The 71,728-nt window shown below is 34.9% G+C and overlaps 6 protein-coding genes across 9 annotated transcripts in view; 3 read left to right on the plus strand and 3 right to left on the minus strand.

Moving 5' to 3' along the window:
- The window catches only part of LOC121234946 (galactinol--sucrose galactosyltransferase-like), a 4,741-nt gene extending 1,393 nt beyond the window's left edge, over positions 1-3,348 (minus strand). Inside the window, exons 1-2 of the mRNA XM_041131103.1 lie at positions 1,847-3,348; positions 24-201 (exon numbers count right to left, since the gene is read on the minus strand). Coding sequence (XP_040987037.1) covers positions 24-201; positions 1,847-3,106 — 1,438 coding nt within the window. The 5' untranslated portion in view covers positions 3,107-3,348. The remainder of the gene's footprint in view (positions 1-23; positions 202-1,846) is intronic.
- Positions 3,349-22,974: 19,626 nt separating this feature from the next.
- LOC121235204 lies at positions 22,975-27,212 on the plus strand. 3 transcript variants are annotated; one of them, XM_041131501.1, is made up of 10 exons: positions 22,975-23,117; positions 23,364-23,469; positions 23,557-23,731; positions 24,541-24,595; positions 24,690-24,814; positions 24,899-24,988; positions 25,259-25,531; positions 25,697-25,923; positions 26,517-26,738; positions 26,980-27,212. In XM_041131501.1, exons 1-10 carry the CDS (start codon positions 23,038-23,040, stop codon positions 27,088-27,090), a joined length of 1,464 nt encoding a protein of 487 aa, XP_040987435.1. In that variant the 5' UTR covers positions 22,975-23,037; the 3' UTR covers positions 27,091-27,212. The 3 variants fall into 3 exon arrangements, with proteins under 3 accessions (XP_040987435.1, XP_040987433.1, XP_040987434.1); XM_041131499.1 differs by having other exon boundaries at positions 23,361-23,469; positions 26,975-27,075; XM_041131500.1 differs by having other exon boundaries at positions 26,975-27,075.
- An 890-nt stretch (positions 27,213-28,102) lies between these two features.
- On the minus strand, positions 28,103-35,955 carry LOC121235205 (FKBP12-interacting protein of 37 kDa). Its single transcript, XM_041131503.1, has 14 exons — positions 35,792-35,955; positions 35,648-35,699; positions 35,490-35,551; positions 35,148-35,215; positions 35,018-35,054; positions 33,170-33,257; positions 32,883-32,947; positions 32,685-32,762; positions 31,948-31,995; positions 30,412-30,465; positions 29,946-30,107; positions 29,249-29,318; positions 28,919-28,974; positions 28,103-28,391 (listed from the first exon to the last, which is right to left on the minus strand). The coding sequence occupies exons 1-14, from the start codon at positions 35,816-35,818 to the stop codon at positions 28,221-28,223; spliced, it is 1,038 nt and encodes a 345-aa protein (XP_040987437.1). The 5' UTR covers positions 35,819-35,955; the 3' UTR covers positions 28,103-28,220.
- A 5,441-nt stretch (positions 35,956-41,396) lies between these two features.
- LOC121235206 (short-chain dehydrogenase TIC 32 B, chloroplastic) lies at positions 41,397-45,085 on the plus strand. 2 transcript variants are annotated; one of them, XM_041131504.1, is made up of 9 exons: positions 41,397-41,485; positions 41,545-41,715; positions 42,394-42,625; positions 42,747-42,826; positions 43,137-43,290; positions 43,905-43,983; positions 44,115-44,202; positions 44,281-44,327; positions 44,424-45,085. In XM_041131504.1, the coding sequence occupies exons 2-9, from the start codon at positions 41,586-41,588 to the stop codon at positions 44,604-44,606; spliced, it is 993 nt and encodes a 330-aa protein (XP_040987438.1). In that variant the 5' UTR covers positions 41,397-41,485; positions 41,545-41,585; the 3' UTR covers positions 44,607-45,085. The 2 variants fall into 2 exon arrangements, with proteins under 2 accessions (XP_040987438.1, XP_040987439.1); XM_041131505.1 differs by having other exon boundaries at positions 41,451-41,467.
- Positions 45,086-45,634: 549 nt separating this feature from the next.
- Positions 45,635-51,760, minus strand: LOC121235207 (kinetochore protein SPC25 homolog). Its single transcript, XM_041131506.1, has 8 exons — positions 51,482-51,760; positions 51,190-51,255; positions 50,832-50,978; positions 47,509-47,622; positions 47,347-47,436; positions 47,130-47,252; positions 46,632-46,852; positions 45,635-45,934 (listed from the first exon to the last, which is right to left on the minus strand). Exons 1-8 carry the CDS (start codon positions 51,648-51,650, stop codon positions 45,923-45,925), a joined length of 942 nt encoding a protein of 313 aa, XP_040987440.1. The 5' UTR covers positions 51,651-51,760; the 3' UTR covers positions 45,635-45,922.
- Positions 51,761-65,120: 13,360 nt separating this feature from the next.
- LOC121235208 (leucine-rich repeat receptor-like serine/threonine-protein kinase RGI4) lies at positions 65,121-69,857 on the plus strand. Its single transcript, XM_041131507.1, has 2 exons — positions 65,121-68,412; positions 69,239-69,857. The coding sequence occupies exons 1-2, from the start codon at positions 65,538-65,540 to the stop codon at positions 69,739-69,741; spliced, it is 3,378 nt and encodes a 1,125-aa protein (XP_040987441.1). The 5' UTR covers positions 65,121-65,537; the 3' UTR covers positions 69,742-69,857.
- Positions 69,858-71,728: the final 1,871 nt, after the last annotated feature.

Consider the following 71,728-nt stretch of genomic DNA (forward strand, 5'->3'; position numbering starts at 1 on the left):
TATGGAGAGAGATAGAGACATACCAACACGTCCCAGCGCTATGGCCTCAGTTCCAAGGAACATGAAGTCATTGCAGTGCTCCATGCTAGCAATGACACCATTCCCTTTGAAGTGTTTCCTAACAGAAGCAGTCAAGGCCTTGTAATAAGCTTTGGCCAGCTCAACCCGACCACCAAATTCCTCTGATAGCATCTCAAGCAACTGCAAACACCAAATACAAACATTAAACTCTCTCTAGCTATTATGCTAGGGGAACCTCACCATCAAGGCATCAACCCAGAGCAAAACTTCATATTTGCTTCTCTGTCCAACAGAGCAAGAGTACATAAAACTCCAAAATAGGCCCAGCTAATTCCGAGAGAGCTCACCACAGGAACCACGTCGGGGCCTTATCGAGTCGGTTTGTCAATTGTCAATTTAGCCTTTCTAGATCTAAATGTAAGTAATTAGAAGGAGAAGAAAAGATTTTTAATAGCAACATATACTATTCATGGAAGAGGGATGAGATCTTATGTTTCTTCCAGGGTTCCCGAGGGTGACAATGAGCAACTTTGTCAGGTATTTAATGTGAGAGATCTAGAGCTAATTTTGTTTACGGGTACTTCACAGCTAGCTGCAATTGTTTTTCGCATCAAAGTGAAAATTATACAGAGCTTTGTGCGCAAACATTTAAGATCGTTTCCTTTTGAAGATGAGATGAAATTAATTGAAATTAGAGTTAAAGAGTTGAATAAAATATTGTTAAAATATATTTTTTAATATTATTTTTATTTTGATATTTGAAAAAATTAAATTATTTATTTTATTTTGTATTGAAAGTTGAAAAAGTTGTAATGATTAGATGAGATAAGATGTTTTCTGAAAATAAAAGAGGCCTTAATTCCTTAATGCCCATTTGGATACAGAACTGCTTCATTTCATTTCATCATTGCAACTTTTTAAATTTTTACACAAAATATAATAAACAATTCAACTTTTTCAAATCTCAAAATAATAATAATATTAAAAAATAATATTCTAACAATTTTTTATTTAATTTTTTATTTTCATCTAAAAATCTCATCTCATTTTACCATCCAAACGAGCCTAAGTGTGATCACATGCACCTGTATATATAAGAATAATTAGAGCATTGTCATTGAATTAGCCAAATGCCTTTTCATCTTCAAATTTAGCAAATATCATCCATATTTGCTCCACATTAAATTTGCTAAATTATTTTCATCCAATATATAAGTTACAGTAAATCCATTCTTCTTTTCAAATATAAAAAGAACTATAGCAAGTTTAAAAATATTTTTTGAGATTATTATATTATAGATATGAGATTTTTATTCATATGAGATTTTATCATCTATATACATATGAGAATATTATATCATAGATTATTGGATTGTGAAAATAAAAATGAATATGATTGTTAGAGGTTATTAAAGATTATGAAAATAAAATAAAATTAATTTAAAGTAATAAAAATAATAAAATTTTATTATTATAGAGAATGTGATTACTAATACAGATTTTAAATTTTGAATGATTAGTTAAAAATATAAAAAAAGTTAAATATTAATCAAAATTTGTAGAATGCCAACCCAATGCTGGTTGTCATCCAAGAGTACTGTTGCAAATACTTCAATTTTCAGTACATATCCTTTATAAACTAAATGCTTGGATTATCGAGTCAGGTAAAAATAGAACAAAATATTAAAAAATATTGTTTTTATTTAATGGCGGCTAGATTAACTCTTTCGAGCATCATCAAAAAATCACTATGTAGTCGCAACAAATCCATTGCACTGAAGTGATTTTTGTTTTAGAACAGAAGCTAGAGGTTTACAGAACTTACGTGTATGACGTCGACCTTGACACCGTCAATTCCCACCGACGCAAGACGCGAGTGAAGCCCCTCGTACATCTTGTGGACGAGCTCCGCTGGGACCAACCCCACCCCATTGTTCACGATCTTGTCCACCGCCAGATCTTCCATTGTCATCTTCAATCCCTCCGACAGCTTAGGAGCAATGACCCTACACTCCGGCATGCCTGGGACATTGGGTCTAACCCCACCCCAATACCCACAAAGTGCATGCCATACATACACATGCTCCACGCTCTTAAACTCTTCCTTAAGGTCCCTAACAAAGGCACCCATCCCTTTATCAGAAGCCCCTCTAGATCTAGGGCTTTGGTAGTCCCTGAACTTATAATTTTCCTCAAACTTTATGAGCCTACATGGCATTTGTTCACCAGCAGCCGTCCTATTCATGCCCTCCTGATCATCACTGATGGGGTCATCATCATGAGAAATGGACTGCCACCCATCATCAATCAGGACCATTCCTGGAGGGCACCCGCCGTCCACAAGGCCCTTGACCCCTTCCCAAACCCCCATGGGATGCACTTTAAGGTAAAATGCATCCCAAGTGCACCAACCGAACTTGTCAACTATACCTGGTGGGGTTTTCTCTTCGAGAAGCCTAAAGGTTCCCAAGTGGTCCCTGATCACTTTCATGGCCTCCTTGACTAGATTATAAGGATCATCTCCCACGTGCATGTACAAGCAGCTCCTGAAGCTGGACGCACAGACACGTGTGGAGCCGCTCTCCATGCAGACGTCCACGTAGTCATCAATCCCAGGTTGCAGAGATGCTCTGAATGGCCCCTCAATGAGTGGAAGCATGAGAACGTAGGGGCGCCCGAGGTCAATATTGTTCTCCAAAATCATCATCTGGGTCTCGTGTTCCGTATCCCCACCGCAGATTCCGGTCCAGTGCGTTGTCCACCAGACTTTGAACCTGAATATGCTCATGAATCTTATCCCCCTGAGCTTGCCGACGGGAACCAAGTGACGGCTCTTCGGCTCCTCAGCATCGAACCCCACGAAGCAGCCGACCATGTTCATGTTCTTGGTCTTTTCTAGAGAGACGTCAAAGGATGATGATGATGAGGGTGTGGCGACAATGTTGAGAGGGACTTCAGTGAGAATTGGATGGCCACTAGCAAGAAAGTTTGATCCTTCCAAGGTTATGGACAAGGGTGCTATGTTGCCATCAAGGAGCCGGTCCATTACGCCTAGAGTTTCTTTGCTTAAGCTCGGAGGCGCCATTGGAAGGACACCGGAGGTAGGTCTATGCAAACAAGATATATAGCTTGGAGGGAGGAGATCAGGGACAGCTAGGAAGGTACTGGGGGCTGGAGGTAGTCATATAATTTGGTTTGGTGCCTAAACGGAGCGCTAAGGAGGGGTTTATATACAACTTCAGATGTACGTTTATTTTGGAATCTCGAAGTGAAATATTATTGGTACGGAGGAGAAGCTTGGTCGTGGTTTGCTCGAGCATGTATAGAAACAAGCTGCAAGTTGAAGTTTAGCTTTCGAGTAGGACATTCTAGATCACACTGTCGGCTATTTGTAGGGGAGGGTATAATAGTCATTTCAGCTGTTTAATTATGACTTCTTGATGCTCCGAAATGAAGAAATTTATTTTTACAAATATATTTGTTTATATACTATTCATGTAACCAACCGGCCACAACTTATAATATATTATAAAGACCCTGATCAGGTTGATCCCCTCCTACGCTATTGGAATCCGATCGAGGGACCTAATTAATTTTCGAAAAATATATTTTACATAATAATATTTTATAAAAAAAATTATTTTTATAAAATATATTATAAAACTAACAATATTATTTTATAAAAATATTATTATTTTATAAGATACATATATTATAAAATGAAAATTTATATATACTATACTACTATTTTACTTTCATCTTATTAAGTATGATGTGATATATTTATTATTATTAAATAATTATTTATTACATATTTTTTTTATTTAATAATAATAAATATAATACATATTATTTAATACAATTAAAATAAGGTGATGGTATAATGCATATCATTATTTTTATAAAATATATTATAAAAGGTGTTATGATTCATTCTATGCCTAGTGTCCCATCATGATTTGGGGCTGAAATTATTACAACCAATATTTCTTTCTATATAATATGCAGTGAGAGCATGCAATTTTCGCAGCATGCATGCATGTAGTCTTATAGATAGGTTTGTACTTCTTCCACGGTAGGTATATATATTTTTTTCTAAGCCCGCAGTAGATATATCGTACATATGCTGATAGATCAGACATGGTAGATCGATCTATGCAGCCGCGTGCATGCATGGAAACTGCACGACCATTTTTCTTTGAGCTAGCTGCATGGTGGGGTCAGTGGTCAGGTCATCATGAATTCCAAGCTACGTACAGGCCAGGATCATGGGTCTACCATGATCTACTTTAAGAGGACATTTGCAATTAATTCATCATCTTTTTCCTTTATTCCAGCAGAGGTTAATGTTGGATGCCTCTTCGGTCTTTATTCCGATGTTTCTTGAGCTTTTTTTACCACAAAAATCAACTGTGAGCGGCTAACCTTGGGCAAGAGTACTAGGGCAAGCATCCTTTCCACTTTCTTTATGCTCTTTCTTAGTTTGCGTTTAAATATTAAACTGAATTAAATTAAATTAAATTAAATTGAAATGATAAAATATTATTAAAATATTATTTTTTAATATTATTATTATTTTAAAATTAAAAAAAATTAAATTATTTATTATATTTTATGTTAAAATTTAAAAAAATTATAATGATAAGTTGAGATAAATTAAGATAAATTTTAAAACTTTAAATAGATTTTTTTCAAATTTCATGACTGTAGTGTTGTGTCATCTGATGGTCATGAGCCCATCAAACTTATATATAGTTTATGTAATTATGATTGTATAAGTACTATATAATTATTTAAAAAAATAATTAATATAGATTTAAAAAAAATTAATTTTTTAATAATAAATTTTAATATTTTTAAAATAATCAGAGGATATTTATATATTTTACGATTATACGTTACTTTACTCAACATAAAAGTCGCGACCAGGACTAGAAGCTTCCCGGCCTCACGAGAAAAAGATAAAGAAAAATATCACCAGAAACATTTTAACTTTCAAGGGCTCCACAAAAATCAATAAGATCGCAATCCTACGTCGTACATTCCACCGACAAAAAGGAAAATATATATATATATATATATTTAAAAAATAAATAAACAGAACAAAACATGAAGATTGAAGATGCTAGCTAGGATGATGCTGAAGAAAGAACGAAAAAGAAACACAAGGAATATTATAATAATATATTTTTGCGGTCCTTTAAAATTCAAGCAAAGCAAGCAAGCAAGCATCTCATGATTAAAAGAAGCCGAAGCCGAAGCCCAATTAACGTAACTTTAATGGGTGGTCTTTATTAGTAACGTCGACCCTCATTTCTGGCTTTATATATGTTCTTGTTTTTGCTCAGAATACCACGTACGTACGCATGCAATTAACGTGGCATGCAGTACTGTCATTCTGGACAAATTAATACAAAGAATCGATCTAGAATCAAACGTTTTCCATTCAAATATCAGACGTACAAATATTCTTGGCCCTCTTACAAGATTGGCCTAGCTTCATTTTCCTTGCAGCGCTTGCATATTGCATGCTCTAATTTTCTAACAATACTGGCCCGATGATCCATCGAATATACATTTACATGATGATTAGTTATTGAAATTACTCACGTACTCCTGTATTATAATACAACGATTTATCAAATCACTCAATAAATTTATTAGTAATCAATAATGCAATAATTTGATAATCATTTATATTCATAAAGTAAATAAAGTACGTAACACCAAATTTGATTAGGTAGGAAAACTCTTTAAAAAAGTCCTCAAAAGTAAAACTTTACTGGGAAGCCAAATTTAGAAAAATCAATTTTATTATTTGAAAATTAATTATAAGTAATTCTCAATTACAAAACATTTGCTAATTGACTCTATTATTTGACCCAACATTGGCCTCTACCGTAGTAGTAGTCAGAACCTCTGGCGATTTTCAAACTATTGACTTCTCTCCTGTAACTCCAGTATCTGAACTCGATCAATCAAACTCCAATATGGAGTAAGCACGCACTCAATAATAGAAAGAGAAAAAAAGAACTAGAAATTTCTCACCCTCAAACACTTGGATCATTCTGCAATCTCTCCAAGTTCTGGAAAATATGATCAAAAAGATAATCATCCAGTCGAAATCTCCATCATAAATATTTCGATTAGTATTTGATCTGCAGTAGGACTATGCTAATGGATTGAGTCTGTTAGAAATTTGAGGCATAATAGGATTCTGCTAACGGAATGACTCTCCTGGGAACAATTTTGCTGATGCGTCTATTGACACCTGGTACTAAGTCTTCTCAGCAAATATAGATTTCTTCAACTGGATAATTCTTGACTTTTCAAACTTCAGCTATACATAGTCTCGACTTATCCAAACCATTATCTAATAACTTCTTGACATAATTCAAATGTTTATAGATAAAGATAAAATACTTTACATTCATCCAACAAACTTAACTACAAACCTATATCCATCTAGTCACCTAGTTCTATCCAAACTTATCAACCTAGTCACCTAGTCCTAGCCAAACTTTTACATCAACTGTTTGTTATAATTATTAGTTATATATATACCACGTACTCACCCTACTTTTATTATATTGATTGTACTATTATAAAGTTGCTTAATTATATATATATATATAGCAACCGATTATTAGATTAATTCCTTTTTAAAAAATAAGAAATGTAATAATTGATTAACCTATATGTAATATCATATTATCAAATTAAGTAGAATAATAACGAGATCATGATGGTATGGTATACGTGAACATTTTTGTTTATGAAATCATCTTTAAAATCATGTTCATGTATCGATTATTTGTTTTAATTTCTTTAATCTAAATCGACAGATATTTAATGACTACTTATTCTAAAATTTAATATATAGTGATCAATAATCAAATCGAAATCGAGACAGCCTATTCCAAAAGTATAACTATTTAATTTATATTCTAAAAAGGAGTTTATGATCATCCATCGACCCTAGTACATAACAGCTAGGGGTTTGTTTTACTTAATTAGTATACTAATTAATGCAGACAATGAAAAAAAATTATAAAATGAGTGGTTGATCAATTAAACCCTAATTATCAATAAGGTGGCCTTTTATTTTATTTTTATATATATTTAACAATTAATTAGACATACTCAATTAATATTCCATAAAAAGGGAATGGGAGGTAACCAATATCTGTAGTTTTGGGACGGTTAGAAGTTGAAAACATGAAGCGCCTTTACGAATAATGATAGGATTACTATCGTATTACTACTTATTTACTATTTTTTTTGTATTTATTTTTTTTATTTTTTTATTTTACTTAATGATTAAGAAAGTGAGTGTTAATAAAGTTATACATTTTTTAAATTTTTTTTAATGATTAAGAATGTTAAAAAAATACTTTAAAAAATGATAAAAAAAAATCAAAAAGTATGAAATGCTCTTGAGTAGTAGATGGATAGTAATAGAGTAGTAACTCTATCACTACCCATCCTTTATACATATTATTATAATATGAACAAGAAAAGGCACGTGAACTCCCACATATATACGTGAGGACGTGAGGATGATCAATTAGGAACATCGAGTACTTCTCGAGTCAACAATTATTTTTCTTTATACATTTGGGTGAGGGAGGTTTCAAACTCCAGATCTTCATTTTAGAGGAAGAGAGTTATGTCAATCAGGCCACAGACATTTGACCACATAAGCCAAGAATTATGGCCATGCATTCTCATGGCAATTAGCAACGTATATATACGATTCATGTCATTCTCTACATCATGTATAAAAAATAGAAATTTATATATATATATATAATCATATTTACAAGTCCAATCCACACCTCTAATATAATAAGATTATTTATAAGAGATTATTAGTATTAAATTATTTTGAAAATTGAATCTTGCTATTAGAATTGTGGAGGCTAGGCTGGTGCGTTCTCCGTACCAATTTGATTGTACAAGGACTCTAAAGAGTAATTTCATAATCTAATAAGAAAGAAGAGAAGTGATGTTACTCATATTCTAGTGTAACACATCTCTTGTATAGCTATGGGTTTAGGGTTTCTTTGCTCTCTTCGAGGGAGAGTACCTCTAGAAAATACTAGAGAGTGAGATGGATAGGATAGGACAAGAAATGCTTAACATTCAGAATAATCCTTATAGGGACGTTGGCAGCAAATATACTGTCAGACCACAGACACAATAATGGGAATGCACTACAGACAACTGCATAGAGGCCATGGGCCAAATAAAGTAAAACTCTAAAGACTAAAACCAGTAAAAGAATAAAGTCATTAACTAATAAAACATATAAAGAGCCACATGGGAACACCCTCCTGGCCCAATGAAAATAACCCCAACTCAATAAAGCTCCAGCCTTAGTGATCCAGCCCGAAGCCCACTCCATGGCCACGCTTGCTGTGGCCCATCTCAATCCCTTTTAGTTGAAGCCTAAACGATCGAAGTACCCCATTTTGACAAAGAACACTTCACTCCTCATCGCCTTCCCCACGCCCTTAGACCTTCTTCTTCACTAAACACGCCCCACCCTTAAATCTGAGCTATGGCCGTTACAATATCACCCCCTTTTAAAACACCTAGCCCTCAAGGTGGGGAAACCTTTCCTTGAGTGTCGTATAGGTCTCCCACGTGGCTTCATCCGAATCTTGCCCTTGCCAGTGGATGAGGAGTTTGATCTAAGCCTGATTTCCTGATTTCACCATTCTGCGAGCTAGTACTTCTTCAGGCTCTGGTTTGATGACCCCATTATCGTCCACGAGAGGCAGCTCAGGCATGACAGTGGAAGAAGAACCCATCTTCTGTTTGAGTTGGGACACGTGAAATGTTGGATGTACCTTGGAAAATTCTGGTAGATCCAAGCGGTAAGCAACTTTCCCCACTCTTTGTAAGATTTGAAAAGGCCCAAAAAATTGTGGGGCTAGTTTATTACCACTGCGGAGTGCCACCATGGTCTGTTTGTATGGCTGGAGTCTCAGATAGACCTAGTCTCCCTCTCCTTCCTTTGCAAGTCAACATAATGCTTCATGTGATTTTGTTCTTTTTGCAGGTTGTGTTGTAACAGCCGAGATATCTGGTCCCTGGTTTTGAGGTGATCTTCCACATCCACCACTCATGCAGTGACAGTTACGTACTCTAACCATTTGGGAGATGGAGTCATATGTGTGGACATGTGAGGGGTGGAGTTATACCACCACTCCGCCAAGGGTATCGAAAATACCCAATCTCGGGGTCTCTCTCCTAAGAAGCACCTTAGGAAATTTTCCATCATCTTATTTACAACCTTTGTATGCCTATCAATTTGGGATGATAGGCTGTACTTAGAGCCATTTCGAGCCTTACAAGCTGAAAAGCTCTTACCAAAACTTACTGGTGAAGGATCTATCTCGGTCTGAGACTATGGATTGAGGTAGACCATGTAGCTTAAAGATGTGCTTGAGAAACATAGTGGCTAAATCCTTGGCCGTGTAGGGTTGTTTCAGTGGAGTTACATGGTTGTACTTAGTTAGGCGATCCACAACCACCCAGATGCTATTAAACCCCTTAGAGTTTGAAAGGCCCTCTATAAAATCCATTGTTATTTGGGTCTAAGGTTGAGATGGAATTGGAAGTGGCTGGAATAAACCACTAGACAATTCATTAGAGAATTTCACTATTTGAGACAAATCACACCCCCTAATAGAATGTTTGTCACTCTTAAGCCCAAGCCAGAAGAAATCTTTTCTCATCCTCTTAAGGGTTTTGTCAAACTCGGAATGTCCCACCCAAGGATTGTTATGTCCTAACTCTAAGATTTTCTTTTTAAACTCCAGGTTGTGTGGGATATACAACCTCTATTTGTAGAGTAATAGGTTTAATCTCATAGGATATTCAGGCCCTAATTTGTTCTCATTAAACATCAAAATCAGTGATTGTACCTTTGCATTGGTGGTATAGGCAGTCTTCAGTTCATCGAGCCAATCCACTGTGGGAAAAGAAATTAGCATCAAGTCCTCTTCCCCTTCTTAATCCACTTTTGAAAAAGCATTTGTTACTCGGTTCTCGATCCCCTTCTTGTACTCTACCACAAAGTCATAACTCATAAGCTTAGAAATCCATTTCTATTTTATCGGGGTTCCCACCCTTTGATCCAATAGGTATTTGAGACTTTGCTAATCTTTCTTGACTTTAAAGGTCCCTCCCAATAGATAGGGTCTCCATTTCACAACTGTGGACACGAGAGCAAAAAGCTCATTCTCGTAGGTCGATAACAGTAAGGTCCTCCCTTTTAGAACCTTGCTGAAATAGGCAATAGGCCTACCCTGCTATATCAAAATAGCCCCAATGGTAGTGGTTGAGGCGTCAAATTTGATAGTTAATGGTGATAGCCTCTTTTAGCCTGTAGAAGGGTTTCTTTGCCTCTTCACTCCACTTGAACCCCTCATTTTTCAACATTCTGGTAAGTGGGCCAGCAATCTCCCCATACCCTTTGATGAATCTTCTATAATATACAGTGAGTCCCAATAAGCCCCTCAATGCCTTGATAGACCCTAGAATGGGCCAATCATTCATGACTTGAAACTTTTCTAGATCTACTCTTACTCCTTGGGTTGAAATCAAGTGGCCCAAATAGGATATCTCCTGTTACCCGAACCTGCACTTAGAAAGTTAAGCAAAGATCTGTGACTTCTTATGATCTCGAGAGCCACCTACAAGTGTCTTAAATGGTTAGTTTCCAACCTACTATAAATCAAGATATCATCGAAAAAGACCAAGATGAAAATCCTCAAATGGGGTTTGAACACCTCATTCATCAAGGTTTGGAAGGTAGAGGGAGTGTTAGTTAGCCCAAAGGTCATAAATAAGAACTCGTAGTGACCCTCATGGGTCCTAAAAGCTGTTTTGGGAATGTCAGAAGATTTAACTCTAATTGGGTGGTACCCAAACCATAGGTCCAGCTTAGAGAAAACCTCAGCCTCATGTAATTCATCCAGCAGCTCCTCTACTACAGGTATTGGGAATTTATCTTTAATGGTGACTCCATTTAGGCCCTGTAATCAACACATAGCCTCCATGTACTATTCGTCTTCCTCACTAATAGGACGGGTGAAGAATATGAGCTTTAGCTAGGCCTTTTTACTCCTAAAGCTAGTAACTCACGGATTATTTTTTTCTATCTTATCTTTTTAGAAGTAAGGGAAGCGATAGTGTCTCATGGATATGGGTTTGATGTTTGGTATAAGGTTAATGGCAAGGTCATGGGATCAGTTGGGAGGTAGACCTTTTGGTTCCTCAAAAAATTCACCGAATTGCTTTAAGAGGTGTTGTATGTAGGTTGGTATTTCTTGGTTCTGTCCTTTACTCCTTTCAGCTTGCCTTTCTAATGCTTGTAAAATGATTCCCTTGGTTTCCAGCTTATTCCCCTTGTTTAGTGACCCTTCTTCAATCAACTTTGAGGCTGTTAGCCCTTGCAATTTTACTACTTTGCCCTCCACAGAAAAATACATTAGTAGTTTAGGAAAATCCCACAGCACTTTGCCCAACTGATGTAACCATTGCATTCCGAGAACCATATCACATCCTGCAAGTATTAACACATGTACCTCAACAATAAAAGAAGTACCCTTAATCTTGACTCTCACCCCTCGCATTCTTGATGAGTGTACGAAAGTGCACTTTAAATACTCTATAATTGAACTAAAATGTTAAAATATGAATAGAAATTATAAGATTAATTTAGTTTCTTGAATTTAATTTCTATTTATTTTGAGATATTCTTAAATACATTTTTATATTTAATTTTAGAATTCATAAAAAATTAGAGTTAAAACCCATTAAAAAAAAGATGCAGAGCCATTGACATCCTTCAGATTTTAAAGGCCGAAATGCAAGTTAAGGATAAAATGACTTTTCAGGAAATGCATTATTGGAAGTGGGGGGTTGGTAGATTGATCTACACTTTTAAAAAGATAAAGATATAGATGGGGGTTGGTTGGTGGACACGAGATTTGAGGAAAAAGTTGGTTGGTGGAAGGGATAAGAGTCTTCAAAGGAGTAGGACTCCAACGCATGCAGGACTTTCAATTGGAAAATGGCTCTTCAACAATATGGATAACTTTTCAAATATCAAATATGTATGGGGAGTTGGTGGGGATAGATGTGAGAAGACCTTTCAAAATAAGCAGGACAAATAGTCAAACTAAGTAGGACTCTCTCCACTTCCAACAAGCAAGACTATACAAATCGGAGAACGATTTTTGGGAGGGGGTGTACAGTTCTGGAGGAGAAAAAAAAGAATATACATATATATATATATATATATATATTTGTGTTCCCATGGAGAATTAAACTTTAGGTAAAGCTTAGGGCAGAAATTGATTGGTAAAAATATTTTAACTACATTTGAATTCATAGATTAAGCTTTTATTGTTTATGATTCTAGGATTGAATTCTCTATTTGTTTTAGATATTATAAGTTTGAGGCAATTATATTAAATCTTGTTATGATTTGATTTTATTGAGCTATAGGATTATGAATATATTATTGTGACTTAAACAAGTTATTCATGCTATTGATGTAATATTTTGATACACTATTGTTTGTGAACATAGTATCATTTTTAGATCTGATATTCCTTTTTATACATGGAAATTGTGGTTTGTAAATGGGGGAATAGATTCTAGAATTAAATTTGAGAAATTAGATGAATATATTGTCATATCTTCCGATTAAGAATTTGGTGTTATAATTCCTAATCGTGTGTATAGTTTGGATTAAAAAAATCAAAGTATTGGATCCGGTTGATGGAAGTCCGAAGTTTTACTTGCCTTTTTATCTGTGTCCTAATCTCATTTTAATTACGTGTTTTAGGTAGATTTCAAAATATTTTTCAGATTCTTGTCATCTTGTCATTTTATATTGTTGATGTAAAAGTTTGTTATCTAGGATTAGATGACTAAGACCTATTTGAATTATTAGATGAATGTAATTTGTCTTTATCTTTATCTATTAATATTTAAATTCAATGATAAATAGATTAATAAATAAATGTTTGTCTTTATCTTTATCTATGAATATTTGAATTCTAATATAAGTGGTTAAATAGATAAAGATTCAAAAGTCTTTTGATCAAGATTGAATATTTGAAAAGATAGGAGATATCAAATGATCTGGATAGAAGATTCAAAAAGAATATCTCAAGCAGAAAGAATTTCGAACTATCAAGAAGTTATCCAGAACAGAAGCTGAACAGAAATCAGTTACTGCAGAAAAGAGTTATCGTGACATGTCAGCAATCTGTCAGGAGACGTCTTCTCAACAGATTCTATCCATCAGTAGAATCCTACTGAAACTATAACTCTTTCCGGATAGTTTATTTAATGGATTCTACTGGTTAAGATTTTTAGAAATTCAGATTTAGATATTTTCTAAAGCACTTTACAGTGCATATTTTGGTGAGAAAATTTCTTGGAGAATTTTCATATTGTTTCTCTCAGAGAGTGGTACTTGAGTATGAGAAAATGAGAATTTTCTAGTGTTTTATCTCTCTTTTTTAGTGCGTGCATACTCCATGATGGAGAATTGATTGGTCGAGTTTCAGCCACTGGAGTTTTAGGAGAAAAGCTATTGTTTGAAGATCGTTAGAGGTTTTGGCTGCTACTGCAGTAGAAGACAAATGAGTCATTTGTCTGGTCAAATAAGAGTGTCAATTGACAAAGGTTTTGTAATTGAATTTTACTTGTAATTGATTTTCAAATAATAAAATTGAATTTTTTAGGTCTAGATGTCCCGTAGGGTTTTATCTTTAAAGAGTTCTTTAAAGGGTTTCCCTTCGATACCAATCTTGATGTTACGCAATTCATTTATTTTATATTATTGCTTAATTAATAAATTAATTGCATGCTTAACGACTAACCAATTTGTTGAGTGAATTGGTAGATATTTCCGCTGCGTTACAGGGGTACTTAGGTAATTTCAATTGGTATCACAGCGTGGTTCACTCATCCAAGTGTGATCCTTGTCCCTGTAAATCATGTTGTCATCATTATATGTCATGTCACACCTTGATGAGGAAAACTATACTTATTGAAAAGTTCGTATAAGGGTTTTCCTAAAGTCTTTAGATGAACATGTGTGTGACATTAAGCGATAGGACTACTTATATGTTCTTGCATTTCTTGCATATCATTAGCCTAGGACATACACTTTTGTTTAGTTTTTGTTTTTGAGTGTAAAATACATTATTTTTCTAGTTTGTTTTTATTTTGTTTTTAGGAAGTGCATGCTTGATATGTCAAAAGTTTAAGCACACGTGTTCTCACAAAATAAATTTTTGAACTTATGCGTCCCTCTACTTTGTGCAGTCCACTTTGTGCATACTAACCATGTGGGTCATCTTGACAAAGTTCATTTACAAAGCACTGTGAGGAACTTATATGTATGCACATTATAATTAAGTTTCATATTTATTATTGAGATGCTTACCATAGAGGGAGTCCATGCCTTGAATTGACTAATACTAGTTGAACCAAGTACAATAATAGATGGATCTTCACTTGCGAAACACAAATAGTTGATCCATATAGAAAAAGTCGGTGTTACATCATTGTGGAAAAAGATAAATACCATACACGGATCTATCTTTTAAGTCCTTAGAAAGAATCGTAGCTCAAATCATTGTGGAAAAAAATGATCAACAAAAATGGATGAAAAAAAAAAAAGGGTTGTGCAAACTAGTGTTTGGAGGAGATATTCATGTATCTAGGCCCTAGCATAAAATTTGATTTTTGAAGTGAGTGACAATCTCTTGGGAGCATCTATAAGAAAAAAAATACTCATGAATAAATTTATCAAAAATATATTGAAGAGAAAAAGAAATAAAGAGTTAATTTCCTATATAAGTTTGCTCACTCACATACTCACATGAACTTTGACATGGATGATCTTATGAGGTGTGAATATCCATTGTGATTGTTGCAAAGAAGAGGGTGTACTCTATTGAATATTTTTTTGTGAGTGATATTATGTTTGAACTAAGATGCATCTAGGTATGTTACTTGCCTCATTGCTTATATATAAAAATAAATATTTTGTTAAATTTTATTTATTTATTTATTTTGGTTTATATAAAATAAATAAAATGGTGAAAATATAAAATATATTTTGTATTTATATCTCAACCAAACTACTTCATTCATTTTGTCATGATTTTACTTGCATTCATGCTCATACATCAGATGCATTTAATCCATGAAAAGTTGAGATACATGAGAGTTATGAGTCTTGTCAAATTACTGACAAAAAGGGGGAGATATATTGAAAGATTGATTTACTTCGGGTATTATGAAATTTGTATTGTGAGTTTTAGGAGGAATTTGAGTAAGTGTGTTGTTGAGGGAGAGTTGAATGAATTTTTATTGTTCTGATTAATAAAGATTAATATTGGGGGGAGAACTAAAATATGGGTATAATTCAACTCCAAGACTAGAACATGGTTAGATTTTAAATCTTGTGAAATTTAATCTTAGTCATTGTTCTATGTCATTATTTTTTACCTGGAATCTCTACTCGGTCTCTTGGTCAACTGTTTGTACTGTTGATAGGTTTTATATTACATTTATCAAGTTGGTTTTGTTACCAATCTGCCAAAGGGAGAGATTATTGATGTAAAATTTTGTTGGTTAAGAGATAACTATGACCTATTTGAATTATTGGATGAATGTAATTTGTCTTTATCTTTATCTATGAATATTTAAATTCAAAGATAAATAAATTAATAGATAAAGGTTTGTCTTTATCTTTATCTATGAATATTTGAATTCGAAGATAAGTGGTTAAATAGATAAAGGTTCAAAAGACTTTTGATCAAGATTGAATGTTCGAAAAGATAGGAGATATCAAGTGATCTGGATAGAAGATTCAAAAAGAATATATCAAGCAGAAAGAATTTCGAACTATCAAGAAGTTATCCAAAACAGAAGCTGAACAGATATCAGTTACTGCAGAGAAGAGTTATTGTGACATGTCAGAAATTCGTCAGGAGACGTCTTCGCGACAGATTCTATCCGTCAGCAGAATCCTACTGAAACTAGAACTTTTTCCAGATAGTTTATTTAAGGGATTCTACTGGTTAAGATTTTGATTTTTAGGGATTCAGATCTAGATATTTTCTAGAGCACTTTACAATGCATATTTTGGTGAGAAAATTCCTTGGAGAATTTTCATACTGTTTCTCTCAGAGAGTGGTACTTGAGTGTGAGAAAATGAGAATTTTCTAGTGTTTTATCTCTTTTTTTTAGTGCGTGCATACTCCATGTTAGAGAATTGATTGGTCGAGTTTCAGCCACTGGAATTCCAAGAGAAAAGCCAATATTTGAAAATCGTTAGAGGTTCTTGCTGCTACTGCGGTAGAAGACAAATGGGTCATCTGTCTGCTCAAGTAAGAGTGTCAATTGACAAAAGTTTTGTAATTGAACTTTACTTGTAATTGATTTTCAAATAATAAAATTGAATTTTTTGGGTTTGGTTGCCCCATAAGGTTTTACCTTTAAAAAGTTCTTTAAAGGGTTTCCCTTCGATACCAATTTTGGTGTTACGCACTTCGTTTATTTTATATTATTGCTTAATTAATAAATTAATTGTATACTTGACGACTAACCAATTTGTTGAGTGAATTGATAGATATTTCCACTGTGTTACAGAGGTACTTGGGTAATTTCAGATATTTTCCTTTAAGTTTGTGTTCTTGTAGTGTTTCCTTCGACTCCCTGTAGATCGACACTCTGAACTATACTATAATACCGCATAATAGTTTAGGCATAGTCAATTCTCCTTCACTAGGAATCACCTCCCCATTGGCCACCTTCACTCTCACCATTTTAGTGGTATTAATGGGTAACTTAACCTTACTAAAGATGGTTGGGTGTAGAAAGTTATGAGTGGATCCAGTATCTATTAGAATGGTTATCCAATGGCCTCCAATCTTACCCAGAACTCTCATAGTCCCAAGATTATGTGACCCTATTAAGGCATGTAGGGATATTTCGAGGTTGGTGGTATTTCCCCCCCCCCCCTCCCCCCATTTTTTATTTCATCAATGTCTATTATATCTCTTACTACATCTTCTTGGACTCCCTCAATTTCAGTTTCAAACTTCACTTCTTCCAGTAGATATAACATGGGGTTTTCACATTTATGCCTCCAGACTCCATTTTGATTCACAATAATAACATATGCCCTTATCCCTCATTTCCTTCATTTGGTTTTGGGTTATTTTTTAGATTTGGATATTTGGCTTTAGGTAGGTCTTTGAGGACTCATTCACTGGTTGGTTGGGTTTTCTAAGTATCCCTACATCAGGTGAATAACTAGGGCCAGATTTGTTATACTTCCTGGTGAGATTAAAATTTTCCTCTTGTATTTTTGATAAATTATAAGCAGTAGTCAAGCATGTGGGTTTAAACATTCGTACAGGTAATCTAATCTCATCTCATAAGCCACTAAGGAAATAGCTCAGTTTATACTGATCTGATAATCCTCGCAGTCTGTTTGATAGTGACTCAAACATATCCTTGTAATCTTCCACTGTTCCACTTTGTCTCAAATGGGTGAGAGACTCTATTGGGTCATCATACCCACTCAAGCCAAATCTGGCCAATATACTTTAGTAAAAGCATCGCAATTCTCTGTTTGTCCAAATTCTTCCCAATCTTGGAACCAATTTAAGGCCTTACCATTCATGTGCAATGAGGCTAATTTTACTTTGTGTTGTGGCAGGGTGTTGTGAAAAACAAAGAATTGTTGTACCTTGTAAATCCACACAACTAGATCCTCATCATGAAAATCTGGAAAATCTAATCTCAGTTTTGGTCTGCACCTCACCATCAAGCCTCGGGTTCCCTCCTTCATCATCGTAGGAATGCAATCCTGAAGATTACCCTCTAGGACTTTGATGGTGACTCCTCCTTTGTAGCTCCCCTGTGATAACTGTTAGTTACTGCACATTGTATCAGTCTACCTTTTCAAAGTCAGCATTTCGGTTTCTAGGGTCTTATATTGAGAGTCTGTTGTTTTCTTTAGGGCATTGAGCCCATCGTGTAGCTCCTTGCGCCTAGTGCCTTCTACCATGGTTTATAAATAAAAGGAAAATTTCAGAAACAGCACAGGGAACAATGTCTCTGGATTCCACTTTTGTAACACACCTCTTGTATAGCTATGGATTTAAGATTTCTTTGCTCTCTTTAAGGGAGAATACCTCCAAAAATGCTAGAGAGAGATATGGATAGCCGATAGGATAGGACAAGAAATTGCTTAACATTTAGAATAATCCTTACATGGATGTTGGTAGCGTATATGCAGTCAGACCACAGACACAATAATGAAAATTCACTACAGACAACTGCATAAAGGCCAAGGGCCAAATAAGTAAAACTCTAAAGACTAAAACCAGTAAAAGTATAAAGTCATTAACTAATAAAACATATAAAGAGCCCCATGGGAACACCCTCTCGGCCCAACGGAAATAACCTCTACTCAATAACTCCCCAGCCTTAGTGATCTAGCCCGAAGCCCACACTTGCTATGGCCCATCTCAATCCCTTTCAGTTGAAGCCTAAACGACCGAAGTATCCCCTTTTGACAGAGAACACTTCACTCCTCATTGTCTTCCCCACGCCCTTAGACCCTCTTCTTCACCAAACACGCCCCACCCTCAAATTTGAGCTACGGCCGTTACATCTAGATTGTATCATGATCTTCAGCCAGCTAGAACAAACCTACTCTTCATTATAAATTTTGTCAATATTTCTGATGTGATACATTTAAGTGACTTCATGGGTCTTACCAACTAATTAAACTATACCATATTTAAGTTGAAGAATATCTTTTTTCCAAATAGGACAACTCCAACTTATCTAACGTATCCCTACCATTTCCAATTTGTGAACTAAGGATGTTGTAGTCAAACACAAAACAATCTCTCAAAGTGATCAAGATAAACCACAAGAAGTACAAGAAGATCAAGCACAATCAAACAAAATTAACAAGCTAAGAAGCAAACTCCTACCTGCAAAAGACATTGCGCAATTATGAAGTTATGTTCTACTCGTACGTAGTGTAATATGATGTTTATGATTCCTAGTCAAACTACTTCTCTAGGTTGTTATTCATAGATTCTTAGTCCAACAATATTTTAAAGTTGTTGCTTGTAAATAAACAAGGTTGTACTGATTGGGGGTAAACCAAAATAATTTAGATCAGTTTATTCTTCAACATGGTATCAAGTGCCTTTTGACTCATGTCAGTTTTTTTTTTTCCATGGAGGATCAAGGCACTCAACTGCTTGACCCCACCATCTCTTCCCCAGTTTTCACTAGGCCAATCATTTCATCAAGCGCATTCCTTCCATCAATTACCTCTCTCAAAAATTTTGTCCCTATCAAATTCACCCATGACATACAACTACTTACTATGAAAGGCACAAGTCGTTCCATACCTCAAATGACTCAACCTTCATGGCTATGTCAACGACTCCACACCATATCCCTCTTTGCTTCTCACCAACCATACAAATCAGCCAATCCCAAATCTAGCATACACCACTTGGACTCTGCAGGACCCATTCATCCTCAATGCCTTGAACTCCTCCCTCTCTGAAATAGTTCTTGCACATGTTACAAAATGCTCCACTGGCCTTTTAGCAAGTTTGGTCTACTCTGGAATGAATGTTCACATCTACGTCTCGGGCACGATCCATGAACCTTCACTATCAATTGACCACACTCAAAAAGGGAAACTCTTCCATAAACGAATACTTCCAGAAGTTCACCTCCTTAGTCGATACCCTTAGTGCTGCAGATTAGCCATTGAACAATTTTGAGCTAGTGTCTTTCTTAGTAGCTAATCTAGGCCTTGATTACAACTCTTTCGTAACGTCGATCACAACAAGAGTGGATTCGATCTCTTTGGAAGACCTCTACAGTAACATGCTTGCTTAAGAACTTCGGTTGGAACAGCACTAACTTTCAGTTGATTCAAATCATGCTAATGCAAATATGGCCTCATGTTCCAGAGGCGGAAGAGGTGGTCTGGGTGATCATTTCTCCCACTACGGTGGTCGCGGTTCTAATTTTGGCTTATATAGAACCAATCAAGGCAGAGGAAGAGGTGGTCGTGGCCCTTTGAAAGCTCTAGTGTCAAAGCAGATCTATCAAGTTTGCAATCATATTGTCCACACAACAAATAGATGCCATCACATATTAGATAAATCATATTAAAAGGACTCTCCATCTGCAATTCATGCCTTTTTCACAGCCCCCTCGCAATAATCTAATGGTCAGTGGTATCCTGATTCGGGTGCCACACATCATATTATCTCTGACCTAGCCAACTTGAATATCAAGTCTAATGAATACACTGGTTCAAATAGAAAAACAAGGTTATACCGATTGGGGGTAAGCCAAAATTATTTATATCAATTTCTTCTTCAACACGAAGAGATCAATTTATTGTCAGATTTAAACCTAACTTCTCATTTTAGGCTTGCTCTACATGATTTAGGCTCCTTTTGGTTTCACAAACCGTCTCATTCCATCTCATCCCAACACCCAAACACTTTTCAATTTCAAATTTTGAATTTTTTATCTAATCATTACAACTTTACCCAACTTTCAAACAAAACACAGAATATAATTCAAAATTTTTAAATCCAAATACAAAAATTATATGAAAAATTATATTATAACAATATTTTAACTCCATAGTATTTTTATTCAACTTTTTCTCTCTCTTTTCTCAAAATCTCAAAAAAAAATCTTAATTCAACACATTTTACTACTATTTCACAAATTATCTTGCTACTATTCACATATTTCTCATCTTATCTGTGTAACCAAACAAGGCCTTAATATATTGAAACTCAAACTTGACCTTCCGTTTTAAGTATATAAGGCATCCGTGTGTGAAGTCTGGTTCTGCTTGTGGTGTCCAAATTGATGAACTAATTCGAGAAGGATCTATTGTGGTTTTTGGTGGATTCTCAATAAGGTTTGGTCATGGAGCGGAGCTTGAGCTAATAGGCCCAATTCATTTGGACCTACTACTTAGGGTTTATTATATATTATATTAAACCCTTGCATTAAGGTTGAAAATCAAAATTGAAACTGCACCGACGAGAAAATATGCTATTCTTGACCGAAACCAGCTGACAGGGAGAAAGAGAACCGGCCGGAATTCGACGGTCGGTACTAATCAACTCGGTTGTTTGGGGAATCGATTTTTCCATCACTAAACACCAAAAATGGACAAGCTCCATCACCGATTCACCAGACACCAAGAAATTCACAAAACAAAACCATTAACCCAACACAATAAAATAAATCACTTGAAATCCCAAATTTTTCCATGAGCGGCAAGATGAGAGAGCTCGGCAAGATGATTGATGGAGGAGAGGGAAAAGAGGGATAAAAGGTTAATGGAGGAGAGCTACGCTCTATGAGTGAGAGGGCGAGATGGATACCATCGGTTGTTGGAGGGAGAGGCTACGCGGTGTGAGAGAGGAGAGACTTGCAACAGCGGTGGTAGCTATGCGTGAGAGAGGTGAGAGAGAGTCTGAGAAGTTTCAATCGGGAGAGAAAAAGAATGAGAGGGGAGGGGGGACGCGAGGGTATTAAACTCTAAAGCCAAACGACATCGTTAAGTGTATTAAACCAAATGATGTCATTTGGTGTATTAAAACAGACGACATCGTTTCATTTTATTTAATTTTTTATTTTTTTTAAACAATAAGTGGAAAACGATGTCGTTTTACATAAGATATATATATATATAATATTATCGATTGGTTCGGCAGTTTGAGTTTGGTTCAAACTGGGACCAAACCAACCGGCGTTGGTTTTATTAAATTTATACCATCGACTGACCAGTTCTTTGCCAGTTTTGGCCGGTCCACATCGGCGACTGTCTGTCTTGTCAATTTCTGTATAGCCCTATCTTGCATGTACGACAAATACCATACTGTATTCTTGATTATTAAAATAAATAAAATCTTCTACAGTTTTGAGAACGTAAATATATTGTCAAACTGCATAAATTTTGTGTCGTATGTAATTATATCTACTTTTCTTTTTCTTTTTTCTCGTATCATTCCTAGCATGTAGGATATGAATGCCACTCAAGTCCTAAGGCTTTGGCATGCAGAAGGTTGAAGATCTGATTGAGACAACACTTACGATGGCTAAATTTATGAAATAATTACCTGTTTATTATGCATTTTCCTCGTCACAATAAGCACTAGAATGATTTTGGCAACTTGATGTATATGGACCAACCAAAATCGGCCAAGTATAACCTTATGTGATAACCTAGCAAGGTAAGGTAATAAGTTGGCTGAATTCGAGATACACACTCCACTCACATAATGGATAATTAAATTGTACCAAATGATCTGGAACGATGTTACGTTTTTCTTGGAACTGTATTCATAAATATTAAGAGTATTGTTAGACACACGATCTCAGGATATGTAAATTTCGTACACTTTTTTTAAAAAAATGAAATTCATTATTAGAAAAATTATTTTTTCATTTAGATCTTAGATTTATCTTTTTTTTTTAAAGAAAATGCGCGAGAGTTGCACACCCTACGACTATAAATATTATTTTTCAAATATTAATCCTTGATGACATAACATGTTAGGATTAATACTACTAGTTCATACTCCGAAATTATCTAATAATTATTATATTTTGAATTACTGGTAAACACTGTCAGAATACTTACACAAAGCCCTAGATTAAAAAAGGGCCATATGTGGCCTAATTCAACACAATAGTTAAGAAGTTCCGGGCCGAACCTAACCTACTTTGCGGGGAACAATGCCCTAAGTCCAATATCAGCCCAAACTCAATCTTGGACATTGTAGAAAAGCCTCAACGTCAATGTCCATCCCAAGTTCCAACTCATCGCCAGACTCTGAATTTTGGATCTCCGCGACTCGCACAGAGAAAGACGGAGCAAACCAAATGGCATTGGCGGGTACCGCTGAAGCAGATGATTGCTCCTTTGTTTGGGACGAGAAATCTCAGCTCTATTTCCATGCCAGGTCTTCTTTTGATATCATTTGAATTAAATATATAGCAGATGTCTGTTTTTCACTAAATTTAGAATTTTGTATTTGTCATAAGGTGCCCTGCTGTCCAGGCTTCCTCTTTGTTTGAATCGAAACTGTTCCAATTTAATAACCCCGAGTTCAAAACCTTGGATTAAGATGGTGTTTATCACGCTATGTCAACGTCTCTGTTAGTCTCCCTAACAATATATTGTTTTTGGGGGTCTCAATTTGAAGCAGTAGTGGATTTTACCACGACCCGGTTGCTGGTTGGTACTACAGTACTAGGGACCGTCTTTATTACATGTTCGAGAACGGAAATTATGTGCTTCTGGGGTCTGACAAGGTACCACCTTGTTCCTTATCTGGTTGTTTTCTACGTAGGGTTGTTATTTGTAATATTCTTTATGAACGTGTTCTTTGGTTGTTTCAGAGTGATGAAGATGAAGTTAATCAGAGCAGCGAAACTTGTAATGAAAATCCGAGACAGGTTGAGGAACCATCTGCACTTAGGTGTTCTAGCAGCGATGCAAATGGCTCTGCATTCCAGGGAGATGAATCTGAGGCATACCAATATATAGGATCTGCTAATGATGAACACAAACTAGGTGTGTATGTCTACTATTATAACAAAGTTCATATATTTCTGAAAATGAGTATTGTCAGGTCATATCATCAATAATTTTTTTTTAATTAATGTACTTTTACTTATAAAAAAAAAAAAAAATTATGGATGATATGACCTGACAAGATCATCATGATTCAACCCCGTGATTTGTGCGTGGACCTTTATTGGATATCAGAACTGGGTTCATAATAGTCATCCATTTAATAGCACCTTCACAGCAGAAATTATGGTGATCTTGTAAAAGGTGATGCGTTCCCTTTGGTCCTGTGTATGCTCCATCCTGATGTTGCCGGATCAGTTCATTTTCTTGGTTACCGGTCTTTTAAATCTCCTCCTGTACAATTTAGGCCAAGTGCTTAATGTTCTTTGCTAGCAACAATTTCTGTCATAATATCTTTATCCACTTCCCTATGATGCACTCAATTTTTTTTGAAAAAAAAAAAATCTAATCAAAACTTTCGGCTACCGAGCAAATTGCCACCACTGCCAATACCATTGCTTTGTCACAAAAAGTTGCATTGCAACTGTACATTCACTTTCTAAACACATGCTATTTTCAAACATCACCTCCACAGCCTATGCTGTTGTGAGGCCGCCTAAACCATTAGCTTCATTGCATTCTACAAATACATTTGATGTCATCTCCTATATCTATTTAACAAATGGAAAGTAATTAATAAAGGATACTTCAGTGCAGCTCAATGGAAGGAGTATTGATATTTTAGAGGTTCACATACAAAGTATTATCCTTCAATGCAATGACTATATTCAAACAACTATTACTTACAGGTGACACAGAGTGCTCCAATAGTCATGCATCTGAAAATCCACCTCCATCAGAATGGTATGCTACTTTAGGCATCTCACTTCGTCATCTTCATTATCAATTCGTCACTTGATGATATCTTGTCTAACACTACTTAATTACTGTTTTTTAGGTTAGAAGATACACTTATTGATCTTTATTTGTCTGGTTATTCCAAGCCAGTAGTAACTGCTGCTGCTGATGTAACGATGCCCTTGGAAACAAATGATATGGATAACTTTAAGTTGTCAGTTGAAGGTTAGTCCTTTATCTCCCTGTATTGGGAAAAAGACTACCACAATTAAAACAGAACCTAAATGTGCTTGTTTAATTTAGCTGCAGGGAACAGTGATACCTGTGAGCTGGAAGGCGAATGGCTTCCAGAGAGCCATTGTGGTGTAAATATTTCAAGTGGAAGTGTGTTAGATGAAGGTATGACCACTATAACACTGCTAATAATCGAGTGCTTGATAGCCATTTTTATTCTAGTACAGTGGCTGGTTTATTAAAAGCTCAAGACCATTCACATGTATAGATATAAACCTCATTGGTGTTAGCGTGGCAAGTATCAGCCAATTGTCTTTCCAATGGACAGTTTAGATAGTCAAATCTTTACAATTCTTGGGCCATGAAAATCTAATATGTGGCATTTGGTTATCCAAAACATGTAAACACGTGTTACCATAAGCATTTTTGGCACAGGTGCTTCATGTGATGAAGAAAATTGGCGAGCACAGTACGGTCAAGTCATTCAATCTGAGCAAACACCAATGCGAGAGTTCCCAGTTGTGGATTTATGGGACTGGGCAATGGCTACTGGCTCCAGAAAGAATGGAAAAGGTGAGTTGTTGAGACTGGTTGGGAGATTGGTGAGAAGGTCTGCTAAGCTTCATCCATCAATGGCTTCTGGCGGCGGCCTTCTGAAAACTGCTCCAATATGTGAAGTCCATCTTGATCTGGTACGAGTCACATCAGGTTTGCATTTGCCTCTACTGAATATACAATCCTTCTGCATTATATTCAAGGTCATTCCATATTGACTTGTATTCATTTACACATTGCTAAGGTGAATGGAAATTGTTCAAAGCAGTGTTTGTTGTGTTAAGTTCAAACTAAAGCGCATGAAATTTCTTCTGTCAGGTCAAGTATATAAGTTGCGGACACCCAATGCGGGATACTTAGCTTCTCTGTCAACTTATGATTCTTCTAACCCCACAAAAGATTGGGGATTCCCAGAATTATCAGTTGATAGTGACTCTCTCCCCCTCTCCAAACCCAGTGGAAAGCATGTATCACAAACTGCAGCTGGAACATCCATCAGCACTGATACGTGTCTATTACCAGATAATCTTTCTGCATCTGGAAAGGTAATTCTTTTTAAAATTTTGGATTCAAAGTTGATGTGCTGAATCTGTACCTGATTGTGTTCCAGTCGATTGAAAAGCTTATTATAAAAGTATAAGAAGGGCATAGTAAATAGAAGCATATAAAACTAGTGGCCATAGTGAGTCCTTTAACAGTCTAACAAAAAAGATGAGCACTCACTTGCAGAGCTTGGTTAATTGCATCGAGTACCTACTTTCAAACCAAAGGAAAGGTGGTTTTGAGTTTTGATAGAGGACGGCCTTACTGAGAGTTTCTTGATGTTATCAGTGATCTGATGCCAGGCATTATCATATGCGTGCAATTGTTTGGTATGAGTCAGTAGGTACAAGACCGATAGTGATGAGGACTATCGGAAGTTTGTTGAGTAGGCACATTTTGTTTAGAAATTGCCAGCTTTATCTGAGGGATTGCATAGTAGACCAATAATATGATTAGCAGAAGTTGATTTACTCATGAGCAATATTCTGTGTATTTTACCTATATGCAAAGGTATATCTTATACGACCTTCTGGATAGTGAGCATCATTTTCAGTCTGCTTTAAACTCATAATTTTGTCTCATGTTGCTTTTCCAGCATAAAATCCATGTGTACCGGGATAGAGCTGCTGAGAGAAGAACCTTACATGGGGGTTTCGGAGTGGGTCCTGGACAAAAGAGTTCAATTCCTGGTGAATATGGTCTGCAATCATCACCTGTGTCTGCCAGTACAGAAGACGCTGCAGCTGAGGCCTTGAATATGTCATTTGGAGTCGGTAGTTATGCCAGAAAACTCCTAGAAAACATGGGCTGGAAGGAGGTATTATTCTAATAACACTGGACGAGTTTTCTTCTTTTTGTCTTTTTTAGAAAATATTTTCAGAGGAGAATAGTAACAATACTGATTGTAGTAATTATTCTAGACAAACAGTTTCACTTGGCTCAATAGAGTAGTACTTGACAGGGGCTCTTCTTAAATTTTGTAAATCCTCCCTGAGGTGATTTTGTAAATTCTCCCCCTATATATTGATCTTTTCATTCATGAAATGCATGCAGGGGAGGGTCTTGGCAACACCACAAAGGGACTGGTGGATCCAATACAAGTGGTCGGAAATGTTGGTAATGCTGGATTGGGGTGGCCTCATGGAGTAGCAAAGCAACACATGAGATAACTGGAAACGTCCCGCAAATACCCACAAACCCGAGGGTTTCTTCCAAAAATATGTTGTCACAAGCATGTGAGTATTACGTTCTATTTATAGTGGTAATGATTTGTTCTCATTTGCCAAAATGTCGATGCCTGGTCTTCATATTTCTCTCTTCTTTTTTATGTTTGGGTACGAAATCATACCAAAATTTACCAATTTCTTCTCCTTGGTCACCTTAAGAATCTTCAAATTTAAATCTGAGATATGCTTCCCATCATCATCTATAAAAAAGACAAACAAAACAAAAAGGCTCCTACATATGTTTACGTTCTCAAACGAATTGATTTGTCTTAATTTTGTGGCCATATGAATGTAAGGCTAGTTGGCTTCATATGATGTAGATATCAATGTTTTAATTCGAAATAACTGATTAAGAAAAAGAGAAAAATGGATCGAGATACAATCATTACATCATAGATATATACTTGAACAATAATTTTGAAAATATACATGAACTTAAGCATTGGCATTTGATTTCTCCAAATTTCTAGTTAAAATTTAGCTACAAAAGCAATCTTGGCTATTTTATGTAATGCACTTCCTAGTACAACACACGTTCTCACATTGAATTACCTATAAGTTTGGCTAAACCATTATAATGATGTTTTTAATTTTATTGTTTTTTCTTTATTTAAAAATATCAAATGGTCATATTTTCAAAATTTATCGGCCATGTCTGTTATTTAATCTAAACACTTTTTTTTTTTTTAATGTAACGTTAGTCTTTATTTAATGGTTAATTTTTATCTAACCATTTTATAATCTAATGATTATCATGCATATAACTAACTTACTGTCTTCTTTATTGAACGTTCATAAAGATTGTAGGGTTGAAGGTTGGGCCAATTCACCTACCAAATCCAGTTATTAGGGGTTTGAAGTTGTAGAGTTGCCTGAATTAAGAAAAATGGGGTCACATTTTAAGATCTTCAGCCACGGATTTATGCCCCTTTCAAATGAACACTGGATAGACTAAGTTCAGAATGAGCTTTTTCCCTCTCTCTCTTTACTTCAAAACAGTTTAGTTTTAATGTACAAACCACATGGAGAAGAGGAGAAAATTGATTTAATCATACAAAATTGCAATGAAGATCTCAGTTGGCGGCGTCCTCAGATATCATTGTCTCATCTATAGCTTTCTTGTTTGAATCTGAATCGGTTTTTTCATCCTCGATTTGGCCGATTTGGCTCTTCTGGTGCAGCTCTTGCTTCAGCCTTTCAATATCTCCATCTTTTTCTTCTAGATTCTCCTGCAAGATGAGCACCTGCAGAAGAAATATGAGATAAATACAGATCCTTGTTAACTAATATATACTTATAAAAAATATATATATACAATAACAATAAGAAACGCCAATTGAAAGCCAGGTTTAAGTTCACCAGTATCTCATTCAACACCGGGTATTTGATTGCTACTCATGTTACAAATTAAGCTTAAATCAACTTTTCCAGTCTTTTGCTTTGTTTGAAGCATCTAAAGCAATTCACAGATTAGCTCATATAATTCTGCCCAAAACTCAGTAGTCTATTAAGGTCCAACAACGATAATCGTACAGCTGCAATCATCTACTACATGATATCACTTGTCCTAGAAAATTGGTCCAATACAACTATGTCATCCACCAACAGTAGAGTATACAAAAAGCACGAGGGTCCTCCCATTGTTTGGGAACATTTCTTTTTTCAGTTACTTCTAAAGATACACGTTAGATAAAAACATAAACAGACAAGCATATCAACAAACTGCAGATTTCACTTTGAGAAAATTAAGAAATGAAAGAAAGATGAAAACCATTTCATTCGATCTTTCCACATCATTTGTCAACCCCTCCATATGTTTGTGCAGTCCTGTGTGCAATAGAGCAAAGAGAATCATCATTGTATGAACTTTGTAAACCAAAGGTGCAAAAACATTTGGTTAATTTGAGGTACAAAAATATTTAAATTATGGGTGTCACAAAAGTATTTTCTGTCATATAATTAATGGAAATTAGATAGTGGGGGACCACTTTGAAATTCAGAATATACCATAGGAATCATTTAATTTACTTATATTTTGGCATGTATGGTAAGTGAAACCCAGACAAAGTAACAAATATACATACAATTGCACATTACTGACCTTCAAATTGACTTCTGAGTTCTGCATTCTGTGATTTCTGCAAAGCAAGTTGCATTGATAATTCATGCATCTGCAGACAAAACATTGAAAAAAATCATCCAATGTTTTGTATAAAGGAACATCAATCAAACAATCGATTCTGGAAACATAGAAAAAAATGGGGAATCAGCGGACCCTTTATTATTGCATTGCGAGGTGGCCAGGTCCTTGTGTGATGATATTTTCAACCAGACCAGTGCGGCAGGGGTTATGCCTAGAAGGGTAGTCAAGTTGTTTGGGTATTGGAAGGGTCTTCAGCACCCTTTTCTTGGCTTCAGTTATTGATTGTAATGGGGATAGTTTCCACAATTTGCTTGTATCCATTTCTAGTCCTTGGATGATGATGCTAGGTGTATTCCATGTATACTTCCTGACAGTCCTGTGTACTTGAGCTATGCCTCTTTCCTTTTAATAAAATTTTATTCTCACTCATAAAAAAATGTTTGTTTAGCATCCTAATATAGACTTGCATGAAATTGATTAAAGGCGTGCATATCATAGCATTTAAGTAATTTATGTTGTAACATTTTCTCGTTGACAGTGTAAGATCCTGTAAGTTTCTCAAGAAACGCAAAAAAGAATAATTACCCTCTAGGCTGATGAGACTAAAAATACAAATTGAAACCACGATAAAATGAACTAAAATGAAATGCAGAACCTTTCCTTCAGAAGCCAGATTTCCAATCTCCTCATTTTCCTCTTGCAGTGTCCTACATTTAGCCATCAGCATCTTACCCATCTTGCTTTGTGGAGTGAAACTGAGTGCAGAAATGGTATCCTGTTTCTCCTTCAACTCTTTCTCCTTCTCCTCAACCAAGTTCTAGCATTATGGCATCACAAGAAAACATAAGCAGACTTTTCTAAACCAAAACGCACAATTTTAAAATGATTTTGCTCCATAAGAGTTGAGTTGAAGTTGGTAATTAAAAATCAAAGGCCAACTTGTATAGAAAAATACAGATATTCAAACATTACATAATTGACTAAGTTATATTATTCACAGTAACATGAGATCGTTTCCATCTCATTGGCAATTAGACTCGACATGAGCAAAAGGGCATATGTGTAAGGCATCGATTTTAGCAAAAGTTAACTTGCTTACAAGCAGCTTTTCAGGCACAAACCTTTAAACGTGTAAACTCTTCATGAATAGCTGGATCTAGTAGTAACCTCCTAGCCTGTCAAATGAACCAGCATACGAAAATTGTGGATTTAATTAGTTACTTAACAATTCTCAAAAAGAAAGGAAAGAAAGAAAAAAAGAAAGAAAGAAAAAGCATGTTTCTATTTCCAAATAAACACAACGAAACATTATATTAGCCTCATCAGGTATGAACTTTTTCAATTCTTCCTACAAGATAGGGATTTCCAGACTCAAGAAATCAAAAGAGCATAAGCAATCATATATATTGTGATAAGTAAAGAAATAAAAAAAGGCAAGAGATATGTTGATGTTGTCATTGACATTTCACCAACACAATAATAATAGTTAGGTAATCACATAGAGCATCCAGCACTTCAATGGGACTTTTAGAAATAGCGGCAAGTAGTCATCCAAGATCAAGAATGTGTGTTCAAACATTGTTACCACAGACAAGAAAATGTCTCATATATTTCAAAGATGACAAAAATATAATGATAGGTACAGAAAATGCCTGCCTGCAAACCTAAGCAAGCAAACAAAGAACTCCTAGGAATGACTAACTCAGAATTTCCACTTTGACGCTTACCCTTTAGCATGTACTTTCAAAGATGTATTTAGGACAGGTTATGATTTAAGAGAAACATTAGCCGAGTCTTGATTAGTAATGAATTCAGTTCTAAGATGCCTATGACCCCAGAAGTCTCAAACATGGGCACTGGTTGTCCAAAAAAAGGAATCCAAACCTCAAAATCAAATACTATGCTGAGGGCCTGTGCACCCCCAGGACTAGTTGGGACTTTGTCCTGGACACCCAGTGCCAATCAAAGGGAAAAAAAAAATTAAACACTATACCTATCTATGCATTTGACAAATACATATTCATCAGAAAAAACATACCAGGCAACCTTGAATCTGAAGTTTTTTATATGTTGGGAACCTAGAGCTTTCAGACTAAGAGAAAACTTTCCTTTGGATCCAGAAAAATATTGAGAATAACGTTTTTTAGAAGTACTAGTCGAAGATTTTATTAAAAATCACACACAATTGGGAATTAATGAAGGAAAATGCATAAAAATGCCGATAATAATCCACAAAACTGAAAAGAAATTTGGTTACCCAGTGAAGTAGATGTATCAAAACATATATGTTACTATGAGATGGGAGTTTTTCAAACTTAGCAATGTAGGCTTTTTGGTGAGCGAGTTTCCACTTATAAAAGAACAGTATGAACTAAGGATAACAAAACAAGTAAATATATCGTTCACAAAAGAAGATAACTAATTCCTTCCCTATGAAAATCAAATACTGAGGTCACAGAGAAATCACAAACTGAAAATCAAAAAACAAAGATGCTGAATTAACAATTGTAGTATCTCTACTCATAAAAAACACTATTAAAATTACTCCTGATCCTACAATTTCATGAATATTGTATACTCCAGTCACAATTCTCTCCTCCCCACCCCCACCCCCCAAAAAAAGAGAGAGCAACAAAAACCAAAGCATAATATCTTGCCTGCATTGATGGTGGCTTCAGTTGCGCTTTTAATTCCCTGACAGCAGACTGGGAATTTAAGAATGAATTTGGTCTTAGATAGGCATAAAACCATAGAATTACATGCAAGGAATCGACAAAATAAAAAACCAAGCTGTATAAAATTCAAGAAATAATAGGATACAGGATAATTATATAATTAAAGAATTTAGGGAAGGAGGTGGAGTCACTAAATTATCTTTGGGCGTCAATTACAGAAACCTTTGAAGGAATCTTTTTAGTATGTAAACCTTTGAAGGAATCTGCTCACTTGAATAATTCGATCTGGGAAGAGATCTGCATTTTCTGTGTCATTAACGGAAGCCGTAGCATCAAAGTTACTGCTTGGCACCCCTAGTAAATAATTCCTTATGTTTTATTGTGATGGAGTTGTGTCTGCGAATCAGGGCACTCCACAGCTAAGGAACCATGCAGTCTTCATTTTGGTAAACTCCAAGTGTTTTTACAGGTTAATGTCAACAAAAGCTGATCTTAAGTTTTTTGTTTTATAAGTAGATCCTACTTGACTAACTTATGTTGTAACACATTCATACCAAAGGAGCAATTTTGCAAGAACTATATGAGGATTATTTATGTTCCTTGTTTTGACATCTCACCAAATTGTTCCGCTTTTCTACCCAATGAGATGTGTTCTGCTAAAAAAAGGAGATTTTTAGATCCAAAATTAAATTACATAAATTGGTATGAAAAAAAATTACCCTTAACTCTGCTATTTCCTGCTCCCGTTTTGCAAATGTTACAATGAAAGCAGCTTCCTTTTTCTTTGCCTTCTCTAGCTGTAACAATAATAACACGGATGAAGTCCTACATAATAAATAGGGACTTTTTTTCCTTTTTTGATAAGCAGATAAGTAACTTTACATGAAGCAAAGAAAGCAAAACTAAAAACAAGCCACCTGTTCTCTTAATGACTCCTCGGATGATTTTAGAGTCTGAAGATAATCGATCACAAATTTAGGTTCTACAAAAAATGTGATTATTAGCTGTTTTGGGAATAAAGGCAGAATAGGATCTCATTATTATTTTTTTTTATAGGTACCAATAGGCTTTATTTTGCACCTGCTATTCAGATTTAACGCTACGATTGTGCCATGTGGCTAATTTTTTGTTCGTCTTAACAATGAAATCTTAACCTAGGGTACAAACGAAAAATAATAAATGAACTCCTTGAGGAAAGGCTAACCAGGGGAAATCCCAGCAGGTATAAAGGATTCGTTAAGAAATGAAGAATGCCACATTTGGATCTCAATTTTTGCAGCTTCAAGGTCCGCCTGAAAGTGACAAACTCATATTAATGGCCCAGTAAATATTTTGGCAGAGACACAACCATATAATAGACATAATCGTTATGCACTTTCATATAATCATTATGCACTTTCATCATGTCCGAATTTTGAAAGCAGCATTTACAAAATGCGGACATAACCTCCAACATGTGCAAGTGTGGCACTGGGAAACCTATCTAAATTTCCCTTGCTACTAATGCTGAAGTTTATTGATGTGAAGTTTCTGAGTAGAAGAGGTTAATTGTAAGTTTCAGAAACCCATTTATAGATCATACAATGTATAGGTTTCAATGAAACGCCAACATATTATGGGTAATAAATAGTTAGTGGGTTGGTTAATTGATCACTTATTATTTATGATTGAATTGGTATTTATTTGGAGACAACATAATCATTCCAAATTCAATTGAAAGTTCCAAATCAAGAAAGCTATCCACTTTATCGGTGATCAAAAAGAGAGCCACCTTGAATCTAACTAATCATTAGGGTTAAATAAATGCTCTTCCAAATTGATAGAAAGAAAAATATGCACACCACAATAAAAGGCCCAAACCACATGGCTTTACTCCAAAAGGACTAGTCAATGATACAATTGAAGTCCCATTGGAACCTTGTAAAGAGCAAGAACTTCTTTATCACAACCAATGTGGAATCTCATACACCACCTACCATTTTCCTTAGAGTTCTGTTAGGTTGCCGCCCAGCTTTGACCGCTGGGCGTGCTGCCTAGCACAAATGTGTGTTTTTATTTTTTTCTCATTTTTCTTTTCATTTTTTTAACATATTTAAATATTTTTAAAAAATAAAAAAAATACACCAATACATTAAAAATCACTTTCTTAATCATTAAGTAAAAAAAATTAAATACACAAGCGGTCAAAATGAGGGGGTAAACTAGCATTTTCCTTTTCCTTATCATATGGAGATCTCATTCACCACCTATCTTTATCCTTATCATATAGAGTATTACAATATCCCCCTCCTCCTTAAATTCTCGACGTCCTCATCAGGCCTATCCGTCGTAGGTGGCATAGCTCAATTCCCACATTTCTGGTTGGGATAGACTCTAATGTCATTTGTAACACCCCAATAGAAGGCCCAAACCACATGGCCTATACTCCAAAAAAACTAGTCAATGATACAATTGGAGCCCCATTGGAACCTTATAAAAAGCAAGGACTTCTCCTTCTCAAGCAATGTGGGATCCCATACACCACCTATCATTTTTTTTTATCATATGAGGATCTCATTCGCCACCTACATACGAATTGGCATCCTCAATAGTTTTAACCCATTCCATAATCTTCAAAATGTAAAAAGCACCATATTTAAGACCAGAGGTTTTAATTTTTTTCAGTATGATATGCATAAAGAGTCAAAAGAGTTTTTTTACCAGTATGTAAAGAGTCAAAAGATTAAAGTTAAAGAATTACAAATCATCTTTTTTTGTGGAAAAAAATATAAAAACACTGGCCTTCTGGAAGAATAGCTTCTTGTCACCTTAAAGGCTTCTTATTAATGGATAATACAGAAACAAGATAGAACTGTGCCCAAACTCTACAGATTAAGTTTCTAAGTGAAATTTCTTCCATAATTTAGTGTTGACTAACTTTTACTTTAAATTTATATTAGCTTTGAACATATAATTTGCAGCACTAAGATGATAGATGCTACCTGTTTTTAACAGTAACTAAGATGATAGATACTTCCTACAGATCGATAACAAAGGACATATAAATTCATACTTGGCATGTTGCGAGCTCATCCTTACTGTTTTGAAGACTGCAAAAGAAAAATCCAGCAAAAATAAGACACGATGCAAATGGCATATAAATCCATCCATTAGATAAAGATTCATTCTAGATCTTAGACTACCTCTCACGAAGTGACAAAATCATCCCTGTTGCTACACCAGGAGCAGTTTCTTCTAACTTTGTTTTAATCTGCATAGCGAAAAAACAAATGATTATTTTCAAAAATCCACAAGTGACAAAAAAAAAAAAAAAAAAGGTCTTTGAACTTCATGAATGGGAAAAAGGAATGTAATACGATAGATAAGGACTCCCACACACACTCTCTATATCATGTCCCAGTAAAATTTCCGACAATTGAATAGCCGAATCCAAGAATTAGGTTTACAACTCAAAAAAGAGGTTTCCTAATTAGCTTAAAGATGACACAAAGTTAAAATCATAGAAAAATCAATATCAAATTTACCTTTTTTGAACCAAAAACATCATCTTCGTCGTCCTCGAGATCCCCAAAACTTCTCTTATCAGCTAATGTATTTTACACAAAGTTAAAACACATTTTAAAAAAAAACTTACAAAATCAAACGCTAAGAATCAGCTCGGCTACAGAAAAACCGAACCAACCTGAACGCCTGGTATTGTGAGTTCCAGGAAAATCGCCTCCGAAATCATCATCCTACGTTTCACAAAAATGCCTTCAATGAGCAAAACAACAGAAGCTAAGGTATATAAATTAGCCAGCTCAGGGATTGAAGGAGTTCATATTACATCATCGAGATGGGAGTGGGCAGCCATGGAAATCAAAACCCTAAAGATTTGCTACCGGGAGAGTCAGTCGGTGGCGCCGAAATTCGATATCACTCTCCGCCAAGGATCTGAAATTTCTTTTGATATACTCAGTGAACCAAACTACGTGAATACCCTTTCAACGCACCGTTTTAGGCCTCCACATTAATGCTGGTTGGGAACTTGTTGATTCCCATTACCTTTCTGTTTTGGATCGGCCCCACAGTCTTCATTTATGGGCCTATGGCCCAGGTAATAACAGCAATGCCCAAAGCCCAAATATAACAGCAATCGAGTTTGCTCGCCGCATGTATGTATATGTTTATCAAACTCAATTTGCAGGTGTTATTTATTTTTTTTTTTTCTTTGTAATTTTCCCAAGAAAAGACAAATGGTTATGATTTTGGAACCGAAAGCATGGAGAATTCAAAGCTGGATCCCAAACAGAACAGTGATGGCTTTTAACTCATTGACTTACTATTACTATTAGTTGTCTTGTTCAGGCCCATGGCCTCAATTGGGGAAGAAAAGACGACTATGGATTTATTTCTTTCTTTTTCAACCACCACCATGATTGGACTGCGGATTGGAACCCAATTCAAGTGAAAAACAGGGTAATTTGTCACAGACAAACTTGAATTATGGCCTTGACAGCACAGCTTGGGATTTGCAGAGATTGGCATTCAAAGCAACTTCTTTTTCTTTAGTTTTCATATATAGTTTTGAAATCAATGTTTTTCTTTTTCGAGTTTTACTATTTATCATTTATGCACGTCAGATATTATTTTTTTATTATTTTTTTATTTTTCTTAAATTTATTAAATTCTCCTACTCATTATCTGTATATCACACATTTGATAAGAGAAAAAAAATATGTATGATATATGGTGTGTGGAAATGATGAATAGAATTTTTCTTTTGTCAATTAGTTACATTTTCTTCCAGGGTTGTTTAATTTTATGCTCTTAAAAGTGTCAACTTTGTGAAGTTCTTGATCTATTTTTTTTTTCCATTAAGCTTTAAGAAACACTACTATATATATTTACAAAAAATAATTATAAACTGACGTGACTCGATGTGTTATGTCAAATCAGATATTTTTTTTTTATTTAAAATTGATAGAGAGTCGTTGGAAGATGAAATGATCAAAGGGGGGAAAAGAAAAAGTTTTTAAACTTTCCCAAAGTTAAAAACCTTAGTTTAAGCTATCTCCTTCTTTCTTAGACTTAAAAGTCTAATCTCCAACCGAAATATACATAAGAGCATCATTTCCCACAAGAAAAAAAAAAATGAATTAATTAATGTTCCACCACCCTCCTCAAAGCCACATGATAATATGGGAAACACATGATGTTGTCTTTGAATTTAAATTGCTGTGATTTCAAATGTCTCCTTTTCCACTACCCTAATTTTCAAAGAGCAATTAATTCATAATTCATGTAAACACAGGTTTGAAACATTCTATTTATATGTCTTTTTTGTTGATGTCTGTTAGGAAGGGAGCTATTTTTAATGTTTTTAATCAAACCTCGTGCTACAATATGCATGATCTAGCTAGCATTCGATCCTATAAATAAATATATATATATATATATATATATATATGTTCTGGTCTTGGAGTACTTGGATTATAAAATTAATGTTAAAATTACCAATGATGTTCTTTTTGGTTATATATGTTGAAGATGATAAAGATGAAGACAAACAACCTTTTCATCAAATCTTCCCATACAAGCTGGTACCAAACAAACAAGCAGCAAGGAATTATAATTAAAAAAGACGACAAATCCCAATTAGTTGTTTATTGCTTAAGATGGATCATCTTATTATTGTTATTTATTACGTACAGCACGGATCATCTTCTTAATAATTTATATATATATATATATATATATATATATATATATATATGTTAAAGGTAATGAGCAAAAGGGGAACATGATAGCTAGGCCTCTACTGTGTTCCACACCAATTAAAGTCCTCTAATTCCGTGATTGACTCATGGGGGTGTGGGATCTGTTTAGGGGGCCACTTGTCAACCTGGGATTGGCCTATGGCACGTGCGGGTACTCATCAAAATGATATATATATATATATATATATATATATATATATATAGGTCATGTGTTGACATGTATAAATTATGAATGACTAGATCAGGGAATTTAAAAGTTTTTTTTAATGTCGGCAGCTTGGATTTTTAGCTTTGTTGAATGCATCAATTCAGGTAGGGAAAACTGATCTGTTATGGAGGGAGACATTGTAACACCTGGGCCCTCAGATATTTACATATATTAATCTAAGCACTATTGCTTTAATATTTTTGTTTTTTGTTTTAATTTACTCTCCATGGATTGTCAAAGAACAGTACAAAAGGCTCATTTTCTCTTAGTTAGGTAGCTGATTTAATTAGTAGTTTGGCTTAAGCTCTCACAACTACTGTTTACTCCTATAACATCGATGATGATGATGATGTGTACTGGTGGAGTTGTTGGTGATTTTGACAAAAGATTATCGAGATGATTAGGAGTAAAAGTTTCTTAATTATCAAGTGCTAGCTAGCTAGAAGATCAAGACAAAACAAGAAAAAATGGTACTACTGGGTTTGAAACTTGGTTACATGCACCTAGATAGATAGCTTTATTTGGAATCCAAATTCAGATTCCTTTCTTTGAAACCCAGATTTCTGATCAGTGTGAATGATTTTCACTGCATGTCTCTCCTTAATTTGGTGAGTTCCATCCTATTAGTAAAGAAAATAGTACTAAAACACCCAAAAATAAAATTAAAAAAAAACAAAGTAGCAGGAAAAATGAAAAGGGAAACAATTATAATTAAAGAGCTTTCCCATTTACCTAATCTGTCATGGACTTTTACGAGTTTGAGGAGATGGTTGAGGTTGATGATCATGGCATGACAAAACTGAATAATCATTAAAGTCCTATTTCTCGAGTAAAAAAATCTTGTTTTCCACGCACATAGATATATATATATATATCCACCATTCAAATTCAACCAAAAAACAAAAATCTTTTGATTGCATTGTACCAATTCCTACTATATTTAAAGAACATATACGTACTTCGGTTGTTGAGTACAAGATCAGAACGACTTGTATCATAGTTTATATATATTCATGTGCTAGCTAGTTTAAACAAATCATAGCCATAATCAAATATTCATTATCTGGAAGTAGTAGTAGTAGTGCATGATCATCATGTTTAATTTGTTACAAACCTGGCCTAGAATAAAATAACTCTGATCGATCTGTTCAATATATATTTAATAATTCACAAAGATCATGCATTAATCTAAATCGACCTCTTTAATTAAGCTTTTAATTTCATGAGTCGTGGGAATTAGTTTCCTGGCCTTTTGTATCCAACAAGCTGCATGTATATATATGTAATATCTGCTAGCTAGAACATGATCGAGGAACAAATTATGCATGCATGGGCAGGCGGCATCCGAAATAATAATCAACTCTAGCTAGCTAGCTCTGCTACTTTTGACACTCTTTTTTTTTGGAGAATGTCATGATGAATGATGAAAGGATGAAGAAGAAGACATATGTATACATGTGTATATATCACATGCGAAACTAGAACAGGGAAATGCTTCATGGAGTTGGGGCAGATTGATGATAGATGTAGGCAACTGAGGAGACAGGAGGGGGCCATGGTGCATAGCCAGTTCACAACTCCATTGTTGAGGAGTCAATCTCAATGCCTCTCTTTTACTCCCTCAATCTCCAACACCGCCCATCATTTTTCAACACCAAAGGATGGAAATTCTTGGCCATTAGGGACAAAAGGAGACGTGGGTGGCACGTTGGCACGCAGCAAAAGCATTTTTGTCTGCAGAAACGTATATATATATATATTATAGCCCTATATATTTGATTCCTTTTTCGCGATAAAATGTCAAAAACCTGTTTCACGATTGCATGCACGCGTTATCGATTGGTGAGATTTTCTAGATGTCCACGTGTGAGATCGAGCTACTCATGAACCCCAAACTTAACCTTTTTTTTTGTTCTTTCTTTCATTCTTTTTGAGTTCATGCATGCATGTACCCGGCCATAATAAGAACTCAGAACTACGTACAGTACACTTTTTCTTTTTCTTTTTTGTCTTTAAGAAATTAGATCATTTCTGTAAATTATAAAGTGTGAATATTAATGTTGATGAAGTGACATAAATAATAGATTTATGACTAATGCTATTTTTTTTTCCTAATTCCCTTGCTAAGACATCATGCTTGCATGAGTTTTAATTAATTGATGAATGTTAATTTCTTTTTCTTTTTTTATAAGAATTGAATGTTAATTTCAAACATAAAGGTTCACCAGAAAATGAAAGTAATTTAAGGTAATATATAAATATATATATATATATTATATTTAAAAAAAGATTCAGCTATATGTATATATATATTGTTAAATAAGATTAAATCAAATTATAACCTCAAAGAGCAGAATTCCCACAAGATCGGATTTTTACTCATCTTACAGTCCACGTCACTTTGTTGTTTGCACTTCTACGTCACTTAAGAGGCTACATACTAAAGTCTTCTAGAAAACTCAACGCTTCAAAATCAAGAGATCTAGATAGTTTCTCTAGAAAAATGAAGAGAGAGGGGGGAGTTTTTATCATTTTACTAGATTTTTTCACTTACCTCATTTAATATACGTAGACTCTTATTTAAAGAGTTTTCACACTCAAAAGTTAAATAACTTCTTATTTAACACCCATGTGAAGACAACTTGGTCATGGGATTTATCCACTACCAATATATGTATTAAGAGAAATGATAGCTACAGTCGTGAGTGTGCAAGCGCCACACAATCACTTTGAAAAAAGTGAATATATGCGGGACGAGTATGAAAAAAAAAATTAATTTTTAAATAGTAGATCCTACACTTTTTCAAAACGACTGCATGATATTTGTGCACTCCACGACTGTATGCAGCATTACTTAATATTAATACGAATGATCTTTTGATCCAATAGTAGTACTAGTCAGCTTATCTTTTGGTCGATATGGATTGAGCACCTAATCTTAGCTCCTTGCAACCTAATCTTATTAATTTCTCTTTTAATTAATTAGCATCAAAGATCAGTACGTTAATTTCTCATGAGATGCAGATCAGTTAATATATATAATTAATTACCAGAAAGTACGTACATCTAATAATTATAAGCCATTTGTGGCCATGTTAATTATAATCACAAAGAAGAAGGAAAAAGTAAGCTAGGGCCGGTGGCAATTAACGAGAAAGATTAAAAAAAAAAAAAAAGGCAAATTACATTAAAAAAAAAAAAAAAGAACATATTAATTAATAACTACTTCAATATTATTGTCACATTAACAACCTTAATTGATGTAAAAGAAGAGCATAAAATTACATGACTTGAAATAGCAAAAGCAGGCCTGGAAATAACATGAATCTGACCTAAAGCAAAACCAAAAAATTGAGGGCACTCAAGGGCAGACAGTAATTATTAGAAACAAAGAGGTACAGTAATAATAATGGTGCATATTTTTCGCAATTACAGTTCCTTTTTTCAGAGAATAGATAGGCTTAAAAGCACTTCCTCCCAGCCCCACCAGTACTTCAGTTACTTAATTTGTGGACCACCCAAATTGTCCTATAAGGTGAAGATATTGTTTCTGGTCTATATATATATAAAAGGATGTGGTTTTCTTCTAAATGCTGATCTCTTGCTTTCTAGGATTCTTATAAGTTGGCAATTGGTATCTATCTGGTGGCCTCATGAAGGAAACACTAAGGTACTTGGCAGGAATTGCAGGCCCAAGTGGTTATGGCTCAAACTCAACTGCAGAGCAAGTCACAGAAGATTCCTCTTGCTGTGTTTCTTCCCGTTTAACTGCAATAATCACTGGTTAGTCTGATCATCAAGCTAATGATATTCTCTAACCACAATATATTATAAACTCTGTGGTAGTCGAAACACGCTAGCAAGCTATTGTTTCACTGATTATTGCATGGGATCAGATGTTTCATGCATCATATTAATTTGCAGTTTGCTCTAATGTTAAGGCTCTGCTCTCTCTCTCTCTCTCTCTCTCTCTCTCTCCCCCCTCCCCCAGGTTTCTGCTGACTTCACAGATTCATGGAAGTCATGTTCAATATTACTTCCATGTATCGTTTCTCTTTCCTTTTGTTGATCGATCTTCTTCATCAATTATCTTAAAAACAGTAAATTTTATCTGACTTTCCCAAAAAGTCTCAGGAATAATTTACCAAATTTAATGGGCGGGTACACACACTGAGCATGTTTTCATGTATTCTTTTTCTTATAAGGTTTTCTCTGAAGAAAACATTTGGTCAGAGGATAGATAACTTGTAATATTTGTCTGAAACGTAAATATATTCTCCCTCCAATCAGTAAACTTGGATGGGGTTCTAAATATAGTAGTGGTTCTTTTTGGCTGTACCAGGATATGGATTTTTGTCTCTTTTGCATAGGATGAGTCGCATGTCACATTCAAATTCCCATGCATAAATTAATTAATTACTAAAAGCTTTTTGGGTTTTTGGTATTTGATGATCTGTTAAGGGGCAACGTCAGGGATTGGAGTTGAAACTGCGAGGGTCTTAGCAAAGAGAGGTGTGAGGGTCGTAATTCCAGCAAGGGATCTAAGGAGGGCAGCTGAATTGAAGGAGGAGATTCAAAAGGAGAGTCCTCACGCTGAGATCATATTGTTGGAGATTGATTTGAGCTCCCTAACTTCTGTAAAGAGATTTTGTTCCGAGTTCTTGTCACTAGAGTTACCCCTTAACATTCTCATGTGAGTATGCATGTTCATCTTTTCCTAGCTAGCTCTTTGTGTGTGTGTGTGTGTTTGTGTGAGAGAGAGATTTGGAGTTCTGAAATAGTGAAAGAAAATTTTTTTTTTTTTTTTTTGGCAGAAACAATGCTGGAATATTCTCTCAGAATTTGGAGTTCTCTGAAGACAAAATCGAGATGACGTTTGCTACCAATTACTTGGGTAATTTATTTATAATTGACAAATATGTAGTTTTAAGAACAAAGAACCTTAATCGAGCAATGACATTTTTTTTTTTTTTTTTTTTGCTAGCTTAACCCAATAAGAACAAGCTGTGGGGCCTCTGTATTTCAAATGCCATTATTTAAGCGAAATTATAAAATGAAAAAAATAAAATAAAATATAAAACTTTTTTGTACAAAAAAAAAAGAAAGAAAGAAGGAAAATAACACACCCTCCAACATCTTTAGTGTGTATATATATATATATATATAATGTAATGATCATTATTTGAATTATTTTGGGCATGCAGGACATTTTTTAATAACAGAAATGCTGGTGGAGAAAATGGTAGAAACAGCGGACAAGACAGGCATCCAAGGAAGAATCATAAATGTTACTTCGGTTATTCATAGCTGGGTGAAGAGAGATGAATTTTCCTTCAATCAAATGCTCAATCCAAAGAAGTAATATTTCTCACTTTTCTTGTCGTTTTTCTTTCTATAATACGACACCTACGTACAATCTCTCTCAAGCAAGTACCCTAAACTCCATAAAGTAATAATACACACCAAACATATATCTTTTACAATTAATTTCATAATTCTATGTGTTCTTATAAATAGAATGTAGTTATATAAAATTTCAATTTAAAAATAATCAAAAATTTGATATTTTTTATTACATAATTCTATTAAATTAGTTGATTTAATATAGATCATGTGAAAAAAAAAAAACTCTTTTTAGTCAAGACAGGCTCAGGAGACATCACTTTTTCAGTCTCAAAACATAAAAAAACTAGTTGCCATTATTTGAGTATCGGTGTCGACCCACAAGACCCCTAAACACCAATAGAATTGTCGGAAGTACTGTGATTCATAAGACAATACTGGTACCTTAGCTAAGCAGCTTGCCCCTTTCTTCTTGGTAATCAATCATATGAGACAGACAGGAGTCCCAGCTTGTACCAAAACCTGACTGCTTGAATTTAGTAATATTTACAATACAAGAATATATGACATTGCTGGATATGATGAACTTTTAGAAAACAAAATTCATGCCTATTTCTGATTTTATGCAGCTATAATGGGACTCTATCATATGCTCAGTCAAAATTGGCTAACATATTGCATGTTAAGGAAATGTCAAGACACTTGAAGGTAAGAGTCAAGATTGGTTTTATTCATGTTCCCTTTTCCTAATTTGTGAGAAAGATCTCTTAGAGAGAGCATTTTCATTTGGATTATGGATATGCAAGTCCACTGCTGAAATGTTTCTTGGAATCTTGCAGGCAAGGAATGCAAGGGTAACTATCAATGCAGTACATCCAGGCATTGTGAAGACAGGAATCATTAGAGCTCATAAGGGCTTTATAACAGGCATGAATCAATTACATAGTCTTTGGCTACAATTCAAGGTGCAATCCTATTCTAATATCTTACTAATTGTATATGCAGATTCTTTGTATTTCATTGCATCCAAGTTACTAAAGTCAACATCTCAGGTATGTCTCCATGCATTCCTGCTAGAGAGTTCTTTAGCATGATCGATATATCGCGATATGAGTATTGATGTTATGGTACTTGAAATGTTTCTGCAGGGTGCATCCACCACATGCTATGTTGCTCTCAGCCCACAATTAGAAGGGGTGACAGGGAAATACTTTGAAGACTGCAATGAGAGTAACTGCTCAAGTCTAGCAAATGATGAATCTGAAGCACAAAAACTATTGCAGCGCACTCGAGCTCTGATTAATAAGCAATTAGGCCAACCAGCAGCTTAAAATATATCTTATTCTGTAAATTTAGAGCCTTAGGAGTCTTGTGTTACAAATATTAAAAGCAGTCAGAGAAGCCTACTAATAGGTGACCACCTAAAATACATAATACAATAAAGGGGCTTGAGAACTATACCCTTCTCATCACCTCTAAAGGTTATGGTCCTCCAACTCTAGGCTTATTCAATAATTGAAATATGATAATTATACAAAAGTCGTCCCTGATTGCTTGGCAAAGACCAGGAAATGGACAACAATAACAAATAAATTGAAAGATATGTAAGTGCATGAACTAGTTAACCACCAAAGCAGAATATGACAAACTAGAACTAATTATTGTCAGCTCAAAAGCATGGCATAATTCTTGAGTAAATAGCATTTATTACACAAAATTAATCAACTTCAAGCCATTCGATATCAATATTTATGTGGACATTCATGTTACTTACAAAGATGCCAAATATATTACAAGGAACAAGTTTAAAGGAACTTATTTGAACACAAAGGTCAAGAATCAACAAGAATGACTTTCTTAGAGCTCCTAACCGATAAAAAGGAAATGCAGATCATAGGATGGCAAACCATCCAATTCTCGCTCAGACTAGAGAATAGGGAACATCAAGTTTGAACTTTGAACCCAAATTCTTCTCTTTGTCCATTTTCACCACTTATGCAAAATGATACAACAAAAATGCTATAAGCACAGAATCCGTGCGCACGGGCAAGACTCATGAACCGTGGATTAACTAATTGAAAAATTGTACTTCTCAAAATAATAATATAAATACAGAGTAGGTTCCAACCCCTCCACCTCCTTTTATCGTCCAGACTTTGACTCAATATAACTCGATCCCCCAAACTGTCACCTATTGTCACTTACTGAAACTTTGACCTAATACAACTCAATCCCGCCAGCCATCATCCCTTTATCACTTACCCTTAAATAACACACATGTTAACAGCACTTATCATGCATGTGAGGTGAAGTGATAATTAGATGATCGGTTGCAAGAATGAGTTCTATCGAGTCAAAGTTTAAGGGAAGAATTGGCAATGAAGTAATTGAGTTAACTAAGAAATACATGTAAGAGTTGTATCAGCAGTTAAAATCTGATAATTAGATTAAAACAAAGTACACCGTACAGAATTCTGGGAACATAAAATGGTGAGGCTGTCATCTGTTTCTAAACGGCAAACACTTGTATGTTGTGCTTTGCATGTCAATCGTGAACCGGCCTGAGTCATGAGTTATGACTAGCTGAGAGCTTACGGCCCGAGGTGTATGTTGAATCAATTTTGATGTGATATAACAGCCACCATCTTCATATATAAACCTGCAGCAAAACGTTGTTAGCACCATCATAATATTATGAATGATATATTCATATGTATTATTCTACAACCTTGTGAGCAACACCTATAATTTATTGTTCTAGCTACTAATTTTCAAATATGGTAAGCAAAGCCAGGAACAATTGAGTTTGCAGATAGACAGCAAAATCAGACCAAGGTCGCCAGCTGACCCAAACAAAGCAGATTAGATTTCGCTAAAACCCAACTATCAAGAATTCTGCCTAATTTCTACATACATGAACTTCAAATATTTCTAAGGTGCTACCTAATGGAAACAAATTGACAATTTAGGTGATTCTGAATTGGCAAAAATCAATCTGACAAAAAGCAGCCCATCACCAGTAAATAAACAATTTGGCAACTTAGCTTATTCTTAATACAGCAATCATACAAATAATATTATTATATTCCCTTTGGATCAGACTTTCCACAGTTAAAATCCTCCCTAAGGCAATTATCCCAAAACTAAATTAAGAAAAGAAAAGAAAGATAGCCACTTTCTGGGACTTTACTTCCTGAGATACTCTTCTAGGAAAATTGCACATTCAAACCTCATAAATCCCCGTAGTGAGAATGTAGATGAAATTGACATCCACACTTTAAGCTTCCAATGTAATCTATCAACCCTCTGTGTGTGTGTGTTTTCGTTAAATGGGCTATCAATCATTTTCAAGATACCTTCAAACGAGGGGAACATCTAACAGATGATGCTGATCCTGGAGACAAAACATCAGGTTTCATCACTCTTGCATGGAGTACTTTCTTAGGTCTATTGCCTTCTCCATGTTGAACACGATGGTCACTGGATTCACTTCTGTCAGTTGACACGGACAAAACTGGAGCCGACATAGAGATCATGGAAGACTCTTGATGACCAGTAGTTGATTGAGGCAAAAACCCTGGCAAATCACAAATGGCACCATGATCATAAGAAGATGAACCTCAATGGAACAGAGAGTAACCCAACCATCAAATTTTCTAAGGTATCGTAATTATATACAATACATGCAAGGAAAGATGCTGCATGTATGTCAGCAATACAGGTTAAATAATTAGAATTTGGCTATTTGATTACTGGAATGGGATAATTATAGAGAAGCAAGTCCTCACTTTTGAGTCGATATCATTTGTCAGGCATGCGGTATGCCACGTAGGATGCAAGAAATAAGATTTTACCTTGAGCCATAGCTTCTTGAAACTTCTCCCTCATGATTCTGACAAATTTGAATAAACCATTGGTTCTGTTCAATTCATGGATCAACTCTTTGGTGTCATTCAAGTGTATATCACAATCTAACACTACACAACAGAGAATATACAGCACCTTGAAATCAAAATCAATGGAATATATTTAATTTTACAACATGAACAATAACGGGACTGAATTACTTACAGGTGTAAGTATCATATGCATATCGAATGGTGAAAGAGTACTTCTCATTTGGGTTTTTTGGATTAATGTTCTTGAATGTAAATTTTACCCCTAAAGAAAAGAAAACTTGTAAGAAAATGGCTATTGACAATACAGAAAATAAATATTCCAGAGTTCAATTACCATGTCCGCCTTCGACATGGAAACCAAGAACTCTATTATACCACAAAGTTGCATCTTGTGCTTGAGCTTTACATTCAACTTCTTTGTTACTCCTATCTTCAAATGCTGCCAGAGCTGTTTATAGTACAAAATGGGGGAAAGTAAACTATGATACCCTTTCCTCTGCAGTTCCAGGTTCATTAACAAAGCTACATTTCAATGTTGACAGACGATTTTGGAAAGAAGAAAAAATAATAAGGGAAGAAATACAGAACAAATGCCAAGATACATAAGCATATTGTTTGGTTTCATTATGTTCAATATAGCATTTCAACACTTACAAACCACATATATTACCTATTGACAGCTCAAACTACACTGATTAACATCTTGCTACTTTCCTTCTAAATTAAGGAAATAAACATATTTGCCACTGGACAGTCTGAAACTATAAATAACATGGACAACTTAAGTATCAATGTCTCTACACGAGCAATTCAAAAAGTGTTTGCAACTGAATGCTAATGAGATTGTTCGTGGATGTACAAGTCCATGCCACATTAACTGCAATTCCTCATTCATACACAGTGTAGCAGGACACAAGTTGGCACCAAAATTGAAAAATCAAAAATCAAAACGGTATGGTGGCACCTAATTGTTATCAAGGAAGCGATATTCATACACTTCTAGAATGCTAATGAGACGCAGGAAGAAGACAATTACAATCATTCTTATGAGCTCATACCAATAAATAAGGTATTTCTCTGGATAGGGAAAAAAAAAAATTTGATAAGTAATAAGAGAACTTTATTGACAAGTAAATAGGTATAACCCAAGTACACAGGAAGTATATAAGAAAAAACACCTAAATACAAGCTAGGAACTAGAATAGGCTAAAAGAAAATCATTATCTCCATTCAATACAAGAGCCTTTTCCCAAATACACAAAGTTCTAAAGAAAAACTCTCTTAAGTTCTCCCATCGAGCGTTCTCTATCTTCAAAGCACCACCCAATCCTTTCCAACCATAAGCACCACATCAAACATGAAGGGATCATCTTCCATATGGCAACAATGCAATGACTCCCCTTAAAACCTTGCCAACAAAAAGATCCACCACTTGTTTAGGCATCACCCAAGCAATACCTGTCCTACCAAAAATCTCATCCCCCAAAGTCTTATCCACCTCACAATGATGAAATACGCAGTCAACGCCATCTTTCTTACACTTCAAATAACACATACTTGTTTAAAAAAGTTAAAATTTGAGGATAATGAAGTAAATAAAATTTTGTTTTGACTAAATTAATATACTTCAAATCCAATGTTAACAAGTGGTAAAACCATCACAAGGCTGTCTCCCACAAAGTATAGTCCTCACAGCCATAAAACCACAAACTAAAACCAACTCCCAAAACAATAATTCTCACACCATTGAGACCTGACAATGATATTCCCACAGACAATTCTTTTCTACGGACCACTTCAACTGGGGAATTCAATGATGAGGTGAAAGAAAAGCAATATGGCTTAATTTGAATTGAAATCATGATCCATACATGACATATAGCTTCATCAAATGATAGATAAGCCTCCCATCAAAAGTGACAAGGTTACTCCTTCCTCATATGAGCCCCAAAAATAAAAAGCTAAAAAACTCACAAGGGGTGAATCAAGCATCTTGGGATGGGTAGTAGAGTTAACTCTATGCCAGAACATTGTATTTTGGCACCCCCAAATTACTACCATCTTTGAAAAAAGATGCACCCTAAACTATCAAAATTGTCAATTTGCACCCCAACTATCAAATTTTGGCAACTTGCATGCTCAGTTAGAGTCCAACCATTAGAGATTGTGTAGGTATCCTATCTCTCATCAATTTGAACTGTTGAAATTATCTTAACCAAGGGTGCAAAATTTTAAGCTGAAAATTGTTTTTTTTCAGTAGTTAAAGGTGCAAAAATTAAATTAAAAGAAAAACCATGGTAGTTTGAAAGCAAAAGGTTTATTTTTCCAAAATATATTAATAGAGAAAGGGGAAGAGTGTAACTCCCTGTAACTCCTACATTAAGTGGGTAAAATATGATAAAATACGCTCAGTGCCAAATTCCACATTGGTTTGTTATTAGATGTTACTTGTCTTTATAATGTTTTCGAGGGGGGACGTAATTCAATAGGGAAGAGATCTAATTGTAACCTCAACCAACTCTTCTAGAGTATAAATCCAAGCGTGGCATGGGCCCTCCACATTGGGATTTGGGTGAGGGATATTGCAAATGAGTATGGTAAAGGTGAATCAAGTCCCATATTGGGTGAGTGAAGTATGATATAGATAAATGAGTGATAAAATGCATTGAGTGCCATGCCCCACATTGACTAGACTTTATAATCATTCCAAAGGTTTCTAAGTATAACCTTGAGTTGTTCTTTTAAATCATAGACCCATATGTGACTTTAATGTGACTTTAAGTTTTTCTTTGGTCTTCATAAATAATTTCATTTTATTACAAAAGTTAAATTTATTTTTCTTAAGGCCAACCCCTTGGCCCAAGTGGTGAAGGTCTTGGTCTTGGGGTATCACTCCCTTCAAGGTCCAAGGTTCAACACCTCATGGGTGCAAACAATCCTTTGGGGCCACACCCCCTGGTGAAAAGCTAGTGATTTAAGCAGTTCCGTGTAGAGAAACTTCCAAGGGTACGGTGCACGAGACCGGGGTTTACTCTGCAGGATTGGGTCCGAAGGGCCCTTGCCTTGGAGAGGTTCCCCTACATAAAAAAATAAAAAAATATATAATATATATATCTTAAGGCCTAACTTGAAATTGACAGGTACGCATATATTGGTTTAATAAAAAAAAAAAAAAAAGGAATAGAATTATCTCCTGGAACAAAAAGGGAAAAATAAACTCAAATAAGACCAGAAAAAATAAAAGGAATTGTAATTTGTTACTGCTCAAAATGGGGAAAAAGGTATCTGATCCTACACATGAAAAACCTGCACATTATTCCTACAAGTGAAAAACTGTTCAGAGGTTGATATTGTTGGTCCTACGGAACTAGAAGTATTTGTTTCATATGGTCTTAACTGAACATTCGCCGCTTGCATAGAAGTTCTTTGTTGATAAGTACTTGCATACAAATTCAAAATTATACTAGTTGGTTTGCAGAAAACATCAAAAGCAAAATTACTTTCTACGTACAAGCACCGTATAAAACCAGTTGTTTTTTCAGGATCGGCCGATAGTTCAATGTTATCTGAACTTTACACAAAAATTATATACTTGGTATGAACCTACAAAATTCATGAACAGAGTACAAATCAAGCAACAAGATGAGAGGGAAGTACCTAGAAATTGTTGAGATATAATTGCGGCATATTCATCCCTATTAGCCCTCTGCTCTAGCACGCTTCTTCTAAGCTCTTCTACTCTTGCCTTTTGAGCAGCAATAGCATCCATTTTCGCCATCCTCTCAGCTTCTTTACGGGTCTTCACTACATTAGAAGAGTAACGAAGAAAATAAATTGACAACAAAAACACATACACAAAGTTTAAACCTTGAAGAGAATTACTTCCTGTTTTCAAAGAAATAGACACTAACCATTTATACAAGTGACAATACAGAAAAGCTCAAAAATAAATTCGAAACTACACAGCATAAAAGATTGCGGATTTTCTATCAACTTGAGAAGCAGAGGCATATACCTGCTAGTGCTTTCACCAAATCATCCTCCGCCAGTCTCAGCTTAGCTTTAACCTCCCCTATTTTTCCTAAATGATAAAATCAAATGAAACTAGAATCTTTTAATCAATGTGAAAATATCGGTCCGCGAATGTTGCTTCTACTGAACGAAACCCTATCATATGATCCAAGAAAATAGTACAATCCCAGCCCACAATGTCGCAACCGAAAACGCTAAGTTTTTCAGAATCCCAAGGGAAACAGTCACAGGCCCTCATCTTTAATCAAGCAACAAACAAAAACATACGACCTTACCATGATTTTGGAAGGTTTCCCGCGCTGTAACCCCGATCAATTCCAGGGATTTCCGAAACGAAGCCGTTAGAGAATCCATCTTCTGCTGCTGAATCGGTATCTCTCCGTCGTAGATCAATCGCAGCGACTCCATCTTCCTCCGCACAGTGTCCTCTGCTTGGGTTTCCATATATGTACACAACACACGGTCTCAGAGTTTTGTATTTGAATGAATCATCTTTGCTTCTGGCCGCCATTTTCTATCCAATCACACCATCTTTACGGAAGGCGCGTGCTGACCAATGTTTTCAATACCGTTCTGGTTAAGATAATGAAATGAAATATTTTAATGTTGATATTATTTTGTATATCATTTTAGAATAATATTTTAATACTAATACCATATCGATACTATTTTATATACCATTTCAGAATAATTTATATCTAAATAAATTATGAGAAATACAAACATTAATTGTATTCTAAAATAATAATAAAATAAGTCATAAACTCAATACTTCTCAATACAAATCTTAACTTTCAAGTTACACCTAACATAAAGTTATAAACACTAATATTATCATAATAAAATTATTAACGTTACTATGTCATCAAAAAGACAATAAGGATCAAGATTCGACATGTTAATCAAAATATTTTCATCAATATCATCACCGTCATCAACATCAACACTAACACCAATATTATCGTTGTCTTCCTCATTTAGTGAGGCTAATGGCTCCTCAATACTTGTCCAATCCAAGTCTTCTCCATTAAGAAACTTAGATTCTTCACCTACCCATTCTTCTATCAAATTAATGTTTTCAAGATTGATTGGATCTAAAGCATCTCTTTCCTTTTTTATGCTTCTGTCAAAATAAAATCAAACATAAGTGAAAATGTTATATATTTTTTAACAGTGAAAACACTAATATTAAAAAAAATTTACCTCTCAGCTTAAAGTTATAACGAACAAATACTAAGTCATTCAAACGTTTATGCACTAATCTATTTATCTTATTCGAATGAATAAAATCAAATGTGCTCTAATTTCTCTCACATCTAGTTGCACTACAACATTGATTTAGTACTCGAATATCAAAATTTTGAAACGTTGGAGCCTCGCAACCAAATTGAGTCCACCATGCAACTATAACAATAATGCAATTATAAATTATTAATTAAATAAAAGTAAAAATAAAATAAGATAAAATTTAAAGTGCAAAGTCACTGTTTAACAAATGATATTGATAAATGATAATGCCTGGATTAATCTTATCATGCTGGCGGATTATTAAAGAATGTCCAAACTCACCTACTGCATTCTTATACAAGTCAAATTCTGCAATGATCTTGTCTTGATTATCGAGACCAAGTTCCATCTTCATAACATAGCTGTTGAAGCCTCTTACAACATTATTTTTATTTTTAAAGTTGGAGCTACAGTAAATTCCAGGGTTAAGAAAATAACCCACCGCATGTAATGGACTGTGAAGCTGCCTATCCCATCTTGAATCAATGATCCTGGTGAATGGACTGAATAAACTAACTTTGTTATTGCATCTTGCTTTTATGTTCTCTTTGGCTCTTTTCATTGCATCATACAAGTATCTCATTGTAGGCTTCTCATCCCCGTCAACAAGTCATAGAACACTAACCAAAGGCTCACTAACTTTAACAATAAATTGACATTGAGCTCAAAACTCTTTATCTTTTAAAACGATCTCAACTATCTCCTTCTTTATGTTGCTCTTAGAATGACTTGATGCAATCCATTTATCACAAGTAAACATTTGTTTGAATTCTTTCTTAAACAAGAGCAAGCATTGGATACTTAGAAAATTTGTCGCAAACCTTGTAATTGCAGAACACACAAATCATAACCTTTGGTAAAGTCTTTTCTCATTAATGCCAAAACCCAACCGTGGTTATAGATGAATTTTGTTATCTTTTTTGCATTTTTTATAGTATCATCAATAAGGGAAAAATATCTTGAATCAGAAAAATTCTCCAATATAAGTCTATGCAATGAGCTGCACATGGGGAACAGTAGAAAGAGCCATACTTCTGTTGTAACTTTTTTCCTACAGATTTATAACTTGCATCATTGTTCGCTATGAACTGTACAAGATTCTCAGCTTCAATTTCTTGAACAACTTTATCAAAGATATTAAACAATGTTTCAACATCTTTTCTAAGGCCAGATGTATCAACAGACTTCAAGAAAATTGTACCTTTCGGACAATAAACTAGAAAGTTGATTATTGATTGCTGCTTCTGGTTTGTCCAACCATCTGCCATTAGTGAACAACTAGTCTCATTCCAAACCTTCTTAATTTGTTGCAAATAATCTTGAACCTCATCCATAATCATCTTTAACAAATTTCCTCTCAACTCATATAAAGATGGCCCTTGAATCCTGGCCTGATGGCAGTCATGGCATCGATAGCTAGTTGATAAAACTTGGATTGAGTCGCATTGAAAGGCAGATTAGTATCATACTACCAGCATGCTAGTTTATTGTTCATGGAGCAAAAAATTTACTCAATCCCCCCACTGACTTTTCAGTTCCAGATTTTTTCAACTTCCCCTTACCTTTTAAAAGTTGAGACTGTCCCTCCATACTATTACTATCATCAATATCATTAGATGTTAAATCTATATCGCCTCCAATCTCTGACTTTATTTTTCTTTTATTCTCTTAACTTTTTTTCATTTCATCAAACAACTCATTCATTTGTCATTTTACATTTTTAGAGACATTTTTACATGCTTCTACATCGCCTGAAATCCCAGCTAGATGATATTTCAACCAAGTGATCCCACCACTTCTAATTACTTTATTACAATATAAATATTCAGTATTATTTCTTACCCCTGGCACTGCACGTGCATGGGCCCATGCTAGATTTTCTGATCTTACAGGAGCAAGTGTTGGAATTGAAGTCATACCACTGGTTGATTGACAACTAGACATTTTTAACTATTAAAGTATAAAAAATTAACACTTATAAGTAAGCTATTAAGAAGAAACTCATCAAATCCAAACATGATTAGCTTTAAAAAAACACCAGGCATATATGCATCCTAGACTCGAACAGGGTTCTTAAAACTACTTAGTTTAGCATTCTCTTTTGGATAAAGAACTATTTTTTAGTAAAACTAGATTAAAGCTACTGAACTGATCAGATATTCAAACATCTATAAAAATATAATCTAAAACATCCATAAAATACAAACAAACACTATAACAATATAATCTAAACCATCTATAAAAAATATAATCTAAAATATCTATAAAAGTACAAACAAACACTATAACGATATAATTTAAAACATCTATAAAAATATAATTCTGATTTATTTATAAAAAAAAAAGTAACAAAAAAATACTGAGACGACAGTGGACGGCGACCGGGCGATGTGCGACAAGATGGAGGAGACGACGGTGCGAGCTGAGGGACTGTTGGCTGGTCGTCTGGGACTCGGGTGCGCTGTTGTTGCCGGCTGAAGGAAATCGCCTGAAAGTAGAAATTGAAAATCTGAAAGTGGCTGAAAATGAGATATCCAAAAAGAGAGAAGCAAAACCTAATGTATATGGTATGTGAAAGTCTAAAATTGTCCCTAAAAGTTTATTGAAATTTTGAAAATGCTATCAAACTAGCTGTTGAATTTCGTACCTGCTAAAATATGTATTTTGACCAAAATATCAAATATTGGCCGGTACATCCGATATTTTGACCGGTACAAAATGAGTATATTAACCATACCAGCCGAGTGACTGGTACAGCATATACCAGCCATATTAACTGGTACAGTACGGTACCAAAAACTTTGGCGCTGACGCTCCGACGTTGTGATAAGATGACGGACAAGGTTATCTCTATATAATATATTCAGTACTTTTCTCTCACTGATCAACAGCTGGCACTTTCGTTAAACCGAGCTAGTAGGGCCCAATTCATAAGTGGGCGGAACCCAATTAATTGGCTGACAGGGTTAGCCCGTTGGTGGGAACCATGATGAACTATATGGGCTGTGGTTGATTAATGGTTGTTTTGATGAAGAGAGTCTCAACTCATTGTAACGTTTTCAAATTCTAAAAAAAATATAATAAATAATTTAATTTTTTTAAATTTTAAAATAATAATAATATTCTAATAATAATTTATTCAACTTTCATTTCATCTTATTATCTCAATTCAGTATCTAAACCTCACCTAAATGTGCGGAACCAACTTGATCAAAGCTAGTCAGCGTAATACCGAATCAATCGCTACTTCTCATCTGAAATCTTGTCATCTCAATTATATAGTTTAATATGATGCGTGATGTGTTTTAATTGACTCTTTTATTTAAGTGACTACATATGATGGTTTTACATTCCAATCATACTGGTTGATGTGTTATATTTTAACTGACTTCTTATAAAATCTGATTCGAATGAACCACATTAACTGATCTTCAAGTGTGCAAGCCTTTTTAGTAATAGACTATCACTGACTCATTTCTAACACTTCTCATGAGAATTAGAGGTTCAACTGTGACGTGGATGCAATATATTAGCATTAAATTACATATTTACAGCAAGAACTAGAAAATGGGAGTGGTAAGAGTATTCAGATTAATTTAAGAGACCTATTACTTGTAAATTAGTTGGATAATTTATAAGACTTATTAATTTATTATGCCATTAAAAAATTAACATGAATATATATATATATATATATATATATTTTATAATTGATTGGTAGTATATTTGGTTGGTCAATTGAATAATTATTTTTTCAAAATTTAAAGTTGGAAATTATTTCCGCTGCTATGATCCGGACCAAAGTGCCTGTGCTTTCTGCTGTTTACTTTCTCTTTCTCAAGGAAAAAATATAAAAAATAAAATAAAATTTTCTTAAATTTACACACAAAATATAATAAACAATTCAACTTTTTCAAATCTCAAAAAAATAATATTCTAACAATATTTTATTAAACTTTCATCTAAAATCATCTCTTCTCATCTCACTATCCAAACCGCACTAAAGTGAATCTGATTCATTCAAATCACGTCATTTAGAAGCACGCATTCTATTATAATAAGATCTCTTTATAAACTTGCTATTTCTCACGTTATACTTCAAACTTCCTCAAAAAGTTGGGAAATTACCTGGCTAGATTGTTTGATAATGAAAAACTAGCAGAAGATTGTGAAACATTACAAGATTTCTGCAAAAGTAGTCTTCAGTTTCCTACTCCAAATTAAAAGCCAAAGCATATGCATGCTTGCTAATTTATGGTTCATATTTTATGAGAGATCATTAGCATGCAAGAAGCATCACCAATACCTTCAACTTCAAAAATGGGCATTTTATGTGTTGAAGAAATAAATGATAGGCCAATCATGCAAATTGCTATATATGATCTTGATCTGCAAGTGATGTATCTCATCTGCATGATTTGCACTTTCCCGTTTTTCTGAGAGTATTTTTCAGAGAAAGCCTATTCTCACGGTGGCATTATTAATTGCCCTTTGCTTTTGGACCTTTAAGTCTGCCCTACCTACTGTTGATCATGGAGATTCAACAAAGGGCGTCCATGCATCTTGCACAGATTTCACTGGCTTGAAAAAGATTAAGGGAATTAATATATATATATATATATATAATTTCCAACAGTATAGTACATTAATCACCCCACTTTGGAGCCGAAAGAAGAAAAGCTAATCAGCCATTATCATTGAAAGAATAGAGAACAACAGCATCCCAGAAAACTAGAGATTACTGCCCCTGGAAAATACTATTCAATTGCATGCAAAAGAAACCAACACCCACCAAGGAAAAAAGCCAAAAAAAAAAAAAAAAAAAAAATGACAAACCACCAACGAAAGATTAAGCTATAAAGTTACCAGATTAAATATACCAAAATAATATATAAATATTTCTGTATGTATATGGGAAATCACTTTTGCAATCTTCAAGTGTGGAAGTCTTCTACCTTCTCTTTTGAAAAAGATAAATAAATATAAGATTCTAAGGGGTGAAGGTCTTGATCTTTGGGATATCACTCCCTTTAAAGTTGGTTTAACATTTCATGAGTATAAACAATTCTTTGGAATCATACCTCCTAATGAAAAATCAGTGATTTAAACAGTTCCGTTTAGAGAAACTTTTGAGAATGCGGTATACGAGATCGGAGTTTACTTTACAGGAGTGGGTCTGAATAGCCTTGCTTTGGAGAGGTTCCGACATGTTAAAATATAAAATCAAAAAAATAAAAATTAATGATGTAATAGTTGACTAACCGTTGATTAGAGAACCTTCTTCATTGGGATCATATCTCATACTTCAATTATTGCCCAAAAGAAAGCGACTAGTATTCTTTCTTGCACTTTTCTTTACCCTTTTAAACTAAGGAAATATTGCTCGATCAATCCAGCACTATCATTAAAAGATAATTAATAATTAATTATGTAATTATTAATAATTAAAATCTCATAGACTGTCTGATCTGCCCAAATAATTCATTAGGGATGCTGCTGAGTGATACCCAGATAAGCCATCAAAAAGAGGAAAATAAAAGAACAAAAGAACAAAAAAGTTTGCAGCTGCCTACCAAAGGATTTTTAAATACTTCCATTGTTTCTTCGGAATTAAGCATGGAATTTCAAAATTTAGGAAAATATTAGTAAATATCATAAATACCATGGACATGATTAAGATGCATAAAAGATAGATAATGTGACATATTGATGTTCTGATCCTAACGGATTATTCATCGGAGATATAATGTCTGTTTACATTATAACGGATTGAGTATAATAAGATGATTAATAGAATTTTGTATTGTTTGAGAGAAATAAATTATAGACTTTTATTAGAAATTTTAAAAGGCTTCAATTATATCGTTGACGGGCTTTTCTAGAATATACTCTCCATCGTGACTTGGATGGGAAAACTTCTGATGCAATTAAGAACTTATTTGAATAGTAAGATGATATGAGATGAGATAAGATAGTTTTAAATAAGTTGAATAAAATATTATTTGAATATTATTTTTTAATATTATTATTGTTTTGAGATTTGAAAAAATTGAATTGTTTATTATATTTTATATAGAAATTTTAAAAAATTATAATTATGAGATGAGTTAAGAATATTTCTGTATTCAAACGAGCCTAACTTAGCTAATTCAATCTAATATAATTGTAATTTTATATATTTTTATTTGTATATTTTCTTTTCTGCACAGTCAAGCGAATCTTAGAACATTAATGATAAAAATAAAAAGACTGGTGCTAACAAGATTTCAAGCAATATTATTGCATTCTTTGGAAAAGGAAGAGTCAATCAAGAATAAAATCAATTAAAAAGGAGTTTTGACAGGTAAAGATCATCCAGATCAACAAAAGACTATTATTAATATACAATCAACATGCATTGACTCTTAGACTAATATCTTGCTGCTTTTTAATATCCTTGCTTTCTGAATAGACAGATATACATATACATGTACATATATATATATATATATATTCATGGATTAGGTAATCTTTGACTTCAACAAAGATTCCACTTGTGTTAGTAATATATATATATATATATATATATATATATATATATATAGGTTTCATCATACAGTATGGTCTAGCTATTATGAGGGAATGACCCATAGATATGAATATCTGTAAGCATTTCTTTTTCTTATTGCTTTGTTTGGCTTTTTCTTTTCATTTTTTTCTTTTTTTAAATTTCTTCTTGCTTTTGTTTTAATTGGCATTGTGAAAGTTCATGTATTCTTATAAAAGCATAAATCACATGATAAAAGATGAGGCATTCTCTTACAAATATTGATGTTCCTGCATCATGCTTTTCATTTAGATTTTGTAAGATTTACTAGCATATATATATATATATATATATATATTATATAGCTTAAATCAAGTAAAGAATTTCCATAGATCTTGTGTTTACTGACCCCCCCACTACTACATCCTGATCCCACTCACAAGTCACAACAATAAGTAGGGAAAAGAAAGATCAATGTTGACAAGGATTGCAATGCAACAATGTGGCTCATATTATCCAATATCTTTTCAAGATACATTAGTAATAATAATTATGATGAAATAATCAATGTTTATGAGACTGAAGTATCCATCAAAGCAATGAAAGTATTCTATTCTATGATTACATATATAAAAAGGCAAAAGCAAAGCCAATTAACCTATTTAACCTAAGCTCCATTATCTATATAACATATATGATATCTAAAACGGGAATTAATAGGCGATGCTCTTGTATATGTCCTGTATATTTAAGCCTTTGCCTATTTCATACTCAATAAAACTCAATTTATCGATCAAAAAATATTATCTGAAGCAAGAACTTTGCTTTAAACAATTTAAGATTTTATAAAATGTTCAAGAAGTATAACAATCAAATTATAAGTTGAGCTAAAAATATTACAATAGAATAGAGATTAAGATTCTCTTCGAATCATTGATTAGTAATTCAATAATTGATTAAATATGTAAATAATAGAAGACTGTATATAGGTATCTTGTCTACTGAATAAATCGTAATTTCGTTTCATATGCACTTATTTGTCAAGATAAAAAAGGGAATGTACATACCGATATCCTTGCGAAGATCATGATCATCAGAATTAATTCACCACCACAAGTTATTATTAGAAAAAAATCATATCATGGGGTTTCACAAAAAATGACAAATGAATGAGTGTATGTGAAGTCTTTACACATGCCTTAGTTTCATGACTGTAGGGGCCTGATCCTGAATATCTGACACGTGTAGAGTCTTAATTGGCAAATGATAATATGAATGCCCCCATCCACAGCCCTCAATCGCCATTAATAAACAAAAGGTAAAGTCCCTACAACCTAAAATAATGCTCTTCTTCTAAATTAGGAGACTTGCTGTGAATTTTATGCTGATTCTTTACAAATTTCTCATCCAAAATTTGAAGGAAATTGATTTTCTAAAAATGTTTCCCTAATATTTGGTGTTTGGTAGGGACAAAAAACAAAGGAAAATGAAGTTTTTTTCAAACAGAAAATGGCTCCTCTCTCTAAGGAATGAGGGGTAAATCGTAAATTAACCACTTTATGGACCCAATATAGATATATTATTATAGTATACCTAACTAAATATATATATTTATATATAAAAGAAACTATGGGAAAAATTAAAGGAAATAAATTGATTTCTTTAACACAGATTGAGAAGAAGAGAGAGATAACTAACCAAACGCATGAAAGCCTTTTTTTCCACAATGTTTTTCAATCTTAACTAAACAATAGAAAATGAGTGACCTTTTTACAAAATATTTTCGATCCAAATTATTCTCAATTTTCCGAATTTTTCATCAAAACAAATACATTATACTGTTTGGATTTTTAAGAAATTGGTTGGTGAGTTTTCATTTTTTTTTACGATGTGGTAATAATATAGAGAGGAATGTTATATATCAGTTACTTTTTACTCCTACACTCAACACTCCACACTTATAGTTTTTTCATAGGGTGTGAAAATATTTTTCATAAAGTGTGGAAGTGTTTTTCATAGAGTGTGAGAATATTTTTTATAGGATGGAAGGTGTGGAGTCACTGGAGTGATAAATAGTGAATGATGAGAAAAATTTTTCTATTATAAAATGAAAAAAGTCCCGTTATAAGTAAAAAATAAAAAATAAAAAAGTGAGATTTTAGGCCCCGTTTGGATAGTGAGATGTGATAGATAGTTTTACATAAAAGTTAAAAGTTGAATAAAATATTGTTAGAATATTATTTTTTTAATATTATTATTATTTTTAGATTTAAAAAAATTAAAATTTTTATTATATCTTATGTGAGAATTTTAAAAAAATATAATAATAAAATAAGATGAGATAAAATTGTTTGTATATGTAAATGTGACCTTCATCTATCGAAGTGATAGAATTGACCATTGAAGAGTATAGAGACGCCATTCCTAAGGTCCAATAATTTTTTTATTCCCTTTTTTTTTTAATTATTTATACTGATTATACTATTTATAGTTTTGAAGTTTTAAAAAAGGACAAAAGGAGAGAAAATGACTAGGATGAAACTTTTTAAAAATATATCTAATTTTAAAACCGGAATTTTTTAGAAGACTTGAGTTCTATTTTATATAAGAGAACTTTTCGAAATATTAATTGAATTTTAAACATTGACAACAACTACATTTTGCATACAATATCACCAAACCTCCAAATCATCAATATCTAAATAAAGTACCATGACAACTTTCAAGTTTGAATAATTATTTTTATAAATGAAATATATAATTATATATGAGAAATTTTATTCATCATCTTTTGATTATTCCCTTACACGATGTTAAATAATCGAAAGACTTGATATTTTTACTTCTTTGTCAATCATTTGATACAGCGTAAAAAAATAATAATGATTAAGATCCCATTTGGATTTAGAAAATATTTCATCTCATCTCATCTCATCTCATTTTTTAAATTTGTACATAAAATATAATAAACAATTCAACTTTTTCAAATCCTAAATAATAATAATATTAAAAAATAATATTATAATAATATTTTTTTATTTTACATCTAAAACCATCTTATCTAATCTTTGAATTCAAACCGGCCTAAAATAACGATGAATAACGTTTTTTCATTTATGGTGGTAGATCCCATAAACTTACTTTGCCTAAAACTGGTTAAAAGATGAACACCCACTTGTGTGCTCATGACTGAAAGCCAATATCAGGTCATGTCAAAGACTAATAGGGTATATGATAAGAAAACGATATATTGGTAAGGATAGAAGATGGCCCAAAAAATTTATGTTTTGTGTGGCTCAATTAACAGGAGTTTGAAAAGATTGTTCAACCATTTCTGTGTGTGAAGGCCAAGGGCCTGTGTAATGGAAGTGAAAGCAGATCAGAAGGGGAAAAAAACGGATAAATAAAGAAACAAACAAACAAACAACATGCTTAGTGAACAAGGGAAAAGGAGATCAATGAATAAAGACTACAACTGAAATCCATATTATATAGCCCATAGTTTTGAAGCAAAAACATGGTAACTGGTGAAAGATGGTTGCATGCTGAAGTTTAATGGTGTAATTAATTAATCAACTGCTTTCTGATAAGGATTTAATAGAATGGAATTCTTAACACCTAACTCATCTTTACTCTCATCTAATGCCTTTCTTCCTAACACTATACTAAAGTTTGCATTAATTCATTGTTAAATCATATTAATGGTGCAGAGAAAACATAGATCGGACAAATATTAAGCATATCATGTGCTTTTTGTAGTGAAAAATGGCCAACCAGTCTTGGGGTTCACTCCATGCAAACTTTCCAGCACAACAAGAAAGAAGACAATTCAAGAGATGTCCGCTTGCCCAATTAATCAAATTATGCATTATTTGATTCCAAATATGTTTCTAGATGCAACCCAACTCCTTGCATGGTTTTATTCTCTCTCTCTCTCCCCTAATGGTTTATCATTGTTAGACCATAAATTAAAGACTTAGTGCCGTTTGGATAGTAAGTTGAGATGAGATGAAAGTTAAAAGTTAAATAAAATATTATTAGAATATTATCTTTTAATATTATTATTATTTTGGGATTTGAAAAAGTTCAATTGTTTATTATATTTTGTGTGTAAATTTAAAAAAATTATAATGATGAGATGAGATGAAATACTTTCACTATCTAAATAAGTCTTAAACGATAGTTAAATATGGTATAAGAGTAGAAGGTTTTGAATTTAAATCTCAAACTTGATACTTCACCTCACATTTAATGAAATATTCTACTTACTTGACTCATTTTTTAAGGAGATTAACTCATACATTAGAGAGATTATTAGAATATAAATTCAACAATGAACTTTACAGCTTTATGTATGTTTTAAGTTTTTAGGACTGACTTAACAATTTGGAGTATGGGAGATTACAATTAGAGGGTTATAGGCTCATAGCAAGAAGTAATGATGGAGGGAGAGAGAGATGAGTGAACTTAGTCCACTTTTGATAGGGTGTGCTTGTCTCTTCCTTTCTGCCATCGACAAAACCAAAAAAAAAAAAAAAAAAGGCCTCCGATACACCGAAAAGCTGTCCTACACGATGGCTGGTTTGGCCCTTCAAGCAAACTCCAATCTCTCTCTCTCTCATGTGCAGCCCTCCCCCATCTCGTGCTTAGATTCCTAATTAGACATGCTTGTAAGATAATCCGAATAAACTAATATAAACCCCACAGCAATGTCACGAGGCAGGCAATATGCATGACTGCAAAATTGTGAATTAAAATCCCAGAACAAAATGATTCATATTCTCATCAGCATGGCCTTGTTGTCACAAGACATCACGTGACTGCTTAGCTTTTCCTAATCAGAAAACTCAATGGGGTTTTAAATTATGTTGAAAAGGAAGCCCCCATTTTGTGGGTTGCAGACCACCAATACAGATCATAGATGGTCTAATAAATTCTTTAATACAATATGCAGGTTCAGAACCATTAATCTGATCATGGATGGATGACTTAGAAAATGTTGAATTTGGTGTTATTTTTTTAATAATAAGCAATAAATGGACAAATGGACCAGGTCATAAATCTTGTCTCTTAACTGATTTGATAATTGGAGCAGCAGGTTTACAAGCATCTATCTGCATTTTCTAACATAGATCTAAATCTGAACTGGTTACAAGTCTTAGCAACAGGATTTTTAAAGTATTTCTCCTCTTTTATTACTCAGTTTTAAGTGAGCATTTATGTAATATTTGAAATTCCAATACGATGGAAAACTCGAAATGATTAGCATTTTAATGAAGTGGCAATATCACATTAGCAGCTAGTTGTAAACTCTAACATCTAAATACACAATTTTCAGTTCAAGTGGCTTCGTTTGGATCTTTGAATGAGCTCAGCTCATCTCAGTTGAGTTCTGTTTTAGACCTATCCTAACATCTAAATACACAACTCCACTAAACATCATTCAATTCAAAACTTTTTTACACGTGGGACCTTCAATATTTTTCAACTTCTCATAAATATATATAAACTCATCTTAACTTCTAAACACATCTAAACTCATCTTAGGTGGGCTCTATAAAACTCACTTTACCATCTCAACTCACTTTTATTCATAAAGAACTCAACTCATCTCACCTCAATTCAACATTCAAATGGGTCCGCATGAAATGAGAGCTGCATACTGCTGCAGCTTTCTGTTTGTTTACAACAATCTTTCTGCAGCTTGAACCTTAAACGGGAAATATAGCAGCACATAAACTTTAAACTCCAATCTGATTTCAGAACCTCCGACATCACGTGACAGCTTTAGATGAATTTAACTTGAAGAATCCAAATGGAAAATGAATCCTCACCCAATCATACGAGTTTAGATATCATTATCATCCATAAAAACTATAATTTCCTTTCGGGTGGAAAATCTAAATTGTTAGATCCAGGATTAAATTTGTAAAAGTGGGTCCTAATCCTAAACTCCAACTCTACACAAGGCTGCTGAGTCAGACCCCGCAATGCTAGTTGGCCAAGACATGCTGCTGCAAGTGACAAGAACTGTTCACTTACTGATATTTATTTAGTTTTTCAGTTCAATTCTTTTTGTGTCAAGGAAAAAAAGCAACAACATGTGTTAAGATAATTTTTTGTGCAAGGCCATATAAAAAGGATAAAGTTTCACAATAGAAAGCTAGACATGAAAGTGACTCCCTCGCCCATCTCTCCCCATCTGCATTTTGAAATTAAAAAACAGTTATCCACCTCCCCCCCACCTCTCTCTCTTCCACCATTAACAAATGCTAAAAAACAGCCATCTAAAATTCCATTTTCTCTCTGCACAAACATCATGGCCTAGCTGTTCTTGGATCCGGAGATTCTGGGTCTTTCAATTTTTCCTTTGCACATTATATTAGTACGCCTTAAAAAACTCATAGCCCACAAGACATGATTTGGTTTCTCACACCCATTGTTCCTCCTCCCTAGGCTCAAACCTCTCCTCGTATTCCTCCTCCATTGGAGTTTGTACCAATAGCTCTTTAGCTCTAATGCCTGTAATTCCATGGACCCTTTTTTCCTTGCTCACAATCCTTTCCCTTTCACTTCCCTACTACCCTTTTGTAGCTTTGGCTGTTAACCTACAAGGCCAAGCTCTTCTTTCATGGAAGCACAGCTTGAGTGGATCGCCTGAGGCCTTGAGCAATTGGGACCCAAATGATGCAACTCCGTGTGGGTGGTTTGGCATCACTTGCAACTTCAACAAGGAACTTGTGGGATTGGAGTTGAGGTACTTGGATTTGTTGGGTGAACTTCCTTCAAACTTCAGTTCCTTGTTGTCCTTGAACAAGATTGTTCTCACCGGAACAAACCTCACCGGTTTGATACCGAAAGAGATTGGCATCCTTGAGGGATTGAGCTACTTGGACTTGAGTGACAATGCCTTGACAGGTGAAATCCCAAGTGAGATTTGTAACTTGGTCAAGCTCCAAGAAATCCACCTCAATTCCAACCGGCTAGAGGGATCGATTCCGGCCCGAATTGGCAGCCTCAGGAGCTTGGTACAACTATTTCTCTATGACAACCAGCTCGGAGGTGGAATTCCCAGTACCATAGGCAACCTGAAGCAGCTTCAAGTAATCAGAGCTGGCGGGAATAAGAACCTTCAAGGCCCTCTACCCCAAGAAATCGGGAACTGCACTGATTTGGTAATGTTGGGCCTGGCCGAAACAAGCATATCGGGGTTCCTCCCATCAAGTCTCGGCCTCCTCAAGAAGCTCGAAACGATCGCAATCTACACTGCCCTTCTCTCCGGCCAAATTCCCCCTGAACTCGGCGACTGCACCTCTCTCCAGAACATCTACTTATACGAGAATTCCCTCACCGGCTCAATCCCGAACAAGCTCGGAAGCCTAGTAAATCTCCAAAACCTTCTGCTTTGGCAGAACAGCTTGGTTGGCACTATTCCATCGGAGCTGGGTAATTGCGAACAGTTGTCGGTTATCGATATCTCGATGAACTCGTTGACCGGAAGCATTCCGAAGACTTTCGGAAATTTATCATCGTTGCAGGAACTCCAACTAAGCGAGAACCAAATATCGGGAGAAATCCCAGCTGAGCTCGGAAACTGTACGGAACTCACACATATCGAGCTCGACAACAATCAGATAACTGGTACGATTCCGTCCGAATTCGGGAACCTTCGGAATCTGACAATGCTTTTCTTGTGGAAAAACAAGCTGGAGGGAGCTATACCGTCTTCGATTTCCAACTGTCAGAATCTCCAGGCCGTGGATTTGTCTCAAAACAGCTTGACGGGGAACATTCCGAATGGGATCTTCGAGCTCAAGAACCTGATCAAGCTTTTGCTTCTCTCGAATAATTTATCAGGCGAAATTCCTTCCGAGATCGGCGACTGCTCATCGCTGATTCGGTTCCGAGCGAACAAGAACAAGCTGACTGGGGCTGTCCCGCCGCAGATAGGGAACTTGCTAAATCTCAATTTTTTGGATCTCGGGTCGAATCGGCTCTCTGGAAACATACCCCAGGAGATCTCCAGCTGCCAGAATCTTACGTATCTTGACCTGCATTCCAATTCGATCGCTGGGAATCTGCCGAATAGCTTGAGCCAGCTTTTGTCGTTGCAGTTCATTGATTTCTCAGACAACTCGATTGAAGGGACGCTGAGCCCGAGTCTTGGATCGCTCAGTTCGCTCACCAAACTCGTTCTCGGGCAGAATCGGCTCTCCGGAACGATCCCGACTCAACTTGGTTCGCTTGCGAAGTTACAGTTACTGGACCTGAGTGGAAACGAACTGTCAGGGAATATCCCGGCTAGTTTGGGCAAGATCCCGGCGCTAGAGATTGCCATGAATTTGAGCTGGAACCAACTCTCCGGTGAGATTCCAGCTGAGTTCGCAGACTTGGACAAGCTGGGGATCTTAGATCTCTCTCACAACCGGCTGTCTGGTGACCTCCGCTATCTTGCGGATCTTCAGAATCTGGTGGTCCTCAATATATCGGACAACAACTTCTCGGGACACGTGCCGGACACCTCTTTCTTCGCGAAGCTACCGTTGAGCGTCCTCTCCGGAAATCCCAAGCTGTGCTTCTCAGCCAACCAGTGCGCCGCCGTCGACAAGAGCCGCGATTCCACCCGAAGACGCGCAGAGGCGGCGCGTGTGGCAATGATCGTGCTACTGTGTGCCGCATGCGTGCTGCTCCTGGCAGCGCTTTACATCATCCTCGTGGGAGCAGCGAAGAGACGCGGGGACACAGGATTTGGTGCGGCCCACGAGTGCGACCTCGAAGGCGACGGCGACGTGGAGATGGGCCTGCCATGGGAGGTGACACCGTACCAGAAACTAGACCTGTCGATTGTTGACGTGGCCAAATCCCTGACACCTGGCAACATAATCGGCCGCGGACGATCCGGTGTCGTTTACAAGGTAACTATCCTATCGGGTTTAACCATCGCCGTCAAAAGGTTCCGAACATCCGAAAAGTTCTCGGCGTCGGCATTTTCGTCGGAGATTGCCACTTTGGCAAGAATCCGACACCGAAACATAGTCCGATTATTGGGATGGGGTGCCAACAGCAAAACCAAGTTGCTTTTCTACGATTATCTACCCAACGGTAACTTAGGTGCACTGTTACACGAGGAGAGCGCAGCGGCAGGATTAATGGTGGTGGAATGGGAGACTCGACTCAAGATAGGATTAGGGGTTGCAGAAGGGCTGGCCTATTTGCACCACGATTGCGTGCCGGCAATCTTGCACCGGGACGTGAAGGCGCACAACATTTTGCTGGGGGATCGGTACGAGGCTTGTTTAGCAGATTTCGGACTGGCAAGATTGGTGGAAGACGATGCCAATTCCTTCTCGGCTAACCCGCAATTCGCCGGCTCCTACGGCTACATGGCTCCTGGTGAGTTTCGCTGTCATTCATGATGATCCTCTGTATCGGATTAGCTTAATTTTGACTTAATTAACTTCCGTACAAATAAAACCCCATTTTTGGGCTTTATAAAAAGTAGTTTTTGCATCCATTATCAACACTCCTAAAGCGGATTAGTGGAAGAACAGGGGATCAGACAAATTTCCAATAATGTTGTGACATCTTAGAAACATCCAAAGGCTTACGTGCTTATCTTTAGTTTATGTGAAATGATTTATACGTAATATTTTTTACAATATATTTTATAATATTGTGTTAAATAAGAGATAATTTTATAAAATATTTTATAAAAATATATTTATTTTATAATATTGTTATAAAATATGTTATGAAAATATATTTTGTGTATCAATACTCTTAAATAATGTAAGATTGTATTTTTAAAAAAATTAAACCATTTAATTCGATCGAATAATTTTTTTTTGAAAAAAGAAAAAAATCGTTATTCTTGACAAAAAGAACAGTACAACTTTTTGAGACACTTCCATCATGGTTGTTTATCGTTGCTTTTAAGTTGTTTGTTCTGTTCATGGGCTATGTCTCATCCATTTGGAAGTATTTGCACATGCATAATTGTTCTGAAGATGATCTGCTCTAATCTGGCATTGCAAATGACGTGACGGCCTTTACCCTGCTCAGCGTGTGTCCAAAACGTCACATTTTACTGCATGCCTTGTTGCCTTTATATATATATATATATATATATATATATATATATTTTATTATTATTTCAATGAAACTGGCACCTGTTCTAATAATTTGAATTCAATTATTATTTTTTTGACTCATATTACAGAATATGGTTGCATGCTGAAAATCACTGAAAAGAGTGATGTGTATAGTTTTGGAGTGGTTCTCTTAGAGATCATAACTGGGAAGAAACCAGTAGATCCATCATTTGCTGAGGGAGAGCATGTTATTCAATGGGTTAGAGGTCATCTAAAGAGCAAGAAGGACCCAGTTGAGATCCTAGATCCCAAGCTTCAAGGCCATCCAGACACACAAATACAAGAGATGCTGCAAACGTTAGGAATATCCTTGCTTTGTACAAGCAATCGTGCTGAAGACCGCCCCACAATGAAAGATGTGGCAGCTTTATTAAGAGAGATTCAACACGAGCCCACCGTGGGAGCCGAGGCCATCAAGCCAAATAGCAACTCATTGACAAAGACTGAAACAACATCGTTTTCATCATCGACCTCAGTCACACCGGCTCAATTGTCGCTCCTCCGAGGGTCCTCTCATTGTTCATTCGCCTACTCATCTTCCTCAGCTGGTTATTTATCGAGAAATCAGTAACATATATAACACCCATGTAGTAAGAGAAATTTTATTCTAATCCGCCATATATTGATTTGTAGGAGTAGGACGATGTAATATTGCATGTGGGAATTAATTGTAAAGATGATCAGCTAGCTAGCAAGTGTTGGTTTTGCATAATATTAGGAAACATGATGGGCAAAATGAGTATATAGCAACTTGGGAATGGTTGTCCTCGGTAAAACTAATGTTATTTTTACTATCCTGACATTAAAGTTGCTGAAACGTCATTGAATTGAAAGGTCGTTTTCCATGCTGTCTCCAAAAGGCCGGTACAAGAGGGATATGTTGATGTGTGTGTGAACTTCTAGTTTTAATTGCAAGAACCAAAAACCTAAAAGAAATATATAAATAAATAGTGACTTCTCTCCTGGCCTGATCTCTTACTTGTTGGAGATGTGTGGCTGTGGAGAAATGTGGGCAATGATTGGGCGTGTGAAACCCCGCCCCTTATCTGTGTCTGTCTCGATAGGCTAGCTGTTGATTTTAGGATAAGAAAGAAGGTTCCTTGATTTCATGCAACTGTATACAATACAGTATTTAGGAAACCCACCCCCCCCCGGGTCTCTGTCACCCACGTGAAAGAGAACCATATATACAACATTTGATATCGTATCTACGAGAGAGAGGATCGATTCTAGAGCAGCTAGCTAATTCGAATCATGCGATTGCTCTGCAAATGCATGAACTACAAAGCTCTGTTCTTGCTTTCGATTTCCTCCTGCTTTTTTGCAGATTTTTCTTTCTTTGTCAGGCTTTTATTTTTTTCCTTGTTTTTATGGACAACCAGCTTGTGATCCAGATCGATATGCATGCAACTCGCCGGCCACCACCATGCATGCAACTCCCCTCCATGTTTATTTGGCATGGGTGGGTGGGTCTCATGCTAGCTCCAATCTCCCTCCACATGAGTCCGCTATCACCCTTGTCTCAGTAGCAGATATGTGATTTGTTTTCCCCTTTTTAATGTGTTTTTGTGAAGATGATAGAAAACATAAAAAGTAGTTAGTTTTCCCAGTACCCCTCATAGAACTCCAACCTCTAGATTAATTATGGTTAGTGATAATGGTACGTACGTACACATTAGGGGTGGGTTTGGGTCTGATATTCTAGTGCATGCTCAATGCCCGTTCATGATTGCAGCATCCCTATTTCAAGGATGTGGTGAAAGGTTGCTGCTGCCGGAAGAACCAACCTAGCTAGCTATTTGTTTCAAAATTGATTTTTTTAACTCTATTTAGCAACTTACCCAGAAAGAGCTCGTCGATCTCTTGGGCAATAAATAAGCCACCTTGTGTCATGGCAATGCTGATCTCTGAGAGGAAAGAGACATCTCTTCAACCTCTAGTACTGTTTTTTGGTTCACATGACGCGCACATGCATGTTAGCCACAAATTCAGAAGTCATGCAACTTGATGGACCCAAAATGCAATATGTAAGATTAAGTTTGGGTAGTGAGGAATTTTCAGATATTCTATGAATAATAATAAAAAAGTAACGATAGAATATTGAATAGTAGTGAAAAATAAATAATAAATAATTATAAAATAATAAATAATAGTAAATTATTTTGATAATATCTCAATATTTAAAATATCAGAATCAAGAAAGATTTTGATTATAACAATAATTACAACAAGGGTAAATGAAAATTATGAAATATATTTAAAATATAGAGGATAAATCTTATTATAATTTAAAAATTAATTTTAATTAATTAACTCGTATATGTATTTTAAAATTTCTCTGAAATCTTTTTTATTTTATTCTTGGAAAGTGCCTCTCATACTTTTCATTTTGGGTTGTGTAGGGTCCGCCATATGCACGCATGCATGGGATGTCACGTGTCTTGGTTGAATATATATATATATATATATATATATATATATTGAAGACGGTGACTGCCAACCATGCCAATTGGTTCACTTTTTAGCGTTGGACCAGAGTAGTTAATTTTAGGCTATCT

Source organism: Juglans microcarpa x Juglans regia, chromosome 6D, assembly GCF_004785595.1.
Source record: "Juglans microcarpa x Juglans regia isolate MS1-56 chromosome 6D, Jm3101_v1.0, whole genome shotgun sequence".
NCBI lineage: Eukaryota > Viridiplantae > Streptophyta > Magnoliopsida > Fagales > Juglandaceae > Juglans > Juglans microcarpa x Juglans regia.

What these genes read in the sequence shown, in the direction of transcription:
- LOC121235204 (XM_041131501.1), top strand. Translation starts at nt 23,038, where the DNA reads ATGGCATTGGCGGGTACCGCTGAAGCAGATGATTGCTCCTTTGTTTGG. An exon ending in TAATGATGAACACAAACTAG is followed by an intron (nt 23,732 to 24,540) that starts GTGTGTATGTCT and finishes TATTACTTACAG; the next exon opens with GTGACACAGAGTGCTCCAAT. An exon ending in AATCCACCTCCATCAGAATG is followed by an intron (nt 24,596 to 24,689) that starts GTATGCTACTTT and finishes ACTGTTTTTTAG; the next exon opens with GTTAGAAGATACACTTATTG.
- LOC121235205 (XM_041131503.1), bottom strand. Translation starts at nt 35,818, where the DNA reads ATGGCTGCCCACTCCCATCTCGATGAT. An exon ending in TCACAATACCAGGCGTTCAG is followed by an intron (nt 35,552 to 35,647) that starts GTTGGTTCGGTT and finishes AAAATACATTAG; the next exon opens with CTGATAAGAGAAGTTTTGGG. An exon ending in ATGAGCTCGCAACATGCCAA is followed by an intron (nt 33,258 to 35,017) that starts GTATGAATTTAT and finishes TGTCACTTTCAG; the next exon opens with GCGGACCTTGAAGCTGCAAA.
- LOC121235206 (XM_041131504.1), top strand. Translation starts at nt 41,586, where the DNA reads ATGAAGGAAACACTAAGGTACTTGGCAGGAATTGCAGGCCCAAGTGGT. An exon ending in TTACCCCTTAACATTCTCAT is followed by an intron (nt 42,626 to 42,746) that starts GTGAGTATGCAT and finishes TTTTTTTGGCAG; the next exon opens with AAACAATGCTGGAATATTCT. An exon ending in TCATAAGGGCTTTATAACAG is followed by an intron (nt 44,203 to 44,280) that starts GCATGAATCAAT and finishes TTGTATATGCAG; the next exon opens with ATTCTTTGTATTTCATTGCA.
- LOC121235207 (XM_041131506.1), bottom strand. Translation starts at nt 51,650, where the DNA reads ATGGAAACCCAAGCAGAGGACACTGTGCGGAGGAAGATGGAGTCGCTG. An exon ending in TTTGGTGAAAGCACTAGCAG is followed by an intron (nt 50,979 to 51,189) that starts GTATATGCCTCT and finishes CTTCTAATGTAG; the next exon opens with TGAAGACCCGTAAAGAAGCT. An exon ending in CCATGTCGAAGGCGGACATG is followed by an intron (nt 47,437 to 47,508) that starts GTAATTGAACTC and finishes TCTTTTCTTTAG; the next exon opens with GGGTAAAATTTACATTCAAG.
- LOC121235208 (XM_041131507.1), top strand. Translation starts at nt 65,538, where the DNA reads ATGCCTGTAATTCCATGGACCCTTTTTTCCTTGCTCACAATCCTTTCC. An exon ending in CTACGGCTACATGGCTCCTG is followed by an intron (nt 68,413 to 69,238) that starts GTGAGTTTCGCT and finishes CTCATATTACAG; the next exon opens with AATATGGTTGCATGCTGAAA.